At 43.6% G+C, this 72089-nt stretch overlaps 1 protein-coding gene across 2 annotated transcripts; it reads left to right on the top strand.

Moving 5' to 3' along the window:
- Positions 1–36906: 36906 nt before the first annotated feature.
- Positions 36907–43262, top strand: LOC125539966 (plasma membrane ATPase). 2 transcript variants are annotated; one of them, XM_048703520.2, is made up of 15 exons: positions 36907–37151; positions 38583–38702; positions 38792–39028; positions 39432–40316; positions 40427–40531; positions 40614–40758; positions 40846–41010; positions 41083–41321; positions 41422–41454; positions 41533–41614; positions 41693–41853; positions 41954–42127; positions 42204–42386; positions 42492–42679; positions 42774–43262. In XM_048703520.2, exons 1-15 carry the CDS (start codon positions 37110–37112, stop codon positions 42868–42870), a joined length of 2856 nt encoding a protein of 951 aa, XP_048559477.1. In that variant the 5' UTR covers positions 36907–37109; the 3' UTR covers positions 42871–43262. The 2 variants fall into 2 exon arrangements, with proteins under 2 accessions (XP_048559477.1, XP_048559476.2); XM_048703519.2 differs by having other exon boundaries at positions 41422–41614.
- The last annotated feature ends 28827 nt before the right edge of the window (positions 43263–72089 follow it).

The following is a 72089-nucleotide window of genomic DNA, read 5'->3' as shown; positions in this document are numbered from 1 at the left end:
TCTAGATATAGTGAAAGTGGTGATCCCACATCATGCATTTTGTATTCAAATGCAATTTCTCTATAATGCACTAGTCTTGGGGGAGCTATCCTATTTTCTATAAAACACTCATCTTGTGATCCTTATCAAGTGTGTGTCGGTGGAAGGCAAGTCGTTTCTTTTGGGTACTTTGTGCTATCATGAAACTTTGTAGAGAGCTTGGTTTGTTTGGAACCATCCTCTGTTTTGGGGGTTTGATATCTTTTATTTAGTGTGTATCATCGGATATCTCATTCCTCGATGTATCTATTATGGATATCCTCCAAGTGATGAGTTATTCATTTGGTATCTTTTCTTCACTTTTTTTTTCTTTGTCATTTGGTATCGGTTCTTGAAAGTCTTGAGCATGCATATTAACTTCACGTAGTTTCTTTGGCATGCTTTCTTTCTTTGACCCAATATATAGGGAACTCCACCAAGTCTCAAATTGGATGAGATGTGCATGAAGCTCATTTTCATATCTATATGCACATATTTATGTGGAGTTTGTCCTATGTATTGTTGGTTCTCTAACTCTTTGGTCCCAATGAGTTTGGGTACCATTTTGTTCGTGTTGTTGTTCTAGGAACAATTGGAGATGCATTGGATGCTCGGCTCACTCACAAGGAAGGTGGTGTCACCATGTGCTTATTGGACTCAAGCTAGGATGATCAATGAACTATCTACTACCTTCAATTGGTTTCTTCTACATCCTTCCAATGATATCTCGGTAACAAGTATCTATTCATGCATTCCTTTCTCGCATTCAACCTTGTGTAGGTTGCATCTTGGCATGATATTCATTCCATCTTGTGATACCTTGTTTCCTTTCTCAAAGCATCTCAACAATGATCTCATGTTGCTAGTTGTGATGTCTTTGATGGGTGTGTGGTAGGAATTCATTTATATACTATAAGACCATATCTAGCCATGTGCTATGCTTCCAAGCAAATATCTTACTGGTATATGTATGACTTCCTCTTGGATATCTTGTTCCTTCGTGTTGTAACTATTTCGGGTGTACATCCTTCTTTGTAGATATATATCATCATGATCTCGTCTACCTAGAACCATATACACTTGAGAGAAATTACATCTCTAGATGATATCCTTTCTTTCATGTCCACCTTGTCTTTCTTATGTTATTTCTTTGGTGGCTCCGTGAAAGCTTTTGCCTTGAGTGCGTATCGTATCTCGTTGCATCTTGATGCACTCTTGTGTGGTGAAGATTATTTTCCTCATGCTTATCTCTACGAGGCTTTTTCATATTAATTGGTATCCCTCGTCTTGATGAGGCTTTCATCTTCTATCTTCACCACGGGTTGTCACAAGCATAGGTTCTTTATATGCTTATTAGTTAGCTTGTGAACCCATTTGCTAGTTGTATGTGGAAATGATAGGCCTTGCACCGTGTGCCTCATTCTTTCAATACTTTATTGATGCTTAATGCTACATTAGTCTTCTCAAGTGCATTGCCTTGACTCACACACATCATTTTGGTTGAGCCCATTCTTAAGTTGCCTCTTTTACTTGTTGCTCAACCATGTGTTTGTTGCAAGTACTAGGCTTTGTTTCCTATATGCTCACTTGCACTTGTTGTAAGTTTCTGTTGATTTTGGGGGAGCTATGATCCTATTTTGTGCACTTTGTATCCAAATACAAAAATTCTTATGCGTGCACAAATCATGGGGAGCTACTCTAGTTTCCTTAGAACACTTCTTTGCTCTTATCATAATATCCTGTATTCATGTGGCTCATAGGATCATTGGCCTAGTTGGTTCAATTGGTATCTTTTGATAGCTTGCTTCAATAGATATCTTTTGATTGCTTGATTGCTTGTTTCTCTCTTTGTTATGTCTTTGTGGCATATCTTCCTTTTGCAATCTTTGGGCCTCAATATAGTTTGTCTTCCTCCAAGTATTTACCGTTGGATGTGTGTATTGCATTCCACTCTCTTGTTGAGAAATACACAATTTATGGAGGACCACAATCTATATTGGCCCTCTAAGCTTTTCGCCCATTTTGGCAATCGATGCCAATGGGGGAGAAGTTTTAGAGAGTTTTGTGGAGAAGCTTTGGTTTATGTTTCCTTAGCTTTTGCATCTCATTCGCATGCATTATTGGTTGTTGCAGTGCATGGTGATGCATAATTCCTTGTATAAACTCTCTTGAAAGTGATTGTCATCAATTACCAAAATGGGGGAGATTGAAAGAACATGCGGTGCCCCCATGTTTGGTTTTGGTAATTGATGACAATCTCTATGGACTAATGGTTGCCTTGAGTTATATTTGAAGGTTTTGTCCATAGGCTTTTCTTGGAGTACATGTGTTGGTTTCAAGGAGAGTTTGTGTTGACCAAGGTGCTATTAAGGAATTATCCAAAGCTTGGTCATGTGAGAGTTGAGCTTATTGCAAGCATGTCTTGAAGAAGAAGATTGTGTGATCATTCATGTTTACCTTCAAGACATCATCCAAATGAAGAGAGTTGGAAAGATTCAAGGTTGATCAAGACTAAGTCAAGAGTGAATCAAGTTGATCAACTCACAAAGCGTAGAAGATGTACCGAGAGGGATCAAGTGATCCCATGGTTTGGTAAGCATTGTCCATTGTGCTTTGTGTACTAACCCATGGTCTATGTGAGAGTTCTGCGTGGGGTTAGGTACGTGTTCATGGGCTTGCGTCAAGAGAAAGATATCACTCAACCCATGGAGAGGATGACATCAAGTGGTGATCGTCATCAAGATTGCCGTGTGCAAGTTCAAGTGGATCATCGCGAAGAGATCAAGTGCTTGAAGCTTGCCGTCCATTGTGGTGACAATGGACTTGTGAAGATGTGCCGAAGAGTGGCTCACCCATAGTGGACTATGGGGGGGCAATCATCTAGTCTTCATCGAGCCAACGCAATCAAGAAAGGTGGTCCAACTTGAGGGAGTCAAAATCGTCATCATCTAGCTCAAGTGGACCATGTGCAAGGCAAAGGTTTGCCCTTGATAGGTTTTCTATTTTACCGGTCTCATGGTGGTAGTTTGGAGACCGGGTTATAGGATCGTTTGCCGTACTATCAAGGGGGGCTCTCAAGTTGGTAGTTTGATCGTATTGTTAGTAGATAACTCACCTTGCATCATCTTTCTTGGTTCTTGTTTGGTTCTCTTCTTGAGTCTTAGAGCTTATGGTCATCTTGATGACAAGCTTGAGTTCATCGAAAACGGAGTTCGCATGCATCTTCTATGATGTTTTCGGTGTTGGAGGTTTTACCGGTCTTTTCCGAGGAAGGGTTCTCACCATTTTCTTATGGGCTTTTTCTCATTTGCTTCTTATTGATATTTCTTTGAATATTGTGTTAGCCCTTGCCGCTAGCTTTCCAACAAACTTGGTTTCATCGAATTCGGAGTCCGTTTGCAAAAGTTGTCGCAGTTTTGGTGTTCTGAAAAGGCTGCAGCGGTACTACTGCGAATTGGAGCGGATGTAATTTTTTACTACCGCTCCAGAGCGGTACTACCGCGGCTCCTACAGCAGTAGTACCGCTCCGGACCAAAAACTCGTCCCAAGTCTTGCGGTGGTAGGCCCGGATGTATTTTTTTAGTACCGCTCGCAAGCAGTAGTACCGTGAGGTCGAGCGGTAGTACCGTGAGGTCGAGCGGTAGTACCGTGAGGACGAGAGGTCATACCGCTCCGGCGGTTCTACTGGCCTTTTGCCTCCTAGCTGTTGTTTTTCAAGGGGTATTACCGCCCTAGCGGTAGTACCGCTCCTTGGAGCGGTAGTACCGCTCTGTGCGGGCTGTGAGCATAACGGTTGGATTTTTCCCCACCTATAAAAGCAGGCCTTCTTCCCCAATGAACCTTATCCTTTGAGCTCGTGTTCTTCCCCCATTGTTGACCTTCTTCGAGCTTGCTAACTCTCAATCCCTCCATGGATTCTTGCTAGTTTTTGAGGGAAAAGAGAGAGGAGATCTAGATCCACATTTCCACCAATCACTTTCTCCTCTATGTGAGGGGAACCCCTTGGATCTAGATCTTGGAGTTCTTGGTGTTCTCCTTCTTGTTCTTCCTCTCATTTTCCTCCCTAGCATTAGTTGCTTCGGTGGGATTTGAGAGAGAAGGAATTGGGCACTCTGTGTGCCCTTGCCATTGCATTTGGTGCATCGGTTTGAGTTCTCCACGATGATACGTGGAAGTGAAGTTTGAGAAGCTTATTACTCTTGGGTGTTTGGGCACCCTAGAGCTTGTTCCTCTTGGGTGCCTTGGCACCCTAGACGGTTGGTGTTGTTCGGAGCTCAATCATTGTGGTGTAAAGCTCCGGGCAAGCGTCGGGGTCTCCAATTAGGTTGTGGAGATCGCCCCGAGCAATTTGACGGGTACCGGTGACCGCCCCCAAGGGTTGCCAAAGTGTACGGGTTCGGTGACTGCCCCAAGGGTTGCCATTTGTACGGGTTCGGTGACCGCCCTCAAGGGTCCCTTAGTGGAATCACAACATCTTGCATTGTGCGAGGGCGTGAGGAGATTACGGTGGCCCTAGTGGCTTCTTGGGGAGCATTGTGCCTCCACACCGCTCCAAATGGAGATTAGCATCCGCAAGGGTGTGAACTTCGGGATACATCGTCGTCTCCGCGTGCCTCGGTTATCTCTTACCCGAGCCCTTTACTTATGCACTTTACTTTGTGATAGCCGTATTGTTTCTTGTCATACATCTTGCTATCACATAGTTGTTTATCTTGCTTAGTATAAGTTGTTGGTGCACATAGGTGAGCCTAGTTGTTGTAGGTTTTGTGTTTGACAAATTAACCGCTTGGTTTATTCCGCATTTGTTCAAGCCTAAACCATAATTATTTTAAAGCGCCTATTCACCCTCCCTCTAGGCGACATCCACAATCTTTCACAACCCATAATGCAATAAATATTGATATAAAAGCATGATGCAAAATGGACGTATCAACCCATAATGCAATAAATATTGATATAAAGGCATAAGTATTGTGACATAATATTTGCTCATTGACTAAAAGAGATATAGTTGAGGGAGGATCAACATCTATCCATATGCTAGAATCATTATATTTAGCAAGTTGTGCAAGTTCATGAGCAATCGTATTTGCCTCTCGGTTCTCACGTTTGAAGGAAACTTTCACAGACTCTTTAGACATTAAGCATCAATTGTTGAAGATCACCGTTGCATATATTACCCGCAGCATGCATGTCACTCTTCATGGCATCAATAACTTCAGTGCTATTATAGCAAATAATCAACCTATTACATCACATCCCTTCGTCCAGCAAGAAACCCTCCTTGAATGCCATAGCTTTGGCGGTCACAACATTATAAACTACAGAGATTTTTGAGTTTTTGGCAGCAACAAACCTGCCCTTATTATCTCTGATTATAGTCCCATTAGTGCCTTGGAGTGTGTCCTCATCAGAAGAAGCGTCAAGCAACAAACGGAGGGTGAGGAAAGGGACTTGGAATCCTCCTCATAGACATTATAGTCCAATACAACATCATTAGTCATCACATTCTTGTAGCACTTCGGTCCAATCAGCATATCAACTCATCAGATTAAATTTGTGTTTTGGTATATTTCTAATATCCATAGATGTTCTACCATTACCAACTTATCTGAAATAGTAAAGCCAAAAACAAATCAAGATTAGCGTATTTTTCTTCATTTTGATGACTAACTCGTCTCTTTACGATCCATGCATGATGATATAATATGGATCATGCTTTTAGGTGCTAAAGACTTCCAAACTCTGCCTGAGACAATCAACAATCTCATGAAAACCTCCATCATTTTTTATACTGTGAAAATCAATATTACCTTGTCAAATGGGAGACTAAAATTTTCATTTGAAATTACGATCATAAGTTAATTCCAACACGATACATTTCAAAAACTGTGAATAGAAGAGCTAGACTAATCTATGAAATTTAGAGATTAAACAGAGATTGAATGGTTCAATAAATTGACTATTGCAAGCAATTAGGCCATTTGTAAAGAGACAAGCCCATATTATTAGACAAAACTTTACATCCATTTATCAGCTTATTGCATGAGTGTGGATTTGCTTTTACGCCCTTCAAGTCTTAGTGTAACTCGGAATGGTTTTGATAATTCCAATATGTATTTTATCTACACAACGCCGTTGTGCAAACCAAATCACCGTTATGTGGTTGTCATGTCACTACTTTCCTTAAATAAAATAAAAGCAAATGTTTTAGAATCAGGAGATGAAATTTAAAATCTAGCAAGAGAAAGGGATTCAAAAAGTAAAAAAATGAAACACCACTCAATCATGGTAAATAAAAATTTATCCAAACGCAAATATGTGTCTCAATAAAATATCGAAAATAACACCAGCTATAAAAAATAGATCAAATGTGAAAATTCTAGCGAAAGTTGACTTTTAAAATATTATGCATATATTTTACTTTCATTTTACTCACACATGTTTGATTTTGATTTTACTCACACTTGTTTTTGCTTTATAAAAAAATTAAAGATATGATTTTGGTAAATTCTAGGTATATCCGAATTTTCTTGAATAAAATTGATGATGTGGCATACCTGTGGTTGTGATGTAGCTTATTTACATGGGGACAGTCAAGACAACTCAAATGGATCAAAAGTACGAAAACCTCGCTTTTGATTTTATATTTAAATGTGCCATCTGCAATATCCTTTTAACAATATTGTTTTGTTAAATTCTACTCTGCTATATCCAAAACAAATTTGTGGCTTGGTATACAAGAGGGTTTTATGTGTCTTACATGTAGGTGGACGGTCAAAACAATTTGGACGGACCGAAAAATGTGAACCCTTTTGCGAAGCCTAGGACTTGAATCCGGATAGGCTGGTTCTAGCACAAAGAACCTACCCCTCTAAGCTTCCTCTATTCACGAAGCCAAAGGCATCTGAACAAATTTGTACATAAAGAATCGTTGAAATGCCAAAACAAAAAACTTCCGCACAAAAAGAGACCGGAAACAGTTATTCTAGTATTATGAGGACTCTAACTAGGAGAATGTTCTCTCCCTGTTGCCCTGGTGCGAATGAGCGAATGACGTCTTTTGCCTAGGGTGAACGACGCTATGCGCCCTCATCCTCATACTCCACTAGAGGGTTGACATGTCCATGAAGACACAATTGATAAGTTGCAACATAGAAACTTGCCATTTGTTCTTGGTTTTCATGATGTGGCACTGAAAATTGGTATGATATACAAAGTAGACTTTCCCCCGTGTTTAGGATTTTACCACGCTACATCGTAGAATTCTGTCATATGATATTGGATTGCCCTGCTATAGCAGAGAGAGTTGTCACACATGTCTAGAAAATTGTCAAACTAGAAAAGAAAAAATGTGATGTCAAGCGGAGAGTTGCCACACTTTTTTTTAGTTGTCATGCTACGCATGGAAGTTGTGATACTGATGGAGCAAACGTTTGTGTTAGATGAAGCGAACATTTGCATTGTTCGCTTTGGTTGGCTCAAACGATCGAATTGTATGCCACAGAGATTGCCATGTGCCACTGTGGGATCGGAAGCACCGCAGAGCATTCCGCAAAAAATCCTTTGCAAAGCATGTTTGCTCTATAAGGGTATCTCTAAATCAGACCTTCAAATCGTTCGCACCCGTTTGGACCACTCGGTCCGGACATGTTTTTTATCGAACACGGTCCTGCATCGGTCTACCGACTGGTCTGAACACACTTTTTTTCTGCCATCCGGGAGTAGGGACATCCGCATGGCCAATTCATACCCCACGATTCGGGTTGGGCCCAGACCAGTTTTGCTTCATCCTTTAGTTGCTCCACATTATAAGTGTAGATTTCTTCCTTGATTCGGCACAGATTTCTTCCTCATTTGTTAATTACTTCACATTAAAATGCATAGATTTCTTACTCCGTTAATTACTCCTGATTAATTAGCTCGTTGGATCAACAGAGGAAAGAAATCCAACACATATGCATGTTCACGAATAACTCTCGTAACTGACCGCACCTAAAATTACGGGAGTTGTTATTTTTTATTTATACCTCGAATGGCGGAAGGTTGATTCAAATGAGGGAAGATTGATTTCTATTCGGCGGAAGGTGGACTTTTTATTGGCGGAAGATTATTTTGGCGGAGTTAATTTCTTGAAAAACATTAATAGAGGCGGATGTTTGTGGCTGCGGTTGGATGGCCGGTTTTTGCATCAGTGTCGGTGGACTGATCCTCCGGTCCACGAATGGATACGGTGTCCGGTTTGCGGGCCAGTGTTGGAGATGTCCTTAGATTTGTACTGTACTCCCTTCGGTCCTTTTTACTCTACACATTGGTTTTGACGAAAGTCAAACTTTGCTAAGTTTGACTAAATTTATATTAAAAATTATTAGCATCTATAATATCTAATAAATATAATATAAAAATATATTCCAAGATGAATCTAAAGATATTGGTGTTGTTATGAGAATGTTTATAATCTTTTTATATAAACTTGGTCAAAGTTGAATGAGATTGACTTCGGACAAACCTAATATGCAGAGTAAAAAGAACCGGATGGAGTACTTGTTAAATAAATAAATAAATAAATAGAATGCCAACTCAAAAAAAATAGAATGGGCACGTAAAGATGTTGGTAGAACGTGTTATAGCACAAGAACCACGGCTCCGATTCTGCTTTGCCACCAACATGTTGTTGGAACCCGACTGAATTTTCAAGCACGTGTTGGTGATCAAAAGAAGGCGGCAGAAGAGCTCCAGATAGAATAGAAGAGGATAAAAGATGTGGCGCAAGCGGCCGCGGCGGGTTTCAGACCCGATTCTGCGAGCCGTATGGCGTTCCTCCGGACAAAATTGACCGGATCACGAGAAGATCGCCCGCAACTAGGACTGTTCTTTGATTAAGTTTGTTCTGTTTCAGCACCTTTTGGGTCCCTAGGGGCCATGCTACCAAACCACAGAAGGCGAGTAAAATCGTATGTTCGCCGCACAAGAACATGGTGCCGTTTAGCCGTCAGAAGCAACCGAACGCGATTCCGTGGAAAACGGCGAGCCGTAACGGGATGGGGGCAAAGCGTGTGCCCGGCCCTTTCTGCCCAACAATCATCCAACACAACAGGAAGAAGCCATGAAACATTGAAGCATGTCAAAGAACAAAACAGCTTGGCTTGGAGCCCCACCCAGAAGACTTCAACAAAGGCGTCTCTTCTGACTCAAGGAAGGTAAACCAGGGCCATGCTGACTAGTGTTAGTTGTATATAGTTGATGTTTTTTCCATCCAAAAAGCTAGAAAGTGGAGATAAAAATTTCTGGCCCCTCCTCCTTGAGGCCATTGGAAGAGCTTGAGGCAGAGGAGCAATTCCACTTTGCCTCTTCGGCCTCGTGAGGATCAACGGGTGGCTCTTCCCGCTGGGCACCTCCCTTTCATGACGCACACACACACGGGCCGTATAGCGGCTGCGCTCACGAGGACATACCTGGGACAGGTCCGGCCTGTGTAATTGGAGTACATGCATCATCCACAATTATTGGTGAGGAAAACAGAGGGAGGCAGAAGAGAAGCGAAATTTTCTCACGGGAAGCAAAATGGGAAAGAGACGCCAAAAATACAGTTGACCTTTCGCACACATGGTTTGATTTGATCATCTTCCTTTGTCTATTGAAATTATTGTTACCTAATTCAAACAAACAAATAATCGTTACCTAATCCAGCCAGGCCATGACGTGGTGAATGGTGATGGTAGTGTCTGCAGGAAAATGAGCATTGTTTATGGTGCATCATTGCATTCTTCTTGCGTGGTGACGATAAGAGGTTCTAAACACAAATACATTTTATTTTATGACGAATTCGGTGACCGTTGTGTTTATAAATACAATCGGAGAGGAAAGTGATGTATCGATGTGACTTGCATAATAGACTAATGTGCTGCAGCTTAGGGTCAACCATTACCTATTTATGCTCAAAGCGCGTGCGATTGTCGTTGGAAATTAATTTTAAGTTCGTACTCCCAAAGTTTTGGAAGAACATTCTTGATTTTAACCATTGTAAGCTTGTGTTTGGTTGTTGAAATGGACTCCATACAATAGTCAAACTATTTTTAAAAAAAGAAGCAGCTAATGTCATGATGAATTTAGTTTAACATCACGGGCCAAATGTTTTAAGAGAATATCCATAATGCTTGATTTTACCCACTTTGAAGCTTGTTTTTGGTTCTCCAAATAGATAATAGAAATATAAATTAAAAATAACTAACTAAGATCATGGTTGTTCAAGCTAATCTTAATTTAACATCACAGGTAAGATGTTCTAAGAGGATATTTATGATGTTTGATTTCAGCCTATTTGAAGCTTAGTTTTGGTTGCTCAAATCATTTCCATATATTTTGGGCAAACTGTGTGTAAAATATCAATGCTGAGACCGAGTCAATCTAATCATACCCATACCCCATGGATCATTAGTCAAGGAGATGATCACACTGTGACATTATTAATGATGAAAAATGATCCCACTTAAGTGGAGACGTTGTTCCAAATACTTTCAGCGATGCTTTTTGAAAATTGATATGATGATGATGACGATGACTAATCTAAACTAAGACTGGTGTATGCACATATCACACATAGCAACTCTTCGTGACATTTCCTTGTGAAAATTGACATGAGTGGTGTGGTACACTTACCATGGATTATTTAACTCTAGATCGAGACAACACAACACTACTCATGTCGTTGTATTATCGTTGGTCTAATTTAGCTGCTATTTTTGCAAAATACTCCCTCCGTAAAGAAATATAAAAGTGTTTACATCACTAATTTAGTAGTCTAAATGTTCTTATATTTCTTTACAGGCGGAGTATCTGTTAGAAGGTGATCTTACTATCTCCTTCCCAAAATATTTCGTGACAACGAATTTCTTTCGGTCACGAGTTAGGTGTAATTTCGCCAGAACATGTAAAGGTCCTAGTCATTGGTGATAGCTGACCACCCATTGCAAACCCATAACCAAAATAGTATGGATCAAGACTATTTCTTTCACCTCTAAAGAGACTTGGTAACTTCTCTTCTACGTTTTTTATTCACCTCATCTCCCATCATCAACTATTTCGGCTTTCTTTTTTTGCCTCGCTTCCCACCACCCATCCTATTGATTTATTTTCGCCTCACCTCTCATCACCCCTCCCGTGATTTATTTTCGCCTCACTTCCCACCACCCTATTCCACCGAATTTTAAGGAAAGTGCAAACCCACTCTTTTCTTGCAAATCAGCACTTTTCTAGACGGTTGAATTTTCCGGACACCTGTTTGATATCCAAACACGTTTGGACGCATGAGCAAGAAATGAGTTTCTACATCGAAGATGATTTTACTTATTTGTTTGATGTCCCAACACGTTTGGAGAAATAAGTTTCTACTTTGAAGACGACTTTAATCATTTATTCGATCAATTTCCACGCATTGTATTTTACAATAACGCATGGGTGTCCTACTAGTCATTAGTCATTAGTAGAAGATGACACCAGCAGAGGACAAAGGTGACCGCCGTGCTCTCCTCGGTCGCCTTCGTCCCTTCTGCAGCCGGTACGCAACTCGGGGGCTGACATCACCCATGCCTGAAACTTCAAACTTGAACTCAACACCGAACACTGACCAGTGACCTCCCCTTCCTTGTTTGACCGGGGCTCTGCTCAAAAGCGCCCAAACCATCTCTCGCTGCTCTCGGTGAGATTAAGCGAGCGATTTCACTCGCTCACTGTAAGTTTGGTGGCAAGTCGATTTGGGCCAGTGGAATCCTCCTACGAAACCACAGCAGCGAGAGATGGAGTGTGCGATGTGATCGACCGGGGACCTACCCCGGGCGACAGGGACAAGCATTACGGGCATGCGCACGACAACGACGCCCACCCATTTACTCGAGCCCTTGGTGATGGATAGACCCGAACCCCCTGCGGTGTCCCCTTCTCTGGATCCTGGAATAACTTTTAACTTTGCCTCGCACCATCCTGCCACCCATCATCTTATCATTTCAAAAGTTGGAGAAATTCAATTGAATTATTGCCATGGATAATCAGCAAAGGAGAAACATGGATCGCTCGTAATGAATAGCAGCACCAGCATGGTGATCTGAGACCTCTTCCAATGCATTGGTGCTAAAATGAGGTGCTAAGTGCATTAAAATGCTTAGCAACTAATGTCCCCAATGCATTGGTGCTTAGGTTTTGTAGCTAAGCCTATTCTATTTAATTGTTTAGCAATAAAACTCCTTCATGTATTGGTTGGTAGTTTTTTTGTCTAGGTCCACGTGCTTAGCATTGGTTCTTATTGGGTTCACCATAATGCTCTCTCTTCTCTTTAAATGCTTTGTCACATCGTATTTCTGCCTATGTGGCATCCTTAGCATCTGTACACCGTGGAGCACTGGGAAGGGTCTGATTAACTTTGGAATGCTTATTTGAATATGAGCAGGTACGGCTAATGGGAGGCAGGTAAAAAGACTTTGGAGGAGGACTGTAAAGTGTCAGCGTTACTGGGGGTCGAACCGCTGGACTTTCTCCTGTTTCCTTTGACCAAACAAAAGTCGGCTTTGCTCACATGGGGCCGGGAAGCGCCGTGCGGCCACCGCTGTGGTAGGCTTGACCTCTGACTTTCCGAGATCATCGTCGCGTCGACGGACCGTAGCTAGCGACTGGGATGCGTGCTCACAGCGTACTTCTCTGAACAAATACTACTACTACCAGTAGTGTCACGTGCCAGTGGTGTGGACGTACAAAACTTCGTTGCAAATACGTACTTGGTCTGTCACGTACATAGCCCCTTGGCATATACGGAGCAGTACAAGGTACAGCGCTGTATATTCGTAGGCGTGTACGTACTACTTACTGTAGAGTACCATATCACAAATACGGACGAAGGCTGGCCACGAGATTGCCTCGAGAGGCGAACAAAGGATCCGTCTCACCTTCCAGCGGAGGAAAACGGGCCGTTGTTTCGGGAACCGGACCGGGCATCACGAGGCCCTTTTGGTCTCTACCCTCAGCGCCAAATTTACCCGGTCAAACGGACCAGGTAAAAAAACCAGAGCCACATCCCACAGGTGTACCGCACTACGGCTCGTGCACATCCTTTGGCCCCTCCTCCGAAAGGGGCATCGTCCGCGTGTATGGTGGTACGGAATTCGTACCAAAAAGCATCGATTCTCCGCCCCTGGCCCAACCCCAAGCGACAAGCGACACCGTCCAAGCGCTCAAACATCATCGAATTCCCTTGGATCGCCGGCGATGCAAACCTCCCGTTCTTCCGGCCGGGCGGGCGGGCGACCGGCGTGCACAGCTTCGCGTGAGGATAAGGCGCCGGACACATGCGTGCATGGGAGGGAGCTCCGGGGGTTTTTGTTGGGATCTCGAGGCCGCGCTTCACCGACCCGTTCGCCGCTCCTCGCCCGGCCGGCCGGCCGGCCGGCGGCCGCCCCGCTCGCCGTACTGCGTGCGTACGTGGCCTGCATTATTGTCCGCGCGCCGCAGAGAATCGTTTGCAAAGGAGACTTTTTACCTTTGCGCTGCGCCCCACCCGCTTTGTTTATGCGGTATTCCTCGAGCTGGAGCGGTTCAACTGTGCGAGGTTTTAAAAAATCGGCTGGTGCCGATGCTTCCATCGCCTGCACATTGATCATTGGAGCCGGGTGTTTTCTCGTCCATGTGAATTATTCGCCCATCATGTTCGACAAAGTGTATTTTAACATCTTCGGCGAATCGTACACTTCTCTGTCGGTTCTAATCTCGACCTTTCTTATAAGCAAGAGGGCTTATACTAACGGCTCCTGTACAGTTGCATCCAGGTGGGGAAAATCGGAAGTAGCTAGCCAGGTCTTCACAGGAGTAATAACCACTTTTCTTGTGCCAGAGAAGAGGCAACAACATTTCTTTAACGTAATTAACATGAGTCCGCCTCTTGGGTAAACATTACACAACATGCACGCTATAATGTCGATAGATCGCATTTTCCCCTTTTGAGAAAGCCAATGCCGTGATGCTCACCCTTGGAGCGCAGGAGGTTGGTGGTGGTGTGGGATTCAAAAGGGTGATGGCGAATTCTCAAGCGAGAGATAAATGAGGTGAAGGGGTTGAGAGGATGGTGGAAAAGATGCGTTTGTCTGACAAGGAGAGTCCTAAGCTGGTGGTGGATGAGGATGAAGGAGAGGAGAATCTGCCGAGTTGGGCTTTGGTAGGGAGGATTCTTTACAAGAAGGTGCTTCATGTCAACACCATTGTTGACGCACCACGGCCGACATGGGGTAACCCTAAGGGTCCCATGTTTAACTCGATCTGTGGGAGAAAACGTGTTTGTGGTGAATCTAAAATGGCAAAGGGATAGGAATCGGGTATATGTGAGAGGGTCGTGGACGGTGGGGAAGTATGCGGTTGTTCCTGGAGTTTTTGAAAACCGTTCATGCCCTTATGGAAGTTCAAAAGAATGCAAATTTTGGGCCGGGTGATAAATCCGCCATACAATCTCTCTTACACACCATGGTGTGAGAAAGTTGCCGGTATGATGGGCGACATAGTTAAGATGGATGTTGATTCCAAGGGTTTTGTCTTTGGGGAGTCTTTGAGAGTAAGGATCTGGATTAAATTCAATGAACCGCTAATGAGATGGGTTCAGTTGGAGTCGGCTTGTATGAAGGAGATATTTTCTAGGGAAAACTTTGTTTTTGCCACTCTAACTTTTGCCAATTTTTCTTATGCCACTCTAGAATTTGACTTCCCACTTTTGCCACTCTTAGCTTTTGACAATACATCACTTTTGCCATTCCGTGGCAAAAGCAAAAAATTTAGAGTGGCAATTGTGATTCATTGTCAAAAGCTACGAGTGGCAAAAGTGAAATGAAAAATTATCATTTTTGCCTTGGAATGGCAAAGTGATGTATTGTCTAAAGCAAAGAGTGGCAAAAGTGAGATGTCAAATTCTAGAATGGCATAAGCAAAATTGGCAAAAGCAAGAGTGGCAAAAACAAAGTTTTCCCTATTTTCTATGATATACAATACAAGATTTGTCATACTTTGCTTCTCTTGCGGTTTGCTTGGACATGCTGATGTGTTTTCCCCTAATGCGGTTAAGAGCGGTGCTGATGGGTGGCTCCCGTTCAAAGAAAGCATAAGGTGGTCGGGAAGAAGAAGGAGCTGGGGTAATGGCCCTTAGATGAATCAAGGTACGTCCAAAAGGGCAAAGTAAAAGAATGATGACCGGGGGGTGTTGAAAAGGAGGTCTATTGCTTCAACGCAAGAGGTGGTCCTGCTAGTAGGGGATTTTTTGCATCTCGTGATTGAGGAAGAGGTAATAATGCAGTCTACTAAAGAGTTGAGATGGGCTACAATAACACGGGCACATCTTCGTCGAATCAACTCTTGCTAATGGACTTGGATATGTTGAATAAAAGGTGACTGAATGAGCAGGAAATATCAAACACTTCCAATGGCGGGGGGTAGGGACTTGAACAGAAGACGAAGTATGTGGCATATTAGCTTCATAGGAATGTCAGACTACTGATATAAAAAAGGTGCAACTTCTTTTCTGGGAGCCCATCCACAAGGAACCTCAAATTTAAGTGTGTTTGGCTTAGAGCAATTTGAGGATGGGTGACTGAATAGGAAGTTGTCCCCAGGTGTGCGCAAGTGATGATAAATTGTGCTGGAAAGATTAGTACTGGTGTGTCGGGCCAGTCTAGATCCCAGCTCCAGCGGCATGGAACCAGTGGGTCAACCGATAGGTTTGGCCAGGGCATTACAAATGTTGTGGTGATGGCTTAGCTGATTTGGCGGTGGTGGCGGGATAGCCCCGCTAGGACCAATGAATTGCATAACTTGGAACTGTCGCGGTCTTGGGAACCGGGAGATAGTTCAAGAGCCTCACCACTTGGTGAGTTTTTAAGAGCCTGCCTTGGTCTTTTTATGAGAAATGAAGGTCGAGGGTAAGCTCTCTCGTAAGAGTGCTTGGATAACCCCAAAGTATAAGGCTGAAGTAACCTAGCAATAAGTATTTCCCTAAGTAGAGAACCAAGGCTTATTGGACCCGAAGAAGTTCTTCTACCAAATAAAGTACCTACACTCAAAATACAAAACAAACTTTTGCCCAACACGTCAAGAAGATTGTCAAGCTTCTTGTCATGCTAGTTACAAGATTAATTTGCACAGAATGGTAGGAATTGGTAGATAGGTAAAATAAGTAATACAAAATAGTAAATTAATACATTTTTTGGTAAAGGTTTTAGTGAAGGAAAATAGACCCCGGGGCCATGTTTCATTGGTGGCATCTCACCGAGCATAAAGTGTGGTGTGGTGAACAAATTACAGTTGGCCGATGATTAAATTGCAATATTTGTATTTATGACTATGGTCATTCATGATATAATCTCATATACACATTACGTCCGTGATATGTAGACCATTATCCAACTACATCCACAACCAATACTCCACCCCAAGACCGCATGCATCTCGAAGTATTAAGTTCATAAGAAACATAGCATTGCAATAAGCATGATAACAAAATCTAGACAGTAAAACTATCATCCATGTGTGATAATCTTAGTAGTTACAATACAATACGTGTTTGTTCCCTTTCTATCACTCGGATGAATCACCGCAAGACTGAACCCACTACAATGCACGACTCCATTGTAGAAGTACCCATCAAACTTGGCCAAAGAAGACAAATAGGCCGGAGACCTTACAAAGTTATTCAATTATACCACAAAGAAGCTTGAAATGATTCAATTTATTTCAATGAACAATTTGATCATAAAGTGACAATTTATCATATCCCAACAAACACATCACCGATTATGTCATTGTTGGGGAACGTAGCAGAAATTCAAAATTTTCTACGCATCACCAAGATCAATCTATGGAGTAATCTAGCAACGAGGGGGAAGAGGGTGCATCTACATACCCTTGTAGACCGCTAAGCGGAAGCGTTGAAGTGAAGGGGGTTGATGGAGTCATACTCGTCGTGATCCAAATCACGGATGATCCTAGTGCCGAACGGACGGCACCTCCGTGTTCAACACACGTACAGCCCGGTGACGTCTCCTACACCTTGATCCAGCAAGGGGAGAAGGAGAGGTTGGGGAAGACTCCGTCCAGCAGCAGCACGACGGCGTGGTGGTGATGGAGGAGCGTGGTACTCCAGCAGGGTTTCGCCAAGCACTACGAGAGATGAGGAGGGAGAGAGGTAGGGCTGCACCAACAGGGAGAGCAAATCACGTGTGTGGGGCAGCCCCATACATCAAGTATATATAGGGGGGGAGGGGCTGCGCCCCCACCTAGGGTTCCCTCCCTAGGGGTGGAGGCAGCCCCCAGATCCCATCTGGGAGGCGGCCAAGGGGGAGAGAGAGGGGGGGCGCACCTAGGGTGGGCCTTAGGGCCCATCTGCGCCTAGGGTTTGCCCCCTCTCCTCTTGAGGATGCCTTGGACCCTTGGTGGGAGGTGCCCTAGCCCACATAGGGGCTGGTTCCTTCCCACTTATGGCCCACGCAAGCCTCTGGGGCTGGTGGCCCCTCCCGGTGGACCCCCGAACCCCTCCGGTGGTCCCGGTACACTACCGGTGATGCCCGGAACACTTCCGGTGGCCAAAACCATACTTCCTATATATCAATCTTTACCTCCGGACCATTCCGGAACTCCTCGTGACGTCCGGGATCTCATCTGGGACTCCGAACAACATTCGGTAACCGCGTACATACTTTCCCTATAACCCCAGCGTCATCGAACCTTAAGTGTGTAGACCCTACGGGTTCGGGAGTCATGCAGACATGGCCAAGACAACTCTCCGGTCAATAACCAACAGCGGGATCTGGATACCCATGTTGGCTCCCACATGATCCACGATGATCTCATCGGATGAACCACGATGTCAAGGATTCAGTCAATCCCGTATACAATTCCCTTTGTCTATCGGTATGATACTTGCCCGAGATTCGATCATCGGTATCCCGATACCTTGTTCAATCTCGTTACCGGCAAGTCTCTTTACTCGTTCCGTAACACATCATCCCGTGATCAACTCCTTGATCACATTGTGCACATTATGATGATGTCCTACCGAGTGGGACCAAAGATACCTCTCTGTTTACACGGAGTGACAAATCCCAGTCTTGATTCGTGCCAACCCAACAGACACTTTCGGAGATACCTGTAGTGTACCTTTATAGCCACCCAGTTACGTTGTGACGTTTGGCACACCCAAAGCACTCCTACGGTATCCGGGAGTTGCACAATCTCATGGTTTAAGGAAATGACACTTGACATTAGAAAAGCTTTAGCATACGAACTACACGATCTTTGTGCTAGGCTTAGGATTGGGTCTTGTCCATCACATCATTCTCCTAATGATGTGATCCCGTTATCAACGACATCCAATGTCCATGGTTAGGAAACCGTGACCATCTATTGATCAACGAGCTAGTCAACTAGAGGCTTACTAGGGACATGTTGTTGTCTATGTATCCACACATGTATCTGAGTTTCCTACCAATACAATTCTAGCATGGATAATAAACGATTATCATGAACAAGGAAATATAATAATAACCAATTTATTATTGCCTCTAGGGCATATTTCCAACAGTCTCCCACTTGCACTAGAGTCAATAATCTAGTTCACATCGCCATGTGATTAACACTCACAGGTCACATCGCCATGTGACCAACATCCAAGAGTCTACTAGACTCAATGATCTAGTTCACATCATTATGTGATAAACACTCAAAGAGTTCTGGGTTTGATCATGTTATGCTTGTGAGAGAGGTTGTAGTCAACGGGTCTTGCCACATTCAGATCCCTATGTATTTCGCAAAACTTTATATCGTAGATGCTGCTACCACGTTCCACTTGGAGCTATTCCAAATTATTGCTCCATTATACGTATCCGGTATCTCTACTCAGAGCTATCCAGATAGGTGTCAAGCTTGCATCAACGTAACTCTTTATGTCGAACTCTTTATCACCTCCATAACCGAGAAACATTTCCTTATTCCTCTAAGTCAATTTTTGACCGCTATCTGGTGATCTACTCCTAGATCATCTTTGTAACCTCTTGCCAGACATGTGGCAAGGAACACATCAGGTGTGGTACTCAGCATGGCATACCGTATAGAGCCTATGACAAGATCATAGGGGACGACCTTCGTCCTTCCTCTTTCTTCTGCCGTGGTCAATCTTTGAGTCTTACTCAACTTCACACCTTACAACTCAGGTAAGAACCCCTTCCTTGACTGATCTATTTTGAACTCCTTCAAAAACATGTCAAGGTGTGCGTTCTTTGAAAGTATCATCAGGCGTCTTGATCTCTCTCTATAGATCTTGATGCCCAATATGTAAGCAGCTTTATCCAGGTCTTCCTTTGAAAATCACTCTTCAAACAAACTGTTTATGCTTTCCAGAAATTCTACATTATTTCGGATCAACAATATGTCATCCACATATACTTATCAGAAATGTTGTAGTTCTCCCACTCACTTTCTTGTAAATACAAGTTTCTAGCAAACATTGTATAAACCTAAAAGCTTTGATCACTCCATCAAAACATATATTCCGATTCCGAGATGCTTGCTCTAGTCCATAGAAGGATTGCTGGAGCCAGCATACCTTTTAGCATCCTTAGGATCGTCAAAACCTTTTATTGTATCACATACAACTTTTCTTACGAAAACTAGCAAGAAAACTTGTTTTGACATCCATCTGTAAGATTTCATAATCGAAAAATACAGCTAATGCTATCATGATTCCGACAGACTTAAGCATCGCTACGGGTGAGAAATTCTCATCGTAGTCAACTCCTTGAACTTGTGAAAAGACTCTTTCCCACAAGTCGAGCTTCATAGACGGTAACATTACCGCCCACGTCCGTCTTCTTCTTAAAGACCCATTTATCTCAATGGCTTGCCGATCATCGGGCAAGTCCACCAAAGTCCATACTTTGTTCTGATATATGGATCCTATCTCGGATTTCATGGCTTCTAACCATTTGTCGGAATACGGGCCCACCATCGCTTCTCCATAGATCGTAGGTTCATTGTTGTCTAACAACATGATATCTAAGACAGGATTACCGTACCACTTAGGAGTAGTACATATCCTTGTCGACCTACGAGGTTCCATAGCAACTTGATCCGAAGCTTCATGATCACTATCATTAACTTCCTATTCAACAGACGTAGGCTCCACAGAAAACATCTTTCTATGTTGCATCACTCTCTGGTTGAAGTAAAGGTTTGACAACCTCATCAAGTTCTATCTTCCTCCCACTCAATTCTTTCGAGAGAAACTCCTTCTCGAGAAAGGACCCGTTCTTAGCGACAAACAATTTGCCCTCGGATCTGAGATAGAAGGTATACCCAACTTGTCACCTTTGGGTATCCTATGAAGATGTGTTTGTCCACTTTTGGGTTCGAGCTTCTCCGGCTGAAGCCTTAATCATCGCATCCCCAAACATTAAGAAACGACAACTTTGGTTTCTTGCCAAACCAATGTTCATTCGTCGTCTCAACGGACTTAGATGGTGCCCTATCTAAAGTGAATGCAGCTGTCTCTAACGCATAACCTCAAAATGAAAACGGTAGATTGGTAAGAGACATCATAGATCGCACCATATCTCATAGGGTTCGATTACGACGTCCGGACACACCATTACCTTGTGGTGTTCCAGGTGGCTTCAACTGTGAAACAATTCCACAATGTCTTAAGTGATTGCCAAACTCATAACTCAGAAAATCCCCTTTTGATCAGATCGTAGGAACATGATCTTATTGTTATGATGATTCTTAACTTCACTCTAAAATCGCTTGAACTTTTCAAACGTTTCAGACTTGTGCTTCATTAAGTAGATATACCTATATCTACCCAAATCGTCGGTGAAGATGAGAAAATAGCGATATCCACCGCACGCTTCAATTCTCATTGGATCACACGCATCAGCATGCATGATTTCCAACAAGTCACTTGCCCGTTTCATTGTACCTGAAAACGGGGTCTTAGTCATCCTGCCCATGAGGCATGGCTCGCATGTGTCAAGTGATTCAAAATCAAGTGACTCCAAACATCCATCGATATGGAGTTTCTTCATGCATCTTACGCCAATATGACCTAAGCGGCAGTGCCACGAGAAAGTGGTACTATCATTATTAACTCTACATCTTTTGGCGTGAACATGTGTATTACCACGACCGAGAGTCAATGAACCATTCACATAGGGTGCATGACCATGAAAGGTATCATTCATGTAAACGGAATAACCATTATTCTCTAACTTAAATGAATGTCCGTATTGCTATGAACATGATCTAATCATATTCATGCTCAACGTAGACACCTGATAACATTTATCTAGGTTCAATACTAATCCCGAAGGCAGATGGAGCGTGCGATGGTGATCTCATCAACTTTGGAAACACTTCCAACACACATCGTCACCTCGCCCTTAGCCAGTCTCCGTTTAGTCCGTAGCTTTTGCTTCAAGTCACCAATAATAGCAACTGAACCGGTATCCAATACCCAGGTGCTACCAGGAGTACTAGTGAGGTACACATTAATAACATGTATATACTTTGTTGAAGTTACCAGCCTTCTTATCTACCATGCATTTGGGGTAATTCCGCTACCAGTGACTATTCCCCTTACAATAGAAGCACTCAGTCTCGGGTTTGGGTTCAACCTTGGGTTCCTTCACTGGAGCGGCAACTGGTTTGCCATCCATGAAGTTTCCCTTCTAGCCCTTGCCCTTCTTGAAACCAGTGGTCTTGTTAAACCATCAACACTTGATGCTCCTTCTTGATTTCTACCTTTTGCGGTCTTAAGCACCGCGAACAGCTCCGGGATCAACTCCATCCCTTGCATGTCATAGTTCATCACGAAGATCTAGTAGCTTAGTGATAGTGGCTAGAGAACTCTATCAATCACTATCTTATCTGGAAGTTTAACTCCCACTTGATTTAAGTGATTGTAGCACCCAGACATTCTGAGCACATGCTCACTAGCTGAGCTATTCTCCTCCATCTTGTTGGCAAAAGAACTTGTCAGAGGTCTCACACCTCTCAACACGGGCATGAGCCTGAAATCCCAATTTCAGCTCTTGGAACATCTCATATGTTCTATGGCGTTCAAAACGTCATTGGAATCCCGATTCTAAGCCGTAAAGTATGGTGCACTAAACTATCAAGTAGTCATCAGGATGTGTCTGTCAGGTGTTCACAACATCCACAGACGACGTTGTAGGGGTTTGCACATCGACCGGTGCATCAAAGACGTAAGCCTTCTGTGTAGCAGTGAGGACACTCCTCGGACTACGGACCTAGTCCGCATCATTGCTTACAATATCTTTCAACTTGGTCTTTCTCTAGGAACGTATTGAAACAGGGAGCTACAACTTGAGCTATTTATCTACAACATATTTGCAAAGACAATTTAGACTATGTTCATGATAATTGAGTTCATCTAATAAACTCCCACTCAGATAGACATCCCTCTAGTCATCCAAGTGAAACATGATCCGAGTCAACTAGGCCATGTCCGATCATCACGTGAGACGGACTAGTCAACATCGGTGAACATCTTCATGTTGATCGTATCTTCTATACGACTCATGCTTGACCTTTTGGTCTTCCGTATTCCGAGGCCATGTCTATACATGCTAGTCTCGTCAAGTCAACCTAAGTGTTTTTGCTGTGTAAATCTGGCTTACACCCGTTGTATTCGAACGTTAGAATCTATCACACCCGATCATCACGTGGTGCTTTGAAACAACGAACCTTCGCAACGGTGCACAGTTAGGGGGAACACCTTTCTTGAAATTTTAGTGAGGGATCATCTTATTTAAGCTACCGTCGTTCTAAGCAAATAAGATGTAAAACATGATAAACATCACATGCAATCAAATAGTGACATGATATGGCCAATATCATTTTGCTCCTTTTGATCTCCATCTTCGGGTTCCATGATCATCGTTGTCACCGGCACGACACCATGATCTCCATCATCATGATCTCCATCATCATGTCTTCTTGAAGTTGTCTCGTCATCTATTACTTCTACTACTATGGCTAACGCTTTAGCAATAAAGTAAAGTAATTACATGACGTTTATGTTGACACGCAGGTCATAAATAAATTAAGACAACTCCTATGGCTCCTGCCGGTTGTCATACTCATCGACATGCAAGTCGTGATTCCTATTACAAGAACACGATCAATCTCATACATCACATATATCATTCATCGCATCCTTTTGGCCATATCACATCACAAGGCATATGCTGCAAAAACAAGTTAGACGTCCTCTAATTGTTGTTGCAAGTTTTTACGTGGCTGCTATAGGTTTCTAGCAAGAACGTTTCTTACCTACGCGAAAACCACAACGTGATATGCCAATTTCTATTTACCCTTCATAAGGACCCTTTTCATCGAATTCGATCCGACTAAAGTGGGAGAGACAGACACCCGCTAGCCACCTTATGCAACTAGTGCATGTCAGTCGGTGGAACCGGTCTCACGTAAGCGTACATGTAAGGTTGGTCCGGGCCGCTTCATCCCATAATGCCGCCGAATCAAGATAAGACTAGTAACGGCAAGATAATTGACAATATCGACGCCCACAACTACTTTGTGTTCTACTCGTGCATAGTAACTACGCATAGACCTAGCTCATGATGCCACTGTTGGGGAACGTAGCAGAAATTCAAAATTTTCTACGCATCACCAAGATCAATCTATGGAGTAATCTAGCAACGAGGGGAAGGAGAGTGCATCTGCATACCCTTGTAGATCGCTAAGCGGAAGCGTTCAAGTGAACGGGGTTGATGGAGTCATACTCGTCGTGATCCAAATCACGGATGATCCTAGTGCCGAACGGACGGCACCTCCGTGTTCAACACACGTACAGCCCGGTGACGTCTCCTACACCTTGATCCAGCAAGGGGAGAAGGAGAGGTTGGGGAAGACTCCGTCCAGCAGCAGCACGACGGCGTGGTGGTGGTGGAGGAGCGTGGTACTCCAGCAGGGCTTCGCCAAGCACTACGAGAGATGAGGAGGGAGAGAGGTAGGGCTGCGCCAACAGGGAGAGCAAATCACGTGTGTTGGGCAGCCCCATACCTCAAGTATATATAGGGGGAGGGGAGGGACTGTGCCCCCACCTAGGGTTCCCTCCCTAGGGGTGGCGGCAGCCCCCAGATCCCATCTGGGAGGCGGCCAAGGGGGAGAGAGAGGGGGGGCGCACCTAGGGTGGGCCTTAGGGCCCATCTGCGCCTAGGGTTTGCCCCCTCTCCTCTTGAGGACGCCTTGGGCCCTTGGTGGGAGGCACCCTAGCCCACATAGGGGCTGGTTCCTTCCCACTTATGGCCCACGCAAGCCTCTGGGGCTGGTGGCCCCTCCCGGTGGACCCCCGAACCCCTTCGGTGGTCCCGGTACACTACCGGTGATGCCCGGAACACTTCCGGTGGCCAAAACCATACTTCCTATATATCAATCTTTACCTCCGGACCATTCCGGAACTCCTCGTGACGTCCGGGATCTCATCTGGGACTCCGAACAACATTCGGTAACCGCGTACATACTTTCCCTATAACCCTAGCGTCATCGAACCTTAAGTGTGTAGACCCTACGGGTTCGGGAGTCATGCAGACATGGCCAAGACAACTCTCCGGTCAATAACCAACAGCGGGATCTGGATACCCATGTTGGCTCCCACATGATCCACGATGATCTCATCGGATGAACCACGATGTCAAGGATTCAGTCAATCCCGTATACAATTCCCTTTGTCTATCGGTATGATACTTGCCCGAGATTCGATCATCGGTATCCCGATACCTTGTTCAATCTCGTTACCGGCAAGTCTCTTTACTCGTTCCGTAACACATCATCCCGTGATCAACTCCTTGATCACATTGTGCACATTATGATGATGTCCTACCGAGTGGGACCAAAGATACCTCTCTGTTTACACGGAGTGACAAATCCCAGTCTTGATTCGTGCCAACCCAACAGACACTTTCAGAGATACCTGTAGTGTACCTTTATAGCCACCCAGTTACGTTGTGACGTTTGGCACACCCAAAGCACTCCTACGGTATCCGGGAGTTGCACAATCTCATGGTTTAAGGAAATGACACTTGACATTAGAAAAGCTTTAGCATACGAACTACACGATCTTTGTGCTAGGCTTAGGATTGGGTCTTGTCCATCACATCATTCTCCTAATGATGTGATCCCGTTATCAACGACATCCAATGTCCATGGTTAGGAAACCGTGACCATCTATTGATCAACGAGCTAGTCAACTAGAGGCTTACTAGGGACATGTTGTTGTCTATGTATCCACACATGTATCTGAGTTTCCTACCAATACAATTCTAGCATGGATAATAAACGATTATCATGAACAAGGAAATATAATAATAACCAATTTATTATTGCCTCTAGGGCATATTTCCAACAGTCTCCCACTTGCACTAGAGTCAATAATCTAGTTCACATCGCCATGTGATTAACACTCACAGGTCACATCGCCATGTGACCAACATCCAAGAGTCTACTAGACTCAATGATCTAGTTCACATCATTATGTGATAAACACTCAAAGAGTTCTGGGTTTGATCATGTTATGCTTGTGAGAGAGGTTGTAGTCAACGGGTCTTGCCACATTCAGATCCCTATGTATTTCGCAAAACTTTATATCGTAGATGCTGCTACCACGTTCCACTTGGAGCTATTCCAAATTATTGCTCCATTATACGTATCCGGTATCTCTACTCAGAGCTATCCAGATAGGTGTCAAGCTTGCATCAACGTAACTCTTTATGTCGAACTCTTTATCACCTCCATAACCGAGAAACATTTCCTTATTCCTCTAAGTCAATTTTTGACCGCTATCTGGTGATCTACTCCTAGATCATCTTTGTAACCTCTTGCCAGACATGTGGCAAGGAACACATCAGGTGTGGTACTCAGCATGGCATACCGTATAGAGCCTATGACAAGATCATAGGGGACGACCTTCGTCCTTCCTCTTTCTTCTGCCGTGGTCAATCTTTGAGTCTTACTCAACTTCACACCTTACAACTCAGGTAAGAACCCCTTCCTTGACTGATCTATTTTGAACTCCTTCAAAAACATGTCAAGGTGTGCGTTCTTTGAAAGTATCATCAGGCGTCTTGATCTCTCTCTATAGATCTTGATGCCCAATATGTAAGCAGCTTTATCCAGGTCTTCCTTTGAAAATCACTCTTCAAACAAACTGTTTATGCTTTCCAGAAATTCTACATTATTTCGGATCAACAATATGTCATCCACATATACTTATCAGAAATGTTGTAGTTCTCCCACTCACTTTCTTGTAAATACAAGTTTCTAGCAAACATTGTATAAACCTAAAAGCTTTGATCACTCCATCAAAACATATATTCCGATTCCGAGATGCTTGCTCTAGTCCATAGAAGGATTGCTGGAGCCAGCATACCTTTTAGCATCCTTAGGATCGTCAAAACCTTTTATTGTATCACATACAACTTTTCTTACGAAAACTAGCAAGAAAACTTGTTTTGACATCCATCTGTAAGATTTCATAATCGAAAAATACAGCTAATGCTATCATGATTCCGACAGACTTAAGCATCGCTACGGGTGAGAAATTCTCATCGTAGTCAACTCCTTGAACTTGTGAAAAGACTCTTTCCCACAAGTCGAGCTTCATAGACGGTAACATTACCGCCCACGTCCGTCTTCTTCTTAAAGACCCATTTATCTCAATGGCTTGCCGATCATCGGGCAAGTCCACCAAAGTCCATACTTTGTTCTGATATATGGATCCTATCTCGGATTTCATGGCTTCTAACCATTTGTCGGAATACGGGCCCACCATCGCTTCTCCATAGATCGTAGGTTCATTGTTGTCTAACAACATGATATCTAAGACAGGATTACCGTACCACTTAGGAGTAGTACATATCCTTGTCGACCTACGAGGTTCCATAGCAACTTGATCCGAAGCTTCATGATCACTATCATTAACTTCCTATTCAACAGACGTAGGCTCCACAGAAAACATCTTTCTATGTTGCATCACTCTCTGGTTGAAGTAAAGGTTTGACAACCTCATCAAGTTCTATCTTCCTCCCACTCAATTCTTTCGAGAGAAACTCCTTCTCGAGAAAGGACCCGTTCTTAGCGACAAACAATTTGCCCTCGGATCTGAGATAGAAGGTATACCCAACTTGTCACCTTTGGGTATCCTATGAAGATGTGTTTGTCCACTTTTGGGTTCGAGCTTCTCCGGCTGAAGCCTTAATCATCGCATCCCCAAACATTAAGAAACGACAACTTTGGTTTCTTGCCAAACCAATGTTCATTCGTCGTCTCAACGGACTTAGATGGTGCCCTATCTAAAGTGAATGCAGCTGTCTCTAACGCATAACCTCAAAATGAAAACGGTAGATTGGTAAGAGACATCATAGATCGCACCATATCTCATAGGGTTCGATTACGACGTCCGGACACACCATTACCTTGTGGTGTTCCAGGTGGCTTCAACTGTGAAACAATTCCACAATGTCTTAAGTGATTGCCAAACTCATAACTCAGAAAATCCCCTTTTGATCAGATCGTAGGAACATGATCTTATTGTTATGATGATTCTTAACTTCACTCTAAAATCGCTTGAACTTTTCAAACGTTTCAGACTTGTGCTTCATTAAGTAGATATACCTATATCTACCCAAATCGTCGGTGAAGATGAGAAAATAGCGATATCCACCGCACGCTTCAATTCTCATTGGATCACACGCATCAGCATGCATGATTTCCAACAAGTCACTTGCCCGTTTCATTGTACCTGAAAACGGGGTCTTAGTCATCCTGCCCATGAGGCATGGCTCGCATGTGTCAAGTGATTCAAAATCAAGTGACTCCAAACATCCATCGATATGGAGTTTCTTCATGCATCTTACGCCAATATGACCTAAGCGGCAGTGCCACGAGAAAGTGGTACTATCATTATTAACTCTACATCTTTTGGCGTGAACATGTGTATTACCACGACCGAGAGTCAATGAACCATTCACATAGGGTGCATGACCATGAAAGGTATCATTCATGTAAACGGAATAACCATTATTCTCTAACTTAAATGAATGTCCGTATTGCTATGAACATGATCTAATCATATTCATGCTCAACGTAGACACCTGATAACATTTATCTAGGTTCAATACTAATCCCGAAGGCAGATGGAGCGTGCGATGGTGATCTCATCAACTTTGGAAACACTTCCAACACACATCGTCACCTCGCCCTTAGCCAGTCTCCGTTTAGTCCGTAGCTTTTGCTTCAAGTCACCAATAATAGCAACTGAACCGGTATCCAATACCCAGGTGCTACCAGGAGTACTAGTGAGGTACACATTAATAACATGTATATACTTTGTTGAAGTTACCAGCCTTCTTATCTACCATGCATTTGGGGTAATTCCGCTACCAGTGACTATTCCCCTTACAATAGAAGCACTCAGTCTCGGGTTTGGGTTCAACCTTGGGTTCCTTCACTGGAGCGGCAACTGGTTTGCCATCCATGAAGTTTCCCTTCTAGCCCTTGCCCTTCTTGAAACCAGTGGTCTTGTTAAACCATCAACACTTGATGCTCCTTCTTGATTTCTACCTTTTGCGGTCTTAAGCACCGCGAACAGCTCCGGGATCAACTCCATCCCTTGCATGTCATAGTTCATCACGAAGATCTAGTAGCTTAGTGATAGTGGCTAGAGAACTCTATCAATCACTATCTTATCTGGAAGTTTAACTCCCACTTGATTTAAGTGATTGTAGCACCCAGACATTCTGAGCACATGCTCACTAGCTGAGCTATTCTCCTCCATCTTGTTGGCAAAAGAACTTGTCAGAGGTCTCACACCTCTCAACACGGGCATGAGCCTGAAATCCCAATTTCAGCTCTTGGAACATCTCATATGTTCTATGGCGTTCAAAACGTCATTGGAATCCCGATTCTAAGCCGTAAAGTATGGTGCACTAAACTATCAAGTAGTCATCAGGATGTGTCTGTCAGGTGTTCACAACATCCACAGACGACGTTGTAGGGGTTTGCACATCGACCGGTGCATCAAAGACGTAAGCCTTCTGTGTAGCAGTGAGGACACTCCTCGGACTACGGACCTAGTCCGCATCATTGCTTACAATATCTTTCAACTTGGTCTTTCTCTAGGAACGTATTGAAACAGGGAGCTACAACTTGAGCTATTTATCTACAACATATTTGCAAAGACAATTTAGACTATGTTCATGATAATTGAGTTCATCTAATAAACTCCCACTCAGATAGACATCCCTCTAGTCATCCAAGTGAAACATGATCCGAGTCAACTAGGCCATGTCCGATCATCACGTGAGACGGACTAGTCAACATCGGTGAACATCTTCATGTTGATCGTATCTTCTATACGACTCATGCTTGACCTTTTGGTCTTCCGTATTCCGAGGCCATGTCTATACATGCTAGTCTCGTCAAGTCAACCTAAGTGTTTTTGCTGTGTAAATCTGGCTTACACCCGTTGTATTCGAACGTTAGAATCTATCACACCCGATCATCACGTGGTGCTTTGAAACAACGAACCTTCGCAACGGTGCACAGTTAGGGGGAACACCTTTCTTGAAATTTTAGTGAGGGATCATCTTATTTAAGCTACCGTCGTTCTAAGCAAATAAGATGTAAAACATGATAAACATCACATGCAATCAAATAGTGACATGATATGGCCAATATCATTTTGCTCCTTTTGATCTCCATCTTCGGGTTCCATGATCATCGTTGTCACCGGCACGACACCATGATCTCCATCATCATGATCTCCATCATCATGTCTTCTTGAAGTTGTCTCGTCATCTATTACTTCTACTACTATGGCTAACGCTTTAGCAATAAAGTAAAGTAATTACATGACGTTTATGTTGACACGCAGGTCATAAATAAATTAAGACAACTCCTATGGCTCCTGCCGGTTGTCATACTCATCGACATGCAAGTCGTGATTCCTATTACAAGAACACGATCAATCTCATACATCACATATATCATTCATCGCATCCTTTTGGCCATATCACATCACAAGGCATATGCTGCAAAAACAAGTTAGACGTCCTCTAATTGTTGTTGCAAGTTTTTACGTGGCTGCTATAGGTTTCTAGCAAGAACGTTTCTTACCTACGCGAAAACCACAACGTGATATGCCAATTTCTATTTACCCTTCATAAGGACCCTTTTCATCGAATTCGATCCGACTAAAGTGGGAGAGACAGACACCCGCTAGCCACCTTATGCAACTAGTGCATGTCAGTCGGTGGAACCGGTCTCACGTAAGCGTACATGTAAGGTTGGTCCGGGCCGCTTCATCCCATAATGCCGCCGAATCAAGATAAGACTAGTAACGGCAAGATAATTGACAATATCGACGCCCACAACTACTTTGTGTTCTACTCGTGCATAGTAACTACGCATAGACCTAGCTCATGATGCCACTGTTGGGGAACGTAGCAGAAATTCAAAATTTTCTACGCATCACCAAGATCAATCTATGGAGTAATCTAGCAACGAGGGGAAGGAGAGTGCATCTGCATACCCTTGTAGATCGCTAAGCGGAAGCGTTCAAGTGAACGGGGTTGATGGAGTCATACTCGTCGTGATCCAAATCACGGATGATCCTAGTGCCGAACGGACGGCACCTCCGTGTTCAACACACGTACAGCCCGGTGACGTCTCCTACACCTTGATCCAGCAAGGGGAGAAGGAGAGGTTGGGGAAGACTCCGTCCAGCAGCAGCACGACGGCGTGGTGGTGGTGGAGGAGCGTGGTACTCCAGCAGGGCTTCGCCAAGCACTACGAGAGATGAGGAGGGAGAGAGGTAGGGCTGCGCCAACAGGGAGAGCAAATCACGTGTGTTGGGCAGCCCCATACCTCAAGTATATATAGGGGGAGGGGAGGGGCTGCGCCCCCACCTAGGGTTCCCTCCCTAGGGGTGGCGGCAGCCCCCAGATCCCATCTGGGAGGCGGCCAAGGGGGAGAGAGAGGGGGGGCGCACCTAGGGTGGGCCTTAGGGCCCATCTGCGCCTAGGGTTTGCCCCCTCTCCTCTTGAGGACGCCTTGGGCCCTTGGTGGGAGGCACCCTAGCCCACATAGGGGCTGGTTCCTTCCCACTTATGGCCCACGCAAGCCTCTGGGGCTGGTGGCCCCTCCCGGTGGACCCCCGAACCCCTTCGGTGGTCCCGGTACACTACCGGTGATGCCCGGAACACTTCCGGTGGCCAAAACCATACTTCCTATATATCAATCTTTACCTCCGGACCATTCCGGAACTCCTCGTGACGTCCGGGATCTCATCTGGGACTCCGAACAACATTCGGTAACCGCGTACATACTTTCCCTATAACCCTAGCGTCATCGAACCTTAAGTGTGTAGACCCTACGGGTTCGGGAGTCATGCAGACATGGCCAAGACAACTCTCCGGTCAATAACCAACAGCGGGATCTGGATACCCATGTTGGCTCCCACATGATCCACGATGATCTCATCGGATGAACCACGATGTCAAGGATTCAGTCAATCCCGTATACAATTCCCTTTGTCTATCGGTACGATACTTGCCCGAGATTCGATCATCGGTATCCCGATACCTTGTTCAATCTCGCTACCGGCAAGTCTCTTTACTCGCTCCGTAACACATCAACCCGTGATCAACTCCTTGATCACATTGTGCACATTATGATGATGTCCTACCGAGTGGGCCTAGAGATACCTCTCCGTTTACACGGAGTGACAAATCCCAGTCTCGATTCGTGCCAACCCAACAGACACTTTCGGAGATACCTGTAGTGTACCTTTATAGCCAACCAGTTACGTTGTGACGTTTGGCACACCCAAAGCACTCCTACGGTATCCGGGAGTTGCACAATCTCATGGTCTAAGGAAATGACACTTGACATTAGAAAAGCTTTAGCATACGAACTACACGATCTTTGTGCTAGGCTTAGGATTGGGTCTTGTCCATCACATCATTCTCCTAATGATGTGATCCCGTTATCAACGACATCCAATGTCCATGGTCAGGAAACCGTAACCATCTATTGATCAACGAGCTAGTCAACTAGAGGCTTACTAGGGACATGTTGTTGTCTATGTATCCACACATGTATCTGAGTTTCCTATCAATACAATTCTAGCATGGATAATAAACGATTATCATGAACAAGGAAATATAATAATAACCAATTTATTATTGCCTCTAGGGCATATTTCCAACAGTCATATGGATCCCGATCATGTGAAGCATCTCACAGGAACTTTGTATTGAATCGCTAGGGAGAGAGGATGGCATCTAGCTACCACCATGGATTCAAATGTCCTAGATTAATTACTCACATAGTCACACATGGTCATAGAGGTATCAAGGTTCATGACGAAGCCTCCGATGATTGATTGCCCCTCCGGCAGGGTGCTAGAATAGGCTGCCAACTTGGATCTCTTCAGAACAAAAACTTGCGGCGACCAAAACATCAGAGAAAATTGGTACAAAGGGTTTCACAAAATAAGGAATTTATAGGCGAAAGAAAGGACGAAAGATGGTGTCTAGGGGGCCACGCGGCTTCACGACACGGGTCACCTCCAAGCCACGCCACCTGGCCGCGTGGGGCCCCTGTCTGCCCCTCTGTCAGGTCCCGAGACTTTCTGGAATTTCCGACCAATGAAAGAAATGGTATTAGGTCCTTAGGTTTTTTTGGACCTCTGTGGATATGAATTTTCTAGGAAACAAAAACATGCAGAAAACAACAACTGGCTATGGGCACTGGATTAATAGGTTAGTCCAGAAAATAATATAATTTCATGTAAAAGTATTCAAAAGTGATAATATAATAGCATGAAACAATAAAAAAATAGATACATTCGAGACATAACAGAGAGTAGCAGATTTGTGAGCCCGGTTGGGTTTTGCTAGATGTGTGCCTGTAAGCAGTAATAGCTTAAGTGGTGTTCTAGCCTTGTTCTGGTCACATGATGTGGATGCCATTCTTACCAATGCATCCAACCAATATATAGATGTAATTGTCTAGAATATATTGAGTGATATGAAAACTTGGAAGCTTATAGGCTTCTATGCAAGGCATGGAGAAGAGCGAAAGCTCAGTTGGGACTTGTGTGATGGTTGAGGAGGCAGTCAAATTTTCCATCGTTGTGTGAACGAGATTTTAGGGAGATCCTCGATAATTCAGAATACTTTGAAGCTAATGAAAGAGCTGAGTGGCAAACTGGCAAGGTTCTGGGAAGTCGTGGATACTTGTGATTTTCAAGACCTGGGGTTCAGGGGTATATATCCCATACACTTGGACACCATCCAAGAGGAAGAGTCGAACATCAAATTCAGGATAGACCCGTTGTTTTTGTAGTTGTATGTAGCCACGGGCGTGCGCAATATCCCAACACACATGTCGGACCATTGCCTGGTCTCAGCAATAATCAAAAGGTTGCATGCAGATGGGGGCGGTACACGTCGGTTTATTTACGAAGAGGCATGGCAACGCGAGGACAATTATGATGCCATAGTGGAGAATGGTTGGGTGAATGGTGTGGGGCCTTTTGACCTTGTGGAACTCAACAAAATCAAATAACATGGAGACCGACTGCTAATGGTGATTAGCTTTGTTGGGCTCTGCGGTGTAGGAGTTTGTAGCAAGCAATAAGCTTTTCATCCGTGAGAAACTAAGATATCAGTCCATGGAGGTATAGGTATCCTTCATCAATTGAATGTTGTGCAACACAAATAAAATTCTAGTTGTGTCCCCAATAACCTAACAAGAGGTGTCAATCCTTGCTAGTCTTGCTAGTTGCACAATGCAATTAAAAGAAAATGTGGGAGATAATATTTTTTTGTATTTCCGAAATGAAACAAAACTGAAAATAGAGCATCATGTAAAAGTTGTTGCGAGGTGATTCTTATGCTAAATACTCGACCATTTTCATAGGTTCACCAAGTATAACTCTCCAAATCATAAAAGTGTGGTAAGTAACACAATCATTTGAAAAGTGCACAATGAAATATATCATGCTCATACCAGACACATTGAATGAATATGTTTACCTTACACAGGCAGTACGTTTGTAATACTATTAAACCGAGATCCTCTATGCATCTAATGGCTAAAGAGCTCGCCCATATATTGAGATCCCTCTGCACGAGATCCAAGTGAAGCCCAAAAAGGAATAGTCACAAAGAGCTATTTCTACTACTCTAACAGATAAAAGTGAAGCACAAAGAGTAAAATAGTCAAACCAAGTCAAGTAGATTATTATTATGTTCATTCAAGAGCTAAAATAAAAAGAACAGTGGAAGGCAATGCAAACAAATCAATACTAGATGCAAGAGGTTCAAAATGGATCAGACAATTGTTGTTGATGTGGAACGGGGATGCCTTGAGAATCCCCAAGCTTAGTCTCTTGGGTCTTCTTAGAATTGAAATGGGGATGCCTTGCGCAACCCCAAGCTTAAACCTTAAGCCCTCCGGTCTACTTGTGATTGTGATGGTATCCCTAATAATGAAGTGAACCTTTTTTTGTATGATTGGTATTATTTAATTTGGTTCAACCCACCGCAAAGCCATTGTAGACATGTCGAAAAAAAAACATGCTACATCTAGACATCCTCCTTATGCTACGCAGAGAACGATACACCCAAATATACGATGCAACGGATTCAAAACCACATCTTTGGAGCTTTTGTGAGCCAACAATATAGGGGGATACATAAATGGATATAGAGGGAGGTGATAGTGCACTACACCGGAGATGGCCCATTGGCCAGAAGATGGCTCATGGAATGGAGTACTGTGTCGTTTCACCTTCTAAATAGATTGCAAATTTCATTCTCTTAGTTATAGTTTCTCATATCTTTGCTTACACCACCTTTTGTACAAAATCGCTTTTATTTAATTTGGTTCATAAGACCATCATGGACCGGCTGAAAAAGCCCACTACTATGTCTAGACATAGAGGTCATCGTTCTCTGCATAACACGACAATCCCAAATATATGGTGCAAAAAGGCTCACCAAAGTGTGAGAATTCCATGATGTTTTATGTTGTTCACATGCTTTCAAATGTACAGGACACCGTATAAAAGACACATTTTGGAGCTTTTGTGAGACACATTTTGGATCGGAAAAACACAATTATGGAGCTTTTGTGAGACAAAATATAGAATAAGAACTAAATGGGGATTAAGAGAGGGAATGCATGGTGATGTTGATGTAAACCTAAAAGCCGACATGATATTGTGAAGCAGACTAATAAAACAAAGATAAATGGGGTGAAGGCAGCGACAAGGATCTTCAGGACGTTTGTATATAACCCATTGTACTATTGGCTTGAAAATCTTGACTAACTAGGAGCCGGAGCGGGACGAAACTAGCGGTCTAAACATACAAAGCGATGATCAGTCACACGAAAGAGATCGTTATTTTCCCATCGTCCTTTTTTCGTCACACTAATTGGTTAATACACCTTTTTTTGTGAGAAGGTTAATACACCTTTTTAATCTTACTACATGCATGAATAGTAGGAACCGCGTCAAAAGATGCCCGAGTGCATGATAATTTTTTTTGTCTTCTCAAGATATAGCACACACAAAAGAAGACGAAACATGCTGACATATTTCAAGCAAGGATACAAATACGAGCAATAATAGCACCGCTACCACTCCTGAATGCATGACATCGCACATGCTTCCATATCTCTGCAAATTATTAATGAACTTTTTTGAGTTGCAAGGTGAAACTGTGCACAATAATTCGTCAAAAAACACAGCGTGACGCCATTTCATATTCATATACAATACGTTTGTAATGTAGAGTTCTGCCAGTACAAAAATACAAAACGGTCAGAGTTCCCCGTAGTAAAACCGAAATCGTCCTCTGTTTGTTTTATAACGGTGGAGCAAGAGAAATGCTCACACTGGCAAAAATCAGCAAAGAACAAGATAAGCAGCATACTAAAACCCGTTTGAACCGGCAATTACGGCCGTCTCATTGGCCGGCCCCTTGTGACCCGAATCGCACCAACCAACCAACCGATGCCAGGCCTCCCCTCGACTGTTGCCAAAAACATGCCAGGTTTACAGCGCCAGGCAACAAAATCCCACCCCTCCTCCTAGCTGTTTTTTTATCCTCGCGTCCCCGCACTTTTGTTCCGGTACACGGAGGCACGGCCGCTACCGTCCGCACCGTACGTACGGCCCCCATCCATCCGCTCGCAGAAACGGTGGAGCGGAATGGAATCTCCCTCCGCCCTCCATCCCCTCCGTGACCCGAGCCCGAGCCCGAGCCGGCCCGGCACGGGCGCGCGCGCGGCCCGCAGTTAAAAAAGGGAACGGAAGGCGCCGACCGACCCTTTGACGCCGCACGCTCCCGTTATCCCGTGCCGCGGCGCGGGCGCCCGGGCCCGCCCACAAGTGGCTGGCATCCCACGGCTCTGCGGCGATACGCCCGGGGGCCCCGCGCCAGCCCCTGCCCTTCCCCGGGGTCAAATCTTCGGGATATTTCCGCCACCGCCACCGACGCGCGGGCCCCGCGCGCACGTGCCGCTGCCCGTGCCCGCTATCTCTCCGCGAGGCGCCATCCAGGTGCGGCGGGACGGGAGGGAGGGAGGGACGGCCTAACTCGCCGCGGCACGCGAACAGAGAGGGGGGGCGGGTTAGGTGAGGGCCCACCTGGCGGCTCGGCGGGGCCCGCAGGCCCGGTTCGGCTCGCCTAGGGCTGCACGGTGTGGCCCGGTGCGGGAGGTGGGTGGGTATAAAGCAGGGGAGGGGCTGCACGGAGAGCTCCCCCATCGCCTCCGGTTTCTCTCCTCCCCACCCACCCACCACCACTCTCCCCCCTCCCTCCCTTCCTTCTCCGGAGCGGAGGAGAGAGCAGCCGCGCGGCCTCCGTGCTGCTGCGTGGTAGAGCCGGGCCTCGGGGTTCGCCTGTGGACTCCGCCTGCTCTCTTCCCGTGCTGGTTCGGCGCCCGACCGCCACCCGCCGCCAGCCATGGGCGGGCTCGAGGAGATCAGGAACGAGGCCGTCGATCTGGTGAGAACCGCTCCCGCTTCCCCCTCCCCTCTCTCTCTCTCTTCCGACGCCCTGTCTCCCGCGGTGATGCTTGGTTCACGCTGTATGTATGCGGCGCTCGTTTCGAACTGCTGTCCCCTGCTGCTTCGATCTCTCGACAGATGGGTGGAGAATTGCACCAACTGTGGTAGGATAGATTAATCCGCTGGCCGTTTCACCTGCTGTTCTTCTGCTCTTTTGGGGAATTATTATTACTGGCGGCGAAAGCTTCGGGAGGAATCCGCGTAGCTTTTAATTTTTCCATTCATCGAAAGTTTAACTGGTTACTTTTTCTGTGAAAACGAAAAGAAATTAAAGGATTTCCTTGAAAGTAAACTTTCCATGTGAGGTCGTATCTCGCCATGTGAGCCTGCTCAGCGGCTCTTCAATGATGGAGAGGGCCAGCTGTCCATGGCCATGTAGCGCAGACACCCCATGTTTCTCCCTCTGATTTGCTCCCGCTGTGCTGCCGCCGCCCCGAAACGTACCGCATGCAGCCCCGCCGGTGTTGTTCGGCGGAGGAATTTTTGGATCCTACCCAGCTGTTTCAGTCTGCCGTATTTAATACGTAAATCTCCTCCTCCGTGGAACGGGATACGAGCACCGAATCTTAGATCTGCGCATAATTTCTTCCCCAGTTTTTATTTCGTCCACAAATAAATGACTACTAAAAATGCTAAGAATAAATGGGGATTTTCGAGCAGCAGTGGTAGTTTTTAGTAGAATTAGTGGGATGGGAGTACGGATTTGGGCTTGAAGTCAAAAGATAGTTAAGCACGGGCCGGACTCCCTGATCACGCGGCGCCGGATTAGTGGCCAACCACCACGAAGCGCGGAGAAATCCGTGCGTTCGAGCCGTTGCCTTTTCGTTTTTCTATCTTTGTTGACCGAAGCGCGCACCCCAATCCAGAAGCGGAGCCGTCGCTCGCTCTCGCTTATCCTATTGTTTTTTCGCCTTCACGCGCGGCAAGGGGTACGCATCTTGGCCGCACGCATCTCGAGGCAGCCTCCTGGGAGCGGTGAGTGCGTACGAGCGCCGGCACGTGGGTCCGTGGGGAAAAGTACGCACCCAACCAGGCGCGTACGGACCAGGACACCCTGTCCTTGGCCGGCTTGAGCCGTCTGATCGAGATCAGACGGCCGTACGGGTCCCAATCATTGGCCCCACGCCTCCTTGGTTGATAGATGCCCCCTTGGACTCTTCCCTGTTCGGATGTTCTGACCCCAGCTTTGTCTGGTAGAGGCTGGCCGGTGGGGCCCACGACGTGGAAGCTACTGTTCTGTACAACGAGCTGTGTTAGCTGTGTGATTTGTCTGTTCTAGCCGTCGCTGACTGAGTGGGGTCACACCTCAAATCATCGCATGATCTTGGTTCTCATCAATGGTTTGTTTCGCTTGTGTTTATATTTGCAGGAGAACATCCCCATCGAGGAGGTGTTCGAGCAGCTGAAATGCACACGCCAGGGGCTCACCTCCGATGAGGGGGCGCAGCGTGTTGAAATCTTCGGCCTCAACAAGCTCGAAGAGAAGAAGGTGAGCGTCGCTACTTGTTTCTGATGCAAGTTTGGTGCCTGTTTTCTTGCCTCGTCTTAATTGCTACCTTGTGGGGTCTCGATCCGCAGGAGAGCAAAGTCCTCAAGTTCCTGGGATTCATGTGGAACCCGCTCTCCTGGGTCATGGAGATGGCTGCCATCATGGCCATCGCGCTGGCTAACGGTGGTGGGAAGCCCCCGGATTGGCAGGATTTCGTTGGAATCATTGTTCTCCTGGTCATCAACTCCACCATCTCCTTCATTGAAGAGAACAACGCCGGCAACGCAGCTGCTGCGCTCATGGCCAACCTTGCGCCCAAGACAAAGGTGAGCTTGGCACAGAATGCTGTCCTGTTAGGTTGCAATTTTCTTCCATAGTAGAATAGCCATGATATTTTATTGGTCTGCTTCCAATGTACTTTTCTAGTGCCTGCTTTCAACTGTGATATAGAAGTTTAGTTTTGAATGGATCAAATTCCACCATCATGAAAGAAAATTTAAATTGTTTGTTGAACCTGGCTTAGCAATTAAAATTTATTGTACATAAGTACTATAACTGTATAGTACTTTTGTTCTGCAACTGATAGTCAAGCTCCAGCTTTTTGCCTTAAGCTAGGTACCTTGCAGGCATGTACCATTTGGTGGAAACTTGCTGCATTTATTTTTATTGAGTTGTGTTTGTTTGTTTGCCCATTCTTTTTGTAACATGCATTACTGTTGCTCATTGCAGGTGCTTAGGGATGGTCGATGGGGCGAGCAGGAGGCATCAATCTTGGTTCCTGGTGACATTGTCAGCATCAAGCTCGGTGACATCGTCCCTGCTGATGCTCGTCTCCTCGAGGGTGATCCTTTGAAGATTGATCAGTCTGGACTTACAGGAGAGTCTCTCCCGGTGACCAAGAACCCTGGGGATGAGGTCTTTTCTGGATCAACGTGCAAGCAGGGTGAGATTGAGGCTGTGGTCATTGCCACTGGAGTACACACTTTCTTTGGCAAGGCTGCTCATCTCGTTGACAGCACCAACCAAGTCGGGCACTTCCAGCAGGTCCTCACTGCCATTGGAAACTTCTGCATTGTCTCGATTGCAGTGGGAATTGTCATTGAGATCATCGTCATGTTCCCGATCCAGCGCCGCAAGTACCGTGCCGGTATTGAGAACCTGTTGGTCCTCTTGATCGGTGGTATTCCGATTGCCATGCCTACAGTTTTGTCGGTCACCATGGCTATTGGTTCCCACAAGTTGTCCCAGCAGGGTGCTATCACCAAGAGGATGACTGCCATTGAAGAGTTGGCTGGCATGGATGTGCTTTGCAGTGATAAGACTGGCACACTCACCCTTAACAAGCTCAGTGTTGACAAGAACCTGGTTGAGGTGTTTGCGAAAGGTGTCGACAAAGAACATGTGCTGTTGTTGGCTGCAAGGGCTTCAAGGGTTGAAAACCAGGATGCCATTGATGCTTGCATGGTTGGTATGCTTGCTGATCCTAAGGAGGCAAGAGCTGGCATCAGGGAAGTGCACTTCTTGCCATTCAACCCTACTGACAAGAGGACTGCTCTGACTTACATCGATGCTGAGGGTAACTGGCACCGTGCCAGCAAGGGTGCTCCTGAGCAGGTTGGTAAAACCATAGAAGTGCAGCGATGCTTCATTACATATTTGACATTTTTGTTAATTGCATTGTTCTTTAATGTGACTAAGGAAGACTTGGTATGAAACTTGAACAGATTATTACCCTCTGCAACTGCAAGGAGGATGTGAAGAGAAAGGTGCACTCTGTGATTGAGAAGTACGCTGAGCGTGGGCTTCGTTCGCTTGCTGTTGCGAGACAGGTACCTTAACTTCTAATACTTCAAATGCTATTTCTGTAGTGGCTGGTGAGTCAATTTCTAATGCCAAGTGAGACTATCACAGGAAGTACCCGAGAAATCCAAGGATTCTCCTGGTGGACCATGGCAATTCATTGGTCTGTTGCCCCTGTTTGACCCCCCAAGGCATGACAGTGCTGAGACCATCCGCAAGGCACTTGTTCTTGGTGTCAACGTCAAGATGATCACAGGTGCATACACTGTCATACAAATTTTTGCTTAGAATTTTGCATGTTTGGTGCAAATTTAGCTAAACATAGTTATGTGATTTATTTCAGGTGACCAACTTGCTATTGGAAAGGAGACTGGTAGGAGGCTTGGAATGGGCACAAACATGTATCCTTCTTCTGCATTGCTTGGCCAAAGCAAGGACGGTTCACTTGAGTCACTTCCTGTTGATGAGCTGATTGAGAAGGCTGATGGATTTGCCGGAGTCTTCCCTGGTATGCTCCATTGCATTCTTATCTGTTTGGTTATGCAATGATGCAATTGTTAACTTGGTTTGTGTTATGCAGAGCACAAGTATGAGATTGTGAAGAGGCTGCAAGAGAAGAAGCACATTGTTGGTATGACTGGCGATGGTGTCAATGATGCTCCTGCTCTTAAGAAGGCCGACATTGGTATTGCTGTCGATGATGCTACAGATGCTGCTCGAAGTGCTTCAGACATTGTGCTTACCGAGCCAGGTCTCAGTGTCATTATCAGTGCTGTCCTGACCAGCAGGTGCATTTTCCAGAGGATGAAGAACTACACGGTGAGTTTTTTCTTTCAAAGTTGATAATTAGTAACCTTCTAAACAGATGATCACATCACATTCAGACTCATTGCTCTTTTTCTGTCATGTGTTATGCCAGATCTATGCAGTTTCCATCACCATCCGTATTGTGGTAAGTACCTCAAAGATATTTCTGCCCACCGAAACGCACTTCATGTTTCTCCAAATTAATATCACTTCCATTTTGCAGCTTGGCTTTATGCTTATTGCCCTGATCTGGAAATTTGATTTCGCTCCCTTCATGGTCCTTATCATTGCCATTCTCAATGATGGTATGTACTCTTTTGTTGCCCATTAGTAGCCAATGCTCATGTCAGCATAACTTCTCACATTTATATGAAAAATTGCAGGTACTATCATGACAATATCCAAGGACAGAGTTAAGCCATCTCCCTTGCCCGACAGCTGGAAGCTCAATGAAATCTTCGCCACTGGTGTTGTGCTGGGAACCTACCTTGCTCTGGTGACTGTCGTCTTCTTCTGGCTCATCCACAAGACAGACTTCTTCACTGTGAGTTTTCAAATTTCTTTGAAAAACATCAATATATCTTTGCATTAAAACTGCTGGTAGGAAAATATCAGTGGGTTCTCACTTAAATTTCTTTGCGCAGAACAAATTCGGTGTCGAGTCAATCAGGAACACCGAATTTAAGGAGATGTCTGCACTGTACCTCCAAGTCAGTATTGTGAGCCAGGCTCTTATCTTTGTGACTCGTTCCCGTAGCTGGTCCTTTGTTGAGCGCCCAGGTTTCCTCTTGGTTACCGCCTTCCTCCTCGCACAATTGGTACGTGAACAACAGTTTATCAGCAAAGTAACAAATTCAGGACAATCCAATCCTTAGCTGAACCTTCTCGATGCAGGTTGCAACACTCATCGCTGTCTATGCCAACTGGGACTTCGCAAGGATCAAGGGAATCGGGTGGGGCTGGGCTGGTGTTATCTGGCTGTTCAGCATTGTGTTCTACTTCCCACTCGACATTTTCAAGTTCTTCATCCGATTTGTGCTGAGTGGAAGGGCCTGGGACAACCTCCTGCAGAACAAGGTACTAAGTCGAACCATATCTCTCTGTCAGCACCTTTATGTTTAGGTACACATATGGGGTTTACCTTCTCGAGCAAATGATGACCCTCTGATCCTTGTTGTGCAGACTGCTTTCACCACCAAAGAGAACTACGGCAAAGGGGAGAGGGAAGCACAATGGGCTACCGCACAGAGAACACTCCATGGCCTTCAAGCACCGGAGCCGGCCTCCCACACACTGTTCAACGACAAGAGCAGCTACCGTGAGCTCTCTGAGATCGCTGAGCAAGCAAAGAGAAGAGCTGAGATTGCAAGGTATATTATCTTTCCACTTCCAAATTGCTAATAGATCAGACAGAGACAGGCTAGTCGTTGATCGCTAATGCCCTTTCCTGTTGATTATGTGCAGGTTGAGGGAGCTCAACACACTCAAGGGCCACGTTGAATCCGTGGTGAAGCTCAAGGGCCTTGACATCGACACCATCAACCAGAACTACACCGTGTGAGGAAATTGGACATTGAACCAACAAACATGACATCCGTATTGGAGCTAGATTGGAATGGAGCTCCGCTTTAAGATTTTTCCGGTGAATGAATGAAACAAACATGGCTGATCTGACCAGCCCCTAGTTGTAAAGTGCTACCAAATATATGGTTTCGGTTGTCCGTCTTCTAGAGAGGTTTTAATGTTCTAGTGGAGTTATACCGTGTTTGGAGCACGGCGTGGTTGTAATCGTTTTCGCGTTTTACCCAGTTTCCCCTAACTAGTCGGTGATCTTGCGGAAGCAAGACGAGAAATAATCACTGCAAATTTTCTGCCACATGCTTGCTATCCCATCCCATGGGTTTATACAAAGACAATTCTCGTCTATAAATATCATAGCTTCTTTTTCTGCAATGGAGTTTCAAAGTGTTTTTCATACCGCACCAGGAGTACATATTTACAATATTTGCTATCATTGCCAGTGGACTGGCTCCTGTGCAGCATAGTTTGGCATGAACTTACGGTTGGAATGTTCATGTAGTTAGCCACACATTTGAGTGAATGGTGAGCACGTAGTTGAAGAAAAACCGAGAGATCTGCTATAGTTGTGTAAGGTAGCTGGTTATGGACACCACGTTAGTTGAAGAAATCCAAACGAATTAGGCAGCAGTATTCTGTACGCCAGACGAGGACAGCGGTACGAATTCCATCCACCTCATCCCCGAACAAAGCGGGCGGAAAGCGAGGTGTAGATAAAATTGTTCCTTGCAAGGAGAGGTAGCCGCCGTGCCGTCATCCTCAGAAAATGCTTGGAAGCAATAATACCGGCTATTCTTCCACGCACGAAGAGAAAGCTCCTCTTCCTGCCCTCCGCCACACAATACAGTACTCTCTACATCCCAAAGGACGAGAATCTTTCCGAGGACGAATCCGACCCACCACCACTTCGCAAAGAGAGATAGGGTCGAACCTGTTCACTGCACCCCACGGTCGCCGTTGCATTCCACCCTTTCGTTTTCTTTCCCCGCTCGCTTTCGGAACCGGATCCAAAGTCCGATCGCCGTACCCGCACGACGTCTACTGAAGAGCATGCGCATACACCGGCCGGCGCCGGCTGAGAAGCAGCGTCCACCGAGCCGTAGTCCTGGGTCTTCTTCAGACTTTCTTTCAGAGACCGCGGCGCACGCGTGGAGCAGCAGAGCATGGCAGCTGGCAGTGCACTCTGGCAGTAGTACAACAGCGACGTCCCAGCCGCCTCCCCGGGGGCGCGTGGCGGGTGCGGCCGTCGGGTTCCCATCGTATCCCGATACGATATCCTCCCCTCGATCGCCCGCCACCGATAGTGCGCGTCGCTGCTGTCCGGCCTTGGCGGTAGGCGGTAGGCGGTAGGCGCGGGCATCATATCGATCGTCTCCCATCCTCCCCTAGGTACAGGTACAGGTACAGGCTGCGCCCCCCCACCCCCAGAAAAAGTCGGATTCCCGATCCCGTTTCTGTTGCTCCGGCAGTGCAGTGGCTGGCCGGAGCTCGTCCGCTCGCCCAAAGTGGCCGGTCACTCGCGCATCGTATTATTGCGCGCCCGCACCACACGGGCCTGTCGCGTCCCCCCAACCATCGCATCATCCTGTTCCCGTTGCCGGTGCCCGTCGGATCGCTTTCCGCTTTGCCGCTGCTACACCGAGTGGGAAAAGACGGCCCGCCGGTGCCGGTCACCTCGCGCGTCCCGTCCTGTCACCGCCACGGCGCCATCCCCGTGTCCTCTACAAGCTCGCACCTTACAATGGCCCGCCGGCCCATGGCTTCGACTGCGAGTTTACGTCCCTGGCAGGCAGACCAGGTGTCGTCAGTCAAGTCGTTTGCTTTGCCAACGGTGTTTGTTTAGTCGCCACCACTCCGCTCTCCGGTCAGTGAACGAACGACACAGCGACCTCGTGGCCGTCACGGCACGTCGTCGCTGGGACGGACGGCGTTGGCGTCACGACCGACTAACCACCGGACCGGATCAGCCCTCTCTTTTGGCGAAAGCGTGATTGCGCACAACGGGCGCCAACATTGTTAAGATTTTCCTGATGGGGTGTCGCCCTTTTGGTGAGGTGACCGGAGGAGATTAAAAGAGGGGGCAGCCGTAGCCGCGTCCGTGCGCAGGATAAGATACCACTAGCTGGGAGGGAATGATGGCTGGTTCTTCTGATCAGATTAAGCGAAAGCAAGTGTGCATTATTGGGACTGTCCGGCCGGCACTTCCAGTGCAGTGCAGGCGGGGGAGACAGGGACATGTTGGCTAGGTCCAGATCCGCATGATCTTGGTTTGATTATGCGAGTGGACGAGCTCCGGCGACCGGGCATCCCGTCCAGCGTCGCGGCCAAGCTTCGGCTTGGCTGGTTGTGCCGGCCGCCGGTGATGCCGGTTCTTGGGTGGATGGTGGACGATGTGTACGTGAGAAGGTTCGCGTCGCCTCTGTGTGTGGAGTAGAGGCCAGCTACGAACTACGGGGATGTATGCGAATACGACCGGACACGAACAGGACACAGCTACTTGCGATTCCAAAGCAGGAATCTAACAGGGGCGTGTTGTTCCTATCTGAGTTTGGGATTGATCAGGAGGAATTGTTGCATGGAAATATCGGTGTTTCGCCCTTTTCCTCCGTCGCCGAGGGCAGAAAAATGTCCGCCTTTTGACACGAGCAAAAATTGCAGAAAAGTAAAAGGCGAGCTCGGGCGCTGTGTATCGTTCTGCGCAGCTAAATTACCGGGTAAAATCTTACGGCAGTACTATTCATCTAATTACTGAGGCGTAGTCCACACCAAAATGGAGCAACTCATGTGAGAAACTTCAGCATAGTCCATATCTATCGTTCTGCGCAAACTAATTACTGAACAAAGAAGACCAGTTTTTTTTTTGAGACAAACAAAGAAGACCAACTGGAACTGACACCAATTTGGAAGAGCCGCAACTTTGTTCTGCTGGGAAATAGGCGCGTATGGCCCAAATCAAAGGAATTCTATATTGGATGCACGTTGCGTCAAACTGTCGACGAATTGCACAGCGGCATCTGACTAGAGAGCGATTTTGGGCCGGCCTACCAGGTTCCAGTTTTGGGAACCTTCTAGAGCGTTCCCAGCCGGTTCTTACTCTGGGAACCATCTAGAAGGTTTCTGAACCGTTTTTTTTCCTTTTTACTCTTTCTGTTTTTTCTTCTTCCTATTTCTGGTTCTTTTTTTTCTTTTCGTTACTTTTTTGTTTTCTTTAAGTTTTCCTTTTGAAGTTAATTTCTCTTTCCAACAAATTCTCTTTCTTTGTTTTTTATTTCTTTTTCATTTATTCTCGTTCTTTCAAACTTTTTCCAAAATATTTAAGTTTTTTGTTCATGTTTTCAAAAAATGTTCAGTTTTCAAAAAAATGTTCTCAAAATTCTAAAATTGTTCAAAACTTTTAAAATTCAGAAAATGTACCAGATTTCAATTTTTTTCACGTATTCAAAAAAAATTAAATCGTTCTTTAAAGATTTTTTTCTGAAGATTCAACAAATGTCCGTGCTTTAAAGAATTGTTCGTGCTTCAAAATTTCTTCTCCGTTTCTAATTTTTTTTCTCAAGATTCAAATTTTTTTATTGGTTTAAAAATTTGTTCACAAATTCCAAAACATTCTTGTTTTAAAAAAATGTTCAGTTTTCGAAAAAATGTTCTCAAAATTCAAAAAATGTTCTTATTACACAAAAAGTCCATAACTTTCGAAATTCAGAAAATGTACCGGATTTCAATTTTTTGTTCACCTATTCAAAACAAATTCATGCTTCCAAATATGTTTGGGATTTTTCAAAATTGTTCTCCATTTCAAAAATTGTTCACAAAATTTAAATAATGTTAGTGCTTTAAAAATTGTTCTCCATATGATACACATCAACCAACTCTAATGTCACCAAGATACTCCGATGTCACCACAAGTATCCATGAGTTGATTATTCGATATGCATCAAACAACTTCAGATTCATAATATTCAATCCAACACAAAGAACTTCAAAGAGTGCCCAAGATTTCTACCGAAGAAAGTAAGATGAAAATGTGCATCAACCCCTATGCATAGATTACCCCAATGTCACATCGGAATCCGCAAGTTGAGTGCCAAAACATACATCTAGTGAATCACTAGAACACCCTATTGTCACCATGGGTATCCATATGCAAGGCATACATCAAGTGTTCTCAAATCCATAAAAGTATTCAATCTAATAATAGTGAAACATCAAAGGTAAAAACTCAATTCATCACAACAATATAGAGAGGAGAAAACACCATATGATCCAACTACATTAACAAAGCTTGCAGTACATGAAGATCGTGCCAAATCAAGAACACGAGATAGAGAGATCAAACACATAGCTACTTGTACATACCCCTAGCCTCAAGGGTGAACTACTCCCTCCTCATCATGGAGACCACCGGGATGATGAATATGGTCTCCGATGATGATTTTCCCCTCTGGCAGGGTGCCAGAACAGGGCTCCAAATGGTATTTCGAAGGTACACAGGCTTAAGGCGGTGGAGTCGAAGTTCTAGGGTTATTTTTGGTGGTTTCTCTATTTATAGAATTTTTTGGCGTAGGTCTCACGTCAGGGGGTGCCACAGGGGCCCACAAGCCACCAGGGCGCGACCACCCCCCTGGACTCCCCAGGTGGCTTGTGGGGCCCTCGTGGCTCTTCTGGCCCTCCGACGAAGCTTCTAGTGCCTCTTTCCTTCCGGAAAAAATCGTCAAAAAGTTTCATTGCATTTTGAGAACTTTTTTTCTGCACAAAAAACAACACCACAGTAATTCTGCTGAAAGCAGCGTCAGTCCGGGTTAGTTCCATTCAAATCATAACAAAACCATATAAAATTGTCATTTAGTCTTCTATGATTGCTAGTACTCAAGGCATATTTTTAGAACAAAGGGTATCCATCGAACATAAAGAAAGATAGGGGCTTGATGTTTTGCCTCCCAACTTATTCATCATAGAGATAATTGTCAACAGTAATAATTAATGATCAAATATATTTGAATGGCCATATGTGCCTGGATCTTTCCCCACCACATGATGCTTGTTAACTAGAGAATAGGTTGGAATAAGGATGAACATTATTGACTCTTGCATAAAAGTAAAAGATAGACCCTTCACAGAGGGAAGCAGAGGTTGTCATGCATTTTTATTTTTGGATGTGCAAGCCCTTAATGCAAAGGAACGTCACGTTGTATTGCCCCTTGTGATAGCAACCTTTATTATGCAGTCCGTCGCTTTTATTTCTTTACCATCACAAGCTCGTATGACGCTTATTTTCCCTTGCAGTAAAAGATCATACATATTTTAGGGGCAATTTTTATTGCTTTTGCACCGATGACAACTTACTTGAAGGATGTTAGTCAATCCATAGGTAGATATGGTGGACACTCATGGCAAGAAACTGGGGTTTAAGGGTTTTTGGACGCACAAGTAGTATCTCTGCTTAGTACGATTTTTTGGCTAACAAAAGATCCTAAGCAAGCACCACATGTTGGAGGAATCTCTCTTGTCTTCCTTGTCCAACTTCAACTAATTTTCTCAATTTTGAAAATAGTTAATGGGTATTAATAATCATAAAAGATGTCCAAGCTAATATATTTGTATGTGAAAGTTCTCTTCCTTATAGTAATCATTCATGAATTGCTTCTATGACCAATATTGTGATTGTGAAGCTTCAATAGATTTTACTTTCTAAACCCAATGTGAAGCTACTACTAGGCATGATATAAACATATGAAGCACACATATAATTTCAACTTCATGATATTAAATTCATTCAACAATTTACTCAAAGGATATAAATGAAGAACAAGAGTAAATGACAAACTACTCCAAAAAGATATAAGTGAAGAACAATGGGTAGTCAAATAATTAAGTAGCCATGTGAGGAATCTCTCTTATTTAAAACTTCCAGATCTTAAGTATTTTATTAAAAAACTTAGGCTCAACCAAAACTGACCGATAGTTGTTGAAGAAGAAAGGTGGGATGCCTACCGGGGCATCCCCAAGCTTAGATTATTAAGACTTCTTGGAATATTATCTTGGGATGCCTTGGGCATCCGCAAGCTTGAGCTCTCGTGTCTCCTTAATTCCTCTCATATTGCGGTTTTTCCTAAATCTTAAAATCTTCATCCATACAAAACTCAACAAGAACTCGTGAGATAAGTTATGATAAATCAGTGCAAAACCTTATCATTCTCTACTGTAACAAATCACTAAAATTAATATTTAACATTGCATAGTAATTGCCTATGCATATTTAATACTCCTATCCTCAAATAGAATCATTAAACAAGCAAACATATGCAAACAATGCAAACATAACAACAATCTGTCTAAACAGAACCGTCTGTAAAGGATGCAAGAAGATTCATGCTTCTTTAACTCCAAAATTTCTCAAAAATCACCACATTGTAGAAAAATTTGTTATAGCGTACTGTTTAAAAATTTAAATATTTTATCACGTTATGACTTTTCTAAATAATTCAGACAACGATAGAAAACTTTCTGTTTCTGAACAACAACATATAGACTTGCAAAATAAGCATGGTAAAGGCTACACTTGACATTTTTATTGAAGTTAAAGATGCAAAAAATTATTCTAAATAAAATAAAGAAAATTCTAACAAAATAAAATGACGCTCCAAGCAAAACACATATCATGTGATGAATAAAAATATAGCTCCAAGTGAAGATACCGGTAATGTTGAAGACGAAAGAGAGGATGCCTTCCGGGGCATCCCCAAGCTTATATGCTTGTGTCTTCCTTGAATATATACCTTGGTGTGCCTTGGGAATCCCCAAGCTTAGGGTCTTGCCACTCCTTATTCTCCTCATATCAATATCTCACACAGAACTTGAAAACTTCAATCACATAAAACTTAACGAAACTTCGTGAGATAAGTTAGTATGATAAAGAACAAATCATTCACATTGGTAGTGTGAAAGAAAAGATTCATAATTGTTTCCACATAATGCCTACTGTACTCTATCATTCCACAATTTATATTGACCAATATAAGGCATGGAAACTATCAAATAAGCAAACTATGCATTGAAAACAAAATGTGTCAAAAACAGAACAGTCTGTAATGATCTGAATAATGACCATACTTTTGTAACTCGAAAAATTCTGAAAAATTAGGACAACATAAATTTTTTTGTATATAAATCATATGTAAATTTTTTATAATTTTATCACGTTCCAGTGAATCACATTAATTCCAGAACTGGGTGCAAAAGTTTCTGTTTTTGAACAGAATTAAGTCAACTATCATCCACACTATCCCAAAGGCATTACTTGGCACTTTATTGAAACAAAATCTATAAAACATGATTGGTAAATTGTTTTAATCATGTGAACACACAAAAACAGTAGATATAAGTATTGGGTTGTCTCCCAACAAGCGCTTTTCTTTAATGCCTTTTTAGCTAGGCATGATGATTTCAATGATGCTCACATATAAGTAAAGAATTGAAACACAAAGAGAACATCATGAATCATATGGAAAACACATTTAAGACTAACCCACTTCCTATGCATAGGGATTTTGTGAGCAAAAAATTTATGGGAGCAAGAATCAACTAGCATAGGAAGGCAAAACAAGCAATACTTTGAAACTTTTAACACATAGAGAGGAAACTTGATATTATTGAGATATGTAAAAGCATACGTTCCTCTGTCATAGTAATTTTAAGTAGCATCATGAATGGATTCAACAATATATCTATCACATAAAGCATTCTTTTCATGATCCACAAGCATAGAAATTTTATTACTCTCCACATAAGCAAATTATTCTTATGAATAGTAGCGGGAGCAAACTCAACAAAATAACTATCATGTGATACTTGGTTGACATAATCAAATTGAACATTAAAATCATGATGGCAAGTTTCATGGTTATCATTTTTCTTTATAGCATACATGTCATCTCAATAATCATCATTGATAGCAACTTTGTTCTCATAATAATCAATTGAAACCTCTTCCAAATTAGTGGATTCATCATTAAATAAAGGCATGAACTCTCCAAATCCACTTTCATAATTATTACAATAAGATTCAACACCTACCAAAATAGTGGGATCATTATTACCAAGAGTTGACACTCTTCTAAGCCCACTTTCATCAATATAATCATCATAAATAGGAGGAATGCAATCATCATAACAAATTTGCAGATCAAAACATGGGGGACTAAAAATACAATCTTCATCAAACATAGCATCCCCAAGCTTATGGCTTTGCATATCATTAACATCATGGATATTCATAGAAATCATACTAACAACATTGCAATCATGCTCATCATTCAAAGATTTTATGCCAAACACTTTATTGAATTCTTCTTCTATCAATTGAGCACAATTCTGTTCCATCATCTTCAAGAAATACATGATAAATATGAATAATATGAGGCAACCTCAATTCCATTTTTTGCAGTTTTCTTTGATAGACCAAACTAGTGATAAAACAAGAAACTAAAAGATTCAATTGCAAGATCTAATGATATACCTTCACCTCCCCGGCAAAGGCGCTAGAAAAGAGCTTGATTTCTACTATGCTATCCTTGTAGACTCGTGTTGGGCCTCCAAGCACAGAGTTTTGTAGGACAGTAGAAATTTCCCTTCAAGTGGATGACCTAAGGTTTATCAATCCGTGGGAGGCGTAGGATGAAGATGGTCTCTCTCAAACAACCCTGTAATCAAATACAAGAAATCTCTTGTGTCCCCAACACACCCAATACAACGGTAAATTGTATAGGTGCAGTAGTTTGGTGAAGAGATGGTGACACAAGTGTAGTATGAATGGTAGATGTAGGTTTTTGTAATCTGAAAATAAAAAGACATCAAGGTAGCAAATGATAAAACAGAGCACAAACGGTATTGCAATGCTTGAAAACAAGGCCTAGGGTTCATACTTTAACTAGTGCAATCTCTGAATAATGTTAACATAATTGAATCATATAACCATCCCTCAACGTGCAACAAAGAATCACTCCAAAGTTCTTATCTAGTAGAGAACATAAGATGAAATTGTTTCTAGGGTATGGAACATGATGACCCACAAGTATAGGGGATCTATCGTAGTCCTTTCGATAAGTAAGAGTGTCGAACCCAACGAGGAGCAGAAGGAAATGACAAGCAGTTTTCATTAAGGTATTCTCTGCAAGCACTGAAACTATCGGTAACAAATAGTTTTGTGATAAGGTAATTCGTAACGGGTAACAAGTAACAAAAGTAAACAAGGTGTAGCAAGGTGGCCCAATCCTTTTTGTAGCAAAGGACAAGCCTGGACAAACTCTTATATAAAGGAAAGCGCCCCCGAGGACACATGGGAATAATCGTCAAGCTAGTTTTCATCATGCTCATATGATTCACGTTCATTACTTTGATAATTTGATATGTGGGTGGACCGGTGCTTGGGTACTGCCCTTCCTTGGACAATCATCCCACTTATGATTAACCCCCCTTGCGAGAATCCGCAACTACGAAAGAAGAATTAAGGTAAACCTAACCATAGCATGAAACATATGGATCCAAATCAGCCCCTTACGAAGCAACACATAAACTAGGGTTTAAGCTTCTGTCACTCTAGCAACCCATCATCTACTTATTACTTCCCAATGCCTTCCCCTAGTCCCAAACAATGGTGAAGTGTCATGTAGTCGACGTTCACATAACACCACTAGAGGAAAGACAACATACATCTCATCAAAATATCGAATGAATACCAAATTCACATGACTACTTATAGCAAGACTTCTCCCATGTCCTCAGGAACAAACGTAACTACTCAAAAATCATATTCATGTTCATAATCAGAGGGGTATTAATGTGCATAAAGGATCTGAACATATAATCTTCCACCAAATAAACCAACTAGCATCAACTACAAGGAGTAATCAACACTACTAGCAACCCACAGGTACCAATATGAGGTTTTGAGACAAAGATTGGATACAAGAGATGAACTAGGGTTTGAGAGGAGATGGTACTGGTGAAGATGTTGATGGAGATTGACCCCCTCCTGATGAGAGGATCGATGGTGATGATTTCCCCCTCCCCGAGGGATGTTTCCCGGCAGAATAGCTCCGCCGGAGCCCTAGATTGGTTCCTCCTCGAGATGGTAGTGCTTCGTCCCGAAAGCTTCCTTCTGATTTTTTCCAAGGCAAAAGACACCTTATACCAGAAGATGGGCATCGGGGGGCTTCCAGGTGGCCCACGAGGCAGGGGGCGCGCCGAAGGGGGTAGGGCGCACCCTCCACCCTTGTGGACAGTGGGTGGCCCCCCTCTGGTGCTTTCTTCGCCCAATATTTTTAATATATTCCAAAATTGACTTTCTAGAGTTTCAGGACTTTTGGAGTTGTGCAAAATAGGTCTCTAATATCTGCTCCTTTTCCAGCCCAGAATTCCAGCTGTCGGCATTCTCCCTCTTCATGCAAACCTTGTAAAATAAGAGAGAAACGGCATAAGTATTGTGACATAATGTGCAATAACAGCCCATAATGCAATAAATATCGATATAAAAGCATGATGCAAAATGGACGTATCAACTCCCCCAAGCTTAGACCTCGCTTGTCCTCAAGCGGAAGCCGATAACGAAAAATATGTTCACATGTTTAGAGATAGAGGTGTCGATAAAATAAAATACGGACATGAGGGTATCATGATCATTCTTAGAATAGAAATATATATTGTCATATGATTTCTTATGCTAAAGTAACAATCTATTCACAATGTCAAGTATGAATCAAAAACTTCATTGAAAAACTAGCAAACTATAATCTCAGTCATTGAAGCAATTGCAATTTAGCATAACATCAGAAAGAGTCAATATAAGAGCTTTTCAGCAAGTCCACATACTCAACTATCATTTAGTCTTTCATAATTGCTAACACTCACGCAATACTTATGGGTATGAAGTTTTAATCGGACACAGAGAAATATAGGGGCTTATAGTTTTACCTCCCAACCTTTTACCTCAAGGGTAACGTCAACAATAATGCTTTATGAAAACCCACATCCAATTAGATACATATATCAGGATCTTTCCAACACATAGTGCTTGCCAAAGGATAAAGTGTAAAAAAAGAAAGGTGAAGATCACCATGAATTTTTTATAAGGTATAAGACAAAAATAAAAGATAAGCCCTTCGCAGAGGTAAGCAGAGGTTATCATGTGCTTTTATGGTTGGATGCACAAAATCTTAATGCAAAAGAACGTCACTTTATATTGCCACTTGTAATAGGGACCTTTATTATGCAGTCCGTCGCTTTTATTTCTTCCATATCACAAGCTCGTACAAAGCTTATTTTCTCCACACTAATAGATCAAACATATTTGGAGAGAAATTTTTATTGCTTGCAACAATGACAACTTACTTGAAGGATCTTATTCAATCCATAGGTAAATATGGTGGACTCTCATGGCAAAAGTAGGTTTAAGGATATTTGGGAGCACAAGTATTATCTCTACTTGGTGCAAAGAATTTGGCTAGCATGAGGGGGAAAGGAAAGCTCAACATGTTGGATGATCCATGACAATATAATTTATTTCGGATATAAGAAAACATAACCCATTACGTTGTCTTCCTTGTCCAACATAAACTTTTTAGCATGTCATATTTTAATGAGTGCTCACAATCATAAAAGATGTCCAAGATAGTATATTTATATGTGAAAACCTCTCTTTCTTTATTACTTCCTATTAATTGCAACGATGACCAAAACTACGTTTGTCAACTCTCAACAACTTTTATTCATCATACTCTTTATATGTGAAGTTAATACTCTCCATAAGATCAATATGATCTCTTTATTTCTTTTTATTCTTTCCTTTTTCTTTTATTCCCTCAAGATCATAGCAAGATAACCAAGCCCTCGACTCAAGACTAATCTTTATTATATATAGCTCACGGACTTGATTACATAGATAAGGATCAACACAAAAACTCAAAGCTAGATCATACTAAACTTTATTCTACTAGATCAAGATATAACCAAAAGGATCGAACTAAGAAAAACGGTAAAGATAGAAGTGTGATGGTGATACGATACCGGGGCACCTCCCCCAAGCTTGGCAGTTGCCAAGGGGAGTGCCCATACCCATGTATTTATGTCTCTTTCTTCGGAGATGGTGATGATGGAGTTGTTGATGATGTAGGCTTGTCTTACATCTTCCAAGGCATAGGCTCACCATCATAGAAGGATGATCAAGTCTCCGAGATCCTCAAATCTGCAGCCAAACTCATCCTCTTGAATCTATATTCATACTCACAGTTTTGGTTTTGTAGGTCATAGATCTGGGCTTGGAGGTGCTCGATTTTCTCATGAAGCTTGAAGATGGTCTCCCCAATGTTCTTGGCATCCAGCTTGTGGTTGTTGGTGAACTTTGTGATCATCATGTGGTTGGCGTTGAGTCCGCGTTCCACCATCCCCTAGCACTTGAAAATTTGTTGCTCCATTGCTTCGAGTCTTGTCTCCACGCTTTTGGTCCTCCTTGGTCCCTCAGCATCACGGATGTGCAGCACCCCCTCACGAATCTCAATGGTTTGAGGGTGTTGCAGCACCTCCGCGAGGTAGGGGTTGATGATCTAGATCTGTCAGAAAAACAGCTCGAAACAAAAGCAGAGGATTTTGTCATGGTACCATGGTTAAAACCTTCGGGAGATTATATAATGAAATTTTACCGACCAAAAGAAGTATCGTGCAAGAAAATGGAGTCCGGAGGGCACATGAGGTGCCCACGAGGCAGGGGGCGCGCCTAGGGGGGTAGGGCGCACCCTCCACCCTCGTGGATGTCTCGTGTCCCTTTCGGACTACTTCTTATTTTCCTTTTTTAAATATTCCAAAACGGAGAAAAACTGCTATTAGAACTATTTTGGAGTTGGTTTACTTACCGTACCACATACCTATTCCTTTTCGGAGTCTGAAACGTTCTAGAAAGTGTCCCTTATGTACTCCTCCGGGGTTACGGTGTCAATAACATTGGTTAAACATTTATGGGATTACCCGAGATATAATGTTTGATTCTTTGACCGTTCACCACCTTCGGATTTGTGCCTTCGAAGTTGTTGATTTTTATGGCACCAGAGCGATAGACCTCCTCGAAAACGTAAGGACGTTCCCATTTAGAGAGGAATTTTCCTGCAAAAAATCTTAAACAAGAGTTGTATAACATAACATAATCACCTACATTAAACTCACGCTTTTGTATCCTTTTGTCATGCCATCTTTTAACTTTTTCTTTAAACAGTTTGGCATTCTCATAGGCTTGGGTTCTCCACTCATCAAGTGAGCTAATGTCAAATAGTCTCTTCTCACCGGCAAGTTTGAAATCATAATTGAGCTCTTTAATGGCCCAATATGCCTTATGTTCTAGTTCGAGAGGTAAGTGACATGCTTTTCCATAAACCATTTTATAGGAGACATACCCGTAGCATTTTTATATGCAGTTCTATAGGCCCATAATGCATCATCAAGTTTCTTGGACCAATTCTTTCTAGATCTATTAACAGTCTTTTGCAAAATTAATTTAATCTCTCTATTACTCAGTTCTACTTGACCACTAGATTGTGGGTGGTATGGAGATGCAATTCTATGATTAACATCATACTCAGCAAGCATTTTACGAAAAGCACCATGAATAAAATGTGAACCACCATCAGTCATTAAGTATCTAGGGACTCCAAACCTCAGAAAAATAACTTCTTTAAGCATCTTAATAGAGGTATTATGATCAGCACTACTAGTTGGAATAGCTTCTACCCACTTAGTAACGTAATCAATAGCAACTAAAATATGTGTATACCCATTAGAGGAAGGAAACGGTCCCATATAATCAAAGCCCCAAACATCAAATGGTTCAATAACAAGTGAATAGTTCATAGGCATTTCTTGATGTCTACTAATATTACCAATTCTTCGACATTCATCACAAGACAAGACAAACTTATGGGCATCTTTGAAAAGAGTAGGCCAATAAAAACCGGATTGCAATACCTTATGTGCAGTTCTATCTCCAGCGTGGTGTCCTCCATAAGCGTCGGAGTGACACTTGTCTAGGATCTGTTCCTGTTCATGCTCAGGTACACAACGTCTAATAACACCATCTACTCCTTCTTTATAAAGGTGTGGGTCATCCCAGAAGTAATGTCTCAAATCATAGAAACACTTTTTCTTTTGCTGGTATGTGAAACTAGGTGGTATAAATTTAGCAACAATGTAATTAGCATAATCATCATACCATGGAACAGTGCAAGAAGCATTTATGATAGCTAATTGTTCATCAGGAAAGCTATCATCAATAGGTAGTGGGTCATGAAGAACATTCTCTAACCTAGATAAGTTGTCTGCAACGGGGTTCTCAGCTCCCTTTCTATCAATAATATGCAAATCAAATTCTTGTAGCAAGATAACCCATCTAATAAGTCTAGGTTTAGCATCTTTCTTTTCCATAAGATATTTAATAGCAGCATGATCAGTGTGAATAGTTACTTTGGAGTCAACAATATAAGGTCTGGACTTATCACAAGCAAATACAACTGCTAAAAATTCTTTTTTAGTAGTAGCATAATTTCTCTGGGCACTGTCTAGAGTTTTACTAGCATATTGGATAACATTTAATTTCTTATCAACTCTTTGTCCTAGAACAACACCTACAGCATAATCACTAGCATCACACATAATTTCAAAGGGTAAATTCCAATCAAGTGGCTGAACAATAGGTGCAGAAATCAAGGCTTTCTTAAGTATTTCAAATGCTTCTACACAATCATTATCAAAGACAAAAGGAACATCTTTTTGTAAGAGATTAGTCAGAGGCCTAGAAATTTTTGCGAAGTCTTTAATGAACCTCCTATAAAAACCGGCATGACCAAGGAAACTTCTTATACCTTTAATGTCCTTAGGACATGACATCTTTTCAATAGCATCAATTTTAGCTTTATCAACTTCAATACCTCTTTCAGAAATTTTATGCCCCAAGATAATACCTTCATTAACCATAAAGTGGCACTTCTTCCAATTCAAGACAAGATTAGTTTCTTCACATCTCTGCAAAACTCGATCAAGGTTGCTTAAGCAATCATCAAAAGAAGTTCCATACATGGAGAAATCATCCATGAAAACCTCACCAACCTTTTCACAAAAGTCAGAGAATATAGCAGTCATACATCTTTGAAAGGTAGCAGGTGCATTACATAAACCAAAAGGCATACGTCTATAAGGAAAGGTACCGAAAGGGCAAGTAAAAGTGGTCTTTTCCTGATCCTCTTTCGACACAGGTATTTGAGAGAAACCAGAATAATCGTCTAGAAAGAAAAAAATGTGTATGTTTTGATAATCTTTCTAGCATTTGATCAATAAAAGGTAAAGGGTAATGATCCTTTCTAGTGGCTTTATTTAATTTGCGGAAATCAATTACCATTCTGTAACCCATAACTATTCTCTGTGGGATCAATTCATCTTTATCATTAGGAACAATAGTAATACCTCCCTTCTTAGGGACACAATGGACAAGACTTACCCACTGACTATCAGCAACAAGATAAATTATACCTGCCTCCAGAAGCTTTAGTATTTCATTTCTTACCACTTCTTTCATCTTAGGATTTAACCGTCGTTGGTGATCAACAACCGGTTTAGCGTCTTTCTCCCATTTTATTTTGTGCTGGCATAGAGTGGGACTAATGCCCTTAAGATCATCAAGAGTATATCCAATAGCAGCATGATGCTTCTTCAGAGTTTTCAATAATTTCTCTTCTTCCTGCTCTGAAAGGTTAGCACTAATAATAACAGGATGTATCTTCTTTTCATCAAGATAAGCATATTTAAGAGTATCAGGTAATGGTTTAAGCTCAAACACGGGATCACCCTTGGGCGGAGGAGGATCCCCTAGAATTTCAACAGGCAAGTTGTGTTTCAAAATAGGTCCCTGTTTAAAGAATACTTCATCTATTTCCCTTCTTTCATTCATAAACATATCATTTTCATGGTCTAGCAAATATTGTTCTAAAGGATCATTAGGAGGCACGACAATAGAAGCAAGACCAATAATTTCATCTTTACTATGCAATTCTTTATCATGGGGTTGTCTACGAAATTTAGCAAAATTAAAATCATGAGACATATCCCCTAAACCAACAGTAACAACATCCTTTTTGCGGTCTATCTTAGCATTAACAGTATTCAAGAAGGGTCTACCAAATATAATGGGACAAAAGTCATCTTGTGGGGAACCAAGAACAACAAATCAGTAGGATATTTAACTTTTCCACACAAGACTTCAACATCTCTAACCATCCCAATTGGTGAAATAGTATCTCTATTGGCAAGCTTAATTGTAACATCAATACCTTCTATCTCAGCAGGTGCAATATCATGCATAATTTCTTCGTATAAGGAATGATGTATTGCACTCGCACTAGCACCCATGTCACATAAGCCATGATAGCAATGCTCTCCTATTTTAACAGAAACAACATGCATGCCTACAATAGGTCTATGTTTATTTTTAGTATCGGGTCTAGCAATTCTAGAAGCTTCATTACAGAAGTAAATAACATGCCCATCAATATTATTGACCAAGAGATCTTTAACCATAGCAACACTAGGTTCAACTTTAATTTTCTCAGGGGGTGTAGGTGTTCTAGCATTACTCTTACGAACCACAGTTGAAGCTTTAGCATGATCCTTTATTCTAACAGGGAAAGGTGGTTTCTCAATATAAGTGGTAGGAACAATAGGATCAACATTATAAACGATAGTATTTTCTTCAAATTTAATAGGTTCGACTACTTTTACTTCAATGGGAGGATGATATTTAATCACTTCTCCTTAGGGAGATCAACATGAGTAGCAAATGATTCACAGGAAGAAGCTACTATCTCAGAGTCAAGTCCATATTTAGTGCTAAATTCACGAAAAGCATCGGTATCCATAAAATATTTAACACAATCAAACTTAGGTGTTATACCTGACTCCTTACCTTCGCCGAGTTCCCAATCTTCAGAGTTGCGTTTAATTCTTTCCAATAAATCCCATCTGAATTCAATAGTCTTCATCATAAAAGAACCAATACAAGAAGTATCAAGCATGGAGCGATTATTGAGAGAAAACCGAGCATAAATTTTTTGAATAATAATTTCTCTTGAGAGCTCATGATTGGGGCATGAATATAACATTGACTTAAGCCTCCCCCAAGCTTGAGCGATACTTTCTCCTTCGCGAGGCTAAAAATTATATATACAATTACGATCACGATGAACCAGATGCATAGGATAAAATTTCTGATGAAATTCCAATTTCAATCGGTTGTAGTTCCATGATCCAATATCATCACATAGCCTAAACCATGTCAATGCCTTTCCCTTCAAAGATAAATGTAAGACCTTCTTCTTGATAACATCCTCGGGCATACCTCCAAGCTTAAATAATCCACAAACTTCATCCACATAAATTAGGTGCATATCGGGATGTAATGTTCCATCTCCAGTAAAAGGATTAGCTAGCAGTTTCTCTATCACACTCGAAGGAATTCCAAAGTAAACATTTTTAGTAGGTTCAGTAGGTTGAGGAGCAACTCTTTTCTCTACTGGTCGGGGTGAAGATACCCCGAACAAGCCCCTCAAAGGATTATTTTCCACAGTAACAAGTGACAGTAAATTTCAACACACTATATAAATTTTTCCTTACCAAATTCCACCTACCAAAGGCGCTTCACTCCCCGGCAACGGTGCCAGAAAAGAGTCTTGATGACCCACAAGTATAGGGGATCTATCGTAGTCCTTTCGATAAGTAAGAGTGTCGAACCCAACGAGGAGCAGAAGGAAATGACAAGCAGTTTTCAGTAAGGTATTCTCCGCAAGCACTTGAATTATCGGTAATAGATAGTTTTGTGATAAGGTAATTCGCAACGGGTAACAAGTAACAAAAGTAAACAAGGTGCTTCAAGGTGGCCCAATCCTTTTTGTAGCAAAGGACAAGCCTGAACAAACTCTTATATAAAGGAAAGCGCTCCCGAGGACACATGGGAATTATCGTCAAGCTAGTTTTCATCATGCTCGTATGATTCACGTTCATTACTTTGATAATTTGATATGTGGGTGGACTGGTGCTTGGGTACTGCCCTTCCTTGGACAAGCATCCCACTTATGATTAACCCCCCTCACAAGAATCCGCAACTACGAAGGAAGAATTAAGGTAAACCTAACCATAGCATGAAACATATGGATCCAAATCAGCCCCTTACGAAGCAACGCATAAACTAGGGTTTAAATTTCTGTCACTCTAGCAACCCATCATCTACTTATTACTTCCCAATGCCTTCCCCTAGGCCCAAACAATGGTGAAGTGTCATGTAGTCGATGTTCACATAACACCACTAGAGGAAAGGCAACATACATCTCATCAAAATATCGAACGAATACCAAATTCACATGACTACTTATAGCAAGACTTCTCCCATGTCCTCAGGAACAAACGTAACTACTCACAAATCATATTCATGTTCATAATCAGAGGGGTATTAATGTGCATAAAGGATCTGAACATATAATCTTCCATCGAATAAACCAACTAGCATCAACTACAAGGAGTAATCAACACTACTAGCAACCCACAGGTACCAATATGAGGTTTTGAGACAAAGATCGGATACAAGAGATGAACTAGGGTTTGAGAGGGGATGGTGCTGGTGAAGATGTTGATGGAGATTGACCCCGTCCGGATGAGAGGATCGATGGTGATGACGATGGTGACGATTTCCCCCTCCTGGAGGGATGTTTCCCCGGCAGAACAGCTCCGTCGGAGCCCTAGATTGGTTCCGCCTCGAGACGGCGGCGCTGCACCCCGAAAGCTTCCTTCTAAATTTTTCCAGGGTAAAAGACACCTTATACCAAAAGATGGGCATTGAGGGGCTTCCAGGTGGTCCACGAGGCCGGGGGGGCGCACCCTCCACCCCAGTGGACAGTGGGTGGCCCCCTCTGGTGGTTTCTTCGCCCAATATTTTTAATATATTCCAAAACTGACTTTCGTGGAGTTTTAGGACTTTTGGAGTTGTGCATAATAGGTCTCCAATATTTTCTCCTTTTCCAACCCAGAATTCCAGCTGCCGGCATTCTCCCTCTTCATGTAAACCTTGCAAAATAAGAGGGAAAAGGCATAAGTATTGTGACATAATGTGTAATAACAACCCATAATGCAATAAATATCAATATAAAAGCATGATGCAAAATGGACGTATCAAAACCACATCAAAGTTATTCTTTTTGATGAATCTATTGAGCTATTCCTATAAGTGCCACAAACAACCCTAGAGTTCGTACTAAAAATAACACCATATGATACACATCAGCCAACTCTAATGTCACCTAGATACTCCAATGACACCACAAGTATCCCTGAGTTTATTATTCGATATGCATCAAACAACTTCAGATTCATAATATTCAATCCAACACAAAGAACTTCAAAGAGTGCCCAAGATTTCTACCGGAAAAAGTAGGATGAAAACGTGCATCAACCCCTATGCATAGATTACCCCAATGTCACCCCGGGAATCCGCAAGTTGAGTGCCAAAACATACATCAAGTGAATCAATAGAATACCCCACTGTCACCACGGGTATCCATATGCAAGACATACATCAAGTGTTCTCAAATCATAAAAGTATTCTATCCGATAATAGTGAAACATCTAAGGTAAACACTCAATTCATCACCACAAGATAGAGAGGGGGAAACACCATATGATCCAACTATATTAACAAAGTTCGTGGTACATCAATATCGTGCCAAATCAAGAACACGAGAGAGAGAGAGATAGAGAGAGATCAAACACATAACTACTTGTACATACCCCTAGCCTCGAGGGTGAACTACTCCCTCCTCATCATGGAGACCACCGGGATGATGAAGATGGCCTTTGGTGATGATTTCCCCCCTCCAGCAGGGTGCTAGAACAAGGCTCCAAATGTTACTTGGAAGGTACAGAGGCTTGCGGCGGGGAGTCAAAGTTCTAGGATTATTTCTGGTGGTTTCTCTATTTATAGGATTTTTTGGTGTAGGTCTCATGTCAGGAGGTGACATAGGGGGCCCATAAGCCACCAGGGCGCGACCACCCCCTGGGCACGCCCAGGTGGCTTGTGGGGCCCTCGTGGCTCTTCTGGCCCTCCCACGTAGCTTCTAGTGTCTCTTTCCTTCCAGAAAAAATCATCAAAAAGTTTCGTTGCATTTGGAGAACTTTTATTTCTGCACAAAAAACAACACCACAATAATTCTGCTAAAAACAGCGTCAGACCAGGTTAGTTCCATTCAAATCATACCAAAACCATATAAAATTATTGTAAACATGGCATAAATACTTCATGAATTACAGATACGTTGAAGACGTATCCCCCACACATGTGTGACCACGCCACGTGCTGGTGGCGGGATGGGCGGCGACACGGAGCTTGACGACGAGGTGTCTGGAGAGGATCCACCCCCTGAATTTGAACCAGGGGTGCACGCGGCCATAGATGAAACATGTTGGCCATACGATAAGGATCGAGGGGTGGAGTTTGAATTTGGTGCGCGTGCAAGGTGAGGGCGTGTCCAGGCCGCGAGATGAAGATCTAGCGGCTCCGTTTGAATGGAATTGGGCACGGGCGAAGGGAAAGTGCATGGACTGTGGGATGGAGATCGGGCAGCGGTGCTTAAAGTCGAAGAGCAGACACGCGATGGTGGATAGACCCCGCTGGCGAGCGACACCGATGAAGATGCAGAGCAAGGTAGCGAATGGGCGGGGACTCGCGGATTGGTAACAAACGAAAACACACGCTCATCAAAGCAAACATGCCACGAGGGAGAACACGATCAGAGGTGTGATCGAAACACCGGTAGCCGCAGTGATCAGAGGAATACCCGAGGAAGACGCAGGCGACGGAGCAATGATCGAGTTTGTGGCGTGCAGTGGTGGATGTATTTGGGTAGCATAGACAACCAAAAACGTGAAGGAGGGATTAGTCCGGTGCAACTCCAAGAAGGAGTTCGTGTGGCATGTTGGGTGAACTAGCACGGCATGACCGATGGTTTAGCAGGAAGGTGGAGGTGCCGAGTGCTTCTGCCCAAAAGCGTGGCAGCATGGAAGAGTGAAAGAACAGAGAGCGAACACCATTATTGAGCATACGCAAGATCCGCTCAGCCTTGCTATTTTGCTGACAAGTGTATGGGCAGGAGAGGTGCAAGACAGTGCCATGGGAGGTGAGTAGAGAGCAAACAACAACATTATCGAACTTGCAGCCATTATCAGTTTGCAAGGCAAGAAGAGGCCGCTCGAATTGAGACTGAATATGAGCATAAAATTGAACAATGATAGACAATGCCTGAGACTTGTGTTGCAAAGGAAAAGCCCGTACATAGTGCGTGTAGTCATCGAGGATTACAAGGTAAAACTGATGACCAGAAACACTTGCGACAAGGGAAGTCCAAACATCTAAATGCAACAAATGGAAGGGAAAGAAACTACCATTGTTTGATTGTTGAAACATGAGCCGCGTGTGTTTTCCCAAATGACACGCACGGCATGAGTGTGGGGAGGACTGGGTGTAGGAAAACTTGAAGCTAGCTAGCGGAGCATGCCCTGGGTGACCCAAGCACTGGTGCCAGAGATCAAAGGGGACCACGCGAGCGAAGGGAAGAGCAGGGCATGACGAAGAAGCACCGACGATGAGGTATAGATTGCCCTTTGAATCACTACAGAGAATCACCGTCGAGAGCGGAGGTCCTTGACAGAAAAACCAAACTCATCAAATTCTACTAAAACTGTCACGAAAAAGTTGACGGACAAAGAACAGATTTTTGACAAGGGACGGGGTAAGAAGGACACTACGGAGCTTGAGGGGAGTGGTGGAGGTGGGGAGAGGGAACCGGTTACAACGTGTATGATGGGAAGATTAGCACTATTCACAATGATAACAGAGGTGTGAGTGGAAGAAGGACGCATAGAAGAAATAGTACATGGGTTTGACACCATGTGCACAACAGCACCCGAGTAGGGTACCAATCGGAGGTGTTGCCGGACAACGAGGGGCCGGAGGTGGCGCTATGCAGTGGATCTTGGAGCGACGCCATGTCCCAGGTTTCCTGCGGCTGCTGAGGCGTAGGCGGGGTAGCAGCATAGGCATAGGGAGGTAGCACACCACTGGGGACGCCGTAACCGTACACCAGCAAAGCCGCTAGCTGGGATGGCGTGGCCATCATGGTGTGCTGATGAGGGGTGTGCTACTTGTGAACCGCGTTGGTATTTTCCTCGAAGAGGAAGGTTGAAGCAATATAGTAGTGGATAGTATTTCCCTCAGTAGAGAACCAAGGTTATCGAACCAACATGAGAACCACACAAACACCCGTCAACAACACGTACACACACAAGAGCAAATACTTGCACCCAATGCGGGCAAGAGGGTTGCCAATCCCCTTGTGCTCGTTAACTGCAAGGATCAAATCTAGTAATAAGTGATAGATAAATTACAAAGTAAAATAAAAGAAAGTTGCAGCAATGTAATTTTGTTTTTTCTATTATGATGAAAATAGACCCCGGGGCCATAGTTTTCACTAGAGGTTTCTCTGTCATAAAAATAACATACGGTGGATAGACAAATTACTGTTGGCCAATTGATAGAAAAAGCACATAGTTATGACGATATTCATGGCATGATCATGTATATAGGCATTACGCCCGTGACAAGTAGACATGCCTGCATCTACTACTATTACTTCACCAATCGACCACTATCTAGCATGCATATGTGGTATTAAGTTCATGACAAACAGAGTAACACTTTAAGCAAGATGACATAATGTAGACAGAATAAAACAAAGCAATATGATTAAACCCTGTCGTTTCCCTTTAGTAGCAACAATACAATATGTGCCTCGCTACCCCTGCTATCACTAGGTGAGGACACCGCAAGATTGAACCTACTACTATGCACCACTTCCATTGAAGATCAACAAATCAACTTGGCAAAGAAAACCCATAGATTGGAAAGAATTACATAGCTACAACAATCACACATAAGACTCAGTTACTTTCAATGAATATTCCAATCATAAACCCACAATTCATCGGATCCCAACAAACACACTGAAAAAATATTACATTGAATAGAACTCCGAGGAAACATTATATTGAAGATCAAAGAGAGAGAAGAAGCCATCTAGCTAATCACTATGGACCCGTAGGTCTGTGGTAAACTATTCACACATCATCGGAGGTGCAACAAGGTTGATGTAAACGCCCTTCGCAATCGATTCCCCCTCTAGCAGAGTACCAGAAAAGGCCTCCAAATGGGATCATGGAAGAACAAAAGCTTGCGGCGATAGAAAAAATTGTTTCAGGCGGCTCTTTGTTGGCTTTGGGATTTATGGGAATCTATAGGCTTGAAATTAGGTCAAACAGAGTTACGTGGGACCCACAAGCTCAGGTGGTGCCCCCTGGGGGCGTGCTGGGTGAGCTTATGGCTCTCTCGTATGTCTTTTGGCCTCCACCCGAAACTTTTAGGGTCCCTTCTGGTCCAGAAAAAATCACCGTAAAGTTTCATAGTGTTTGGACTTCATTTGGTACTGTTTTTCTGTGAAACAACAAAATAGGCAAAAACAAGAACTGGCACTGGGCACCAAGTCAATAGATTAGTTCCTAAAATTGATAAAAAATTGCATATAAAGTATCTTAGATTGATAATATAATAGCATCAAACAATCAAAATTATAGATACACTGGAGACGTATTAGGGTGCTGGGATATGGACTGAGCACACAGGCGCCAGGAGCAAGCCAAGCGATAGGCCAGGACTGGCTAAGGCCAGTCCAAGAGTTCGCGCCTGGCAGTGGAGAGTGGGGAAGGAGCAGAGCAATGGAGGTGTGCGAAGATGTGCAGTGGAGAGTGCGATATGGACGTGGACGATGCCATGCTTATATAGTCGCGACTAGATGAACGTGTAGTCAGCCTACGTCAACGCGGCGCAGTGACCGAAGTTGGTTGCTCAAGCATCGGTCAGTGCAACCCTCCCGTCCTATCACATCGTGCGACATCAATGCCGACCGTTGCGGTTCTCAGTCGTCATGAATGCGGCGCATCCGTTGGAGAGAAAGCATGAGAGAGGGTTTTGGATGGGCCTAGGGTGTCAGACACGTGCATGGTTGTTGTCAAGACCCCCACAACCCCCATGTTGATGACCCACAAGTATAGGGGATCAATCTTAGTCCTTTCGATAAGTAAGAGTGTCGAACCCAACAAGGAGCAGAAGGAAATCACAAGTGTTTTTCAGCAAGGTAATTTCTGCAACCATTGAAATTGTTGGTAACGAGTAGTTTGATAGCAAGGTAATTTGTAACGAGCAAGTAACAGTAACAGTAAATAAAGGGCAGCAAGGTATCCCAATCCTTTTGTGGCAAAGGACAGGCCAAAATCGTTTCTTATAATAAGCAAAGCGTTCTTGAGGGTACACGGGAATTTCATCTAGTCACTTTCATCATGTTGGTTTGATTCGTGTTCGCTACTTTGATAATTTGATATGTGGGTGGACTGGTGCTTAGATGTTGTTCTTACTTGAACAAACCTCCTACTTATGATTAACCCCCTCGCAAGCATCCGCACCTACGAGAAAAGTATTAAGATAAAATCTAACCATAGCATTAAACTTTTGGATCCAAATCAGTCCCTTACGAAGTAGCACATAAACTAGGGTTTAAGCTTCTGTCACTCTAGAAACCCATCATCTAATAACTACTCCACAATAAACTCCCTTAGGCCCAAATATGGTGAAGTTCCATGTAGTCGATGTTCACATGACACCACTAAGGGAATCACAACATACATATCATCAAAATATCGAACACATATTAAGTTCACATGATTACTTGCAACAAGATTTCTCCTATGATCTCAAGAACAAAAGTAACTACTCACAAATGATAATTATGCTCAAGATCAGAGGGGTATTAAATAGCATAATGGATCTGAACATATAATCTTCCACCAAATAAACCATATAGTACTCAACTACAAGATGTAATCAACACTACTAGTTACCCACTGACACCAATCTGAGGTTCTCGTACAAAGATTGAACACAAGAGATGAACTAGGGTTTGATAGGAGATGGTGTTGTTGAAGATGTTGGTGAAGATTGGTCTCCCAAAGATAAGAGGGTTGTTGGTGATGACGATTACGATGATTTTCCCCTCCGGGAGGGAACTTCCCCTGGCGGTGATGATTTTCTCCCAAAAATGCTCCTACCCAAGTTCCGCCTCGAGACGGTGGTGCTCCGTCCCGAAAGTCCTCCCTTTATTTTTTCTAGGTCAAAATGACTTATATACCAGAGATGGGCACCGGAGGTGGGATGAGGAGGGCACGACCCACCAGGGCATGCCTGGGGTGCCTGCCATGCCCAGGTGGGTTGTGCCCACCTGGTGACCCCCTCTGGTAGTTATTTGCTCCAGTATTTTTCATATATTCCAAAACAATTCTACCTAAATTTTCATCTCATTTGGAGATGTGCAGAATAGGTGACTTTGACGTAGCTTTTTCAGGTCCAGAATTCCAGTTGCCGGCATTCTCCCTCTTTGTGTAAACCTTGCATATTATGAGAGAAAAGGCATTAGAATTACTCCATAAAGCATTATTATTCATAAAAACATTATAAATAATAGTAGAAAAACATGATGCAAAATGAACGTATCAACTCCCCCAAGCTTAGACCTCGCTTGTCCTCAAGCGAAAACCGAAATCAAAAAACATATCCACATGCTCAATCTCCTGGTACAAAAGAATGTCATGTTATATTGCCCCTTGTGATAGCAACCTTTATTATGCAATCTGTCACTTTTATTATTTTTCCATCACAAGTTCGTACAACGCTCAATTTTCTCTTACACTAAATGATCCAACACATTTAGAAGCAATTTTTATTGCCTTATTGCACCGATGACAACTTACTTGAAGGATCTTACTCTCCATAGGTAGTTACAGTGGACTCTCAAAACAAGATTTTAGGTTTAAGGGTTTTTGGATGCACAAGTAGTATCTCTACTTAGTGCGGAATTTTTGGCTAGCAAAAGATATTGAACAAGCACCGCATGTTAAAGGATCTATCACAATATAACTTCTATGTGAATATGAACAAACATAAATCATTATGTTGTCTTCCTTGTCCAATGTCTTTTGGCATATAATATTTTGATGGGGGCTCGCATGAAAGAAATATGCCCTAGAGGCAATAATAAAGTTGTTATTTATATTTCCTCATATCATGATAAATGTTTATTGTTCATGCTAGAATTGTATTAAACGGAAACATAATACATGTGTGAATACATAGACAAACATAGTGTCACTAGTATGCCTCTACTTGACTAGCTCGTTAATCAAAGATGGTTAAGTTTCCTAACCATAGACATGAGTTGTCATTTGATTAACGGGATCACATCATTAGGAGAATGATGCGATTGACTTGACACATTCCATTAGCTTAGCACTTGATCGTTTAGTTTGTTGCTATTGCTTTCTTCATGACTTATACATGTTCCTATGACTATGAGATTATGCAACTCCCGTTTACCGGAGGAACACTTTGTGTGCTACCAAACGTCACAACGTAACTGGGTGATTATAAAGGTGCTCTACAGGTGTCTCCGAAGGTACTTGTTGGGTTGGCATATTTCGAGATTAGGATTTGTCACTCCGATTCTCAGAGAGGTATCTCTGGGCCCACTCGGTAATACACATCACTTAAGCCTTGCAAGCATTGCAACTAATGAGTTAGTTGCGGGATGATGTATTACGGAACGAGTAAAGAGACTTGCCGGTACGAGATTGAACTAGGTATTGAGATACCAATGATCAAATCTCGGGCAAGTAACATACCTATGACAAAGGGAACAACGTATGTTGTTATGCGGTTTGACCGATAAAGATCTTCGTAGAATATGTGGGAGCCAATATGAGCATCCAGGTTCCGCTATTGGTTATTGGCCGGAGACGTGTCTCGGTCATGTCTACATAGTTCTCGAACCCGTAGGATCCGCACGCTTAAAGTTTTAGTGACGATTTGTATTATGAGTTATGTGTTTTGATGTACCAAAGGTAGTTCAGAGTCCCGGATGAGATCGGGGTCATGACGAGGAGTCTCGGAATGATCGAGAGTAAAGATCGATATATTGGACGACAATATTCGGATATCGGATAGGTTCCGAGTGATTCGGGTATTTTTCGGAGTACTAGGGAGTTACGGGAATACGGGGAAGTAGTATTGGGCCTTAATGGGCCTTAGTGGGAAGGAGAGGCAGCAGCCAGGAGGTGGCGCACGCCCCTCCCAAGCCCAGTCCGAATTGGACAAAGGGTTTGGGGCGCGGCCACCCTCTCCCTTCCTTCTCCACTCCCCTCCTTTCCCCCCTTCTCCTTGTTAGACTAGGAAAGGAGGAAACCTACTCCTACTAGGAGTAGGAATCCTACTCCCTTGGCGCGCCCCTCATACACTAAAAAAATACACTTCCGTGATGATACGTGTTTGTCACAGTAGGTCGCGTTTTTTGTCATGCATGTACATCCATGACAAATTTATGACAGAATCAAGATAGTCATACCTGTGCTGTCGTAGAAGTGTTCCATGACATTACCAAAATTATCATCACGGAAGTGTCCACTTCCATGACGATAAATCGTGCGTCACAGAAGTGCTTTCGTCAAGGGTGACCGACATGTGGCATCCACCGTAACGGAACGCCGTTAAGCTACCGGGTCGATTTTGGATCCGGTAACCCGTTAACAGCCCCGACCAATGGGGATTTTCCATGTGTAAAATCATCATTGGCTGGAGGAGACACGTGTCAGGCCCGCGTTGGCACATGTGTCACTCATCCAATAGGCGAGACGCGCCTATGATATGTTGACACGTGGACCGGCCCATCAAGTTTAAATGGGCCGGCCCAACTGAAGGCCCACAAGATTTTGCGGACCCTAATGGGCCGGCCCAGCTAAAGGCCCACGAGATTTTGCGGACCATAATGGGCTGGCCCATCTAAAGACCCACAAGATTTTGCGGGCCATAATGGGCCGGCCCAGGTAAAGGCCCACAAGATTTTTGTCTGCCATAATGGACCGACCCAGATAAAGGCCCACAAGATTCTTACGGATCATAATGGGCCGGCCCAGCTAAAGGCCCATGAGATTTCGCCGACATTAATGGCCCGGCCCAGCTGTAGGCCCAAAAGATTTTGAGGACCCTAGTAGGCCGGCCCATTAACCGGCTGCCATGTTTTGGGCCAAATGCTGGCCCATATTTAATCCGGTCCATTAATGGTCTGCCATGCTCTGGGCCTAATAGTGGCCCATATGAGATCCGGCCCGTTAAAAGCCTACCACGTTCTGGGCCAAATTACGGCCCAGATCAGGTCCGACCCTTTAAGAGGCTTTGGGCTCAATTATGGCCCATATCAGATTCGGCCCGTCAACTGGACACTATGCTTTTGGGCCCACTTGCTAAAGGCCCACTTAGTAATTCGGCCTGATATTAGTTTTGGCCTGTTAAGGGCACGTTTAACATTTCGGCCCTATATTAATTTCGGCCTGTTAAAAGCCCGTCATATAGTTGGGCCTAACTACGGCCCGGTTTGCATCCGGCCTGCTCGCAGCCGATATCTGATTGGGCCAAACAAGGACCGAGACAATTTTGGCCTGTTAAAAGCCCGTGATTTGATTCGCACAATCATGGGCCGGGGTTCATTTCGGGCTGCTGCCTGCCCATGAGCTGTTCGGCACGTTTCTGGCCCAACCTACATCGTGATTACATGACGGCCCGATTATGTACCGTAATTTTATGGTTTGGCCGGTTTACTGCGAAGACATGATATATATATATATATACAGTAAAATAACTGCAGCATCGTGAATAAGAAAAACCTAGACTATACAATAAAGAAATTATGACATATTACATCCACTGGGCATCAAAGTTCGCCACTTGATAATAAAGCACAAGCAGACAGCAGATTACATACACTGGGCATCAAAGATGGCCACCAGTGCAAATAAACACGCCGACAAAATAATATACAAAACCGACAGCACTTCAATAGAGTTCAAGAAAGGTTAGCCCTGCTGGGGAGCTGCAGCGCAAGCAGCTGAGCAAGATGATGAGACTGCGCTTGTTCAACACTTATA

Source organism: Triticum urartu, chromosome 2A (genome assembly GCF_056163025.1).
Source record: "Triticum urartu cultivar PI428250 chromosome 2A, HENAU_Tu73, whole genome shotgun sequence".
NCBI lineage: Eukaryota > Viridiplantae > Streptophyta > Magnoliopsida > Poales > Poaceae > Triticum > Triticum urartu.
This window is presented reverse-complemented; position numbering and strand designations above follow the sequence as displayed.

Coding starts and splice junctions, on each gene's coding strand:
- LOC125539966 (XM_048703519.2), top strand. CDS start 37,110: ATGGGCGGGCTCGAGGAGATCAGGAACGAGGCCGTCGATCTG. Junction 40,317..40,426: donor GCAAGGGTGCTCCTGAGCAG/GTTGGTAAAACC, acceptor AAACTTGAACAG/ATTATTACCCTCTGCAACTG. Junction 42,387..42,491: donor ACAACCTCCTGCAGAACAAG/GTACTAAGTCGA, acceptor CTTGTTGTGCAG/ACTGCTTTCACCACCAAAGA.